General features: G+C 37.1%; 4 protein-coding genes and 1 non-coding gene across 6 annotated transcripts; 3 read left to right on the plus strand and 2 right to left on the minus strand.

Moving 5' to 3' along the window:
- Positions 1-8,674: 8,674 nt before the first annotated feature.
- LOC115963253 (myosin-11-like) lies at positions 8,675-11,274 on the minus strand. The gene is made up of 3 exons (XM_031082197.1): positions 11,097-11,274; positions 9,647-10,407; positions 8,675-9,553 (listed from the first exon to the last, which is right to left on the minus strand). Exons 1-3 carry the CDS (start codon positions 11,272-11,274, stop codon positions 8,675-8,677), a joined length of 1,818 nt encoding a protein of 605 aa, XP_030938057.1.
- Positions 11,275-21,369: 10,095 nt separating this feature from the next.
- LOC115975368 (potassium transporter 3) lies at positions 21,370-30,607 on the plus strand. 2 transcript variants are annotated; one of them, XM_031096125.1, is made up of 9 exons: positions 21,370-21,747; positions 22,922-23,165; positions 23,255-23,503; positions 23,652-23,702; positions 24,352-24,612; positions 24,695-24,747; positions 26,484-26,598; positions 28,106-28,360; positions 28,536-29,090. In XM_031096125.1, exons 1-9 carry the CDS (start codon positions 21,730-21,732, stop codon positions 28,562-28,564), a joined length of 1,275 nt encoding a protein of 424 aa, XP_030951985.1. In that variant the 5' UTR covers positions 21,370-21,729; the 3' UTR covers positions 28,565-29,090. The 2 variants fall into 2 exon arrangements, with proteins under 2 accessions (XP_030951985.1, XP_030951984.1); XM_031096124.1 differs by lacking the exon at positions 28,536-29,090 and adding an exon at positions 29,097-30,607 and having other exon boundaries at positions 21,378-21,747.
- Positions 30,608-35,535: 4,928 nt separating this feature from the next.
- Positions 35,536-39,128, plus strand: LOC115975378 (protein crooked neck-like; the record flags this gene model as incomplete). The annotated part of the gene is made up of 2 exons (XM_031096137.1): positions 35,536-36,311; positions 38,455-39,128. Coding segments are annotated over 2 exons (813 nt in total), but the record flags the coding sequence as incomplete, so codon positions are not given.
- A 1,990-nt stretch (positions 39,129-41,118) lies between these two features.
- Positions 41,119-44,953, plus strand: LOC115975369. The gene is made up of 3 exons (XM_031096126.1): positions 41,119-41,624; positions 41,758-41,910; positions 43,811-44,953. Exons 1-3 carry the CDS (start codon positions 41,457-41,459, stop codon positions 44,549-44,551), a joined length of 1,062 nt encoding a protein of 353 aa, XP_030951986.1. The 5' UTR covers positions 41,119-41,456; the 3' UTR covers positions 44,552-44,953.
- A 2,573-nt stretch (positions 44,954-47,526) lies between these two features.
- TRNAL-CAA lies at positions 47,527-47,611 on the minus strand. The gene has a single exon. It is a non-coding gene; the product is annotated as a tRNA-Leu (tRNA).
- Between the last annotated feature and the right edge of the window lie 7,446 nt (positions 47,612-55,057).

Here is a 55,057-nt window from a genome sequence, read left to right on the forward strand (position 1 = left end):
TAATTACTAGACAAAATTGCTGCTTGGCCAACCTTGGTTATTCAAGGTCAGCAACGAATATTCTTTGTGAGATTTTAAATGAGTGGTAAAGGAGAGAGGAGATTCGAGCATAGGATTACATGCTCTAATACCGATAAATTATAAATATATAATCCTAAAAATTTTAGTTGTTAAGAAATGAGTTTACTAAGAAAGAAGGTAAGAAATAATGAATTTAGTTATATTTCTAACAGAGTTGAAGCCTGACATGTCTTGTGGAGACTAATCCTTTGATAATTTTACTAATAAGAGTTGTTTCATGTTAGACCAATGATATACTCTTAAGAGTTCAAATTCAATTGAGATATGATGTAAAACCCTTGGTGTACACACTTCAATAACAACATACACACATATATATATATATATATATATATCACGTTAAATTTTCACAAACTAATGAATAGAGTCTACCACACATAATAAATGAATCATCAGCTTGTTTCAAAAAATCAAACCCATCATCCTTATTATCGGGCCTACAACTAGCTAAAGACGCTACACCTCTAGGCCATTGGAGGCACTACCATAATCTGGAAAAAGATGCCTCCAGCCATCAAAGACACCGCCTAACAAAGAAATATAATTAAGGAAAGCAACTGATTATAATGGAATGATTTGGTTGATTTTCTGAAATACAAAGGATTTATTGTGTGCGGTAAACCCTATTCATGAGTTTATGAAAATCTAACGTGGTATACTATTATTGAAGGGTGTAAATCAAGATTTTTATACCACAATATTCTTATCAAACTCAAATTCACATTCTAAAATGATTGTAAGTGCAAGAAGTTGAAATTATGGTTTCAATTATTCTTTTGCTTGTCTTTTAAATCTTTTTGGAAAAATCTTTTCATGAGAAATGCAACTATATATATTAAAATGTTACTACATATGTATCATACACGTACTATACATTTTTGAAAGGGCCCCAAGGCAATTTGGCCATTGTTAGGAACCTAAGTTTCCTAATGGGGATGGATAGATATTGTAGGGAAATGTATGAAAATTGTAGGGAAATTGATTTAATTCGAGATAATCACCCTTCATGGAGAAATATTAAGAGAGAGAGAGGAAATGAACTAAACAATCAATTGGTTTATTCTTCCATATGAATGGCAATGTGATTACAAGTATTTATAGAACTATAAAACTATTCTATTGGCTCACATGGCTTTATCCTAATGGTTCTATTATTCTCCATGTGCATTAATAATTCCAACATGTGTTAAATATGATTAATATGCTTGAAATTGTAACTAACTAACCAACTAAATGTAACTTACAACAATTATTATCTATATACCTAGAGGGGTTCCTAATAGCAATTGATTTTTAATAACCTAATCAATTATTAAGTACTAGTATGTAACCCATGCAAATGCATGAATGCATTTAAAATTAAACACAATTTTTATTATAAAAATATAAATAATTAATCAAATAATTTTTTTTTATTTTTAAATAACATGTGTGGGGGCCGGTCGGTCATTAAAATTATTAAAGTCAAGTTAATTGGGCCTGTGGCCCATCCGAGGATGCAAACCTATCCGAGGAGGCCCATATCAGATTAAAGGGGTAACCAAACAAAAGGAAGAGTAAATATCACGAAAGGTGAGTTTAGTATTCGTCCGAGGACAAAATCCTTCTCGGCAATATGAGTCCGAGGACGATCAGAACGCCATCTTGTTACAAACATACTTCGAAACTACGTCACCACTAAAGTTGGGATAAGGGACCAAATGTAAGAGAGAGAAGGCAAACAAATATCTATGGCAACAGCTGCCTCCGCATTAATTTCCTCTCAACCAACTCTCTGGCCGCATTAATGTGGAAGTGATGCCTGAACAGTGATGGAGCAACCTTACAGCTGCTAGAAGGAGGTTCCAGAAGGTGTTAGATGGGACAGAAAGAGATCCCATGAACCCAACCTACACGTGTGTGGTGAAGATGGTATGAAGATGGCAGTATATAATATGAAAGAAAAGCATGCAGAAAGGGATCAGAACATAGAGAAAAACGCAAAGAACACTCAGGAAAAAAGCATGAAAGCCAAAGAACTGTATTTGTTTCAAAGGAAAACAGATTGTTATATCGGTTCTAGTCCATCTATAAACGTGAGGTTGAATCTTTTTACTTTTAAAGAAGTTAATCTAGTTCTTGAACACCCACGCTCTACAAATTTTATTGTTTGGGCCTTTTAACGTACGAACTCAAGACCGGTTTGGGATCGTTACAAATTGAGTCCTTCCAATTGGCGCCGTCTGTGGGAAGAGCTTGTTTTAACTTAAAAGACTTCCGATGCAACGTTTATGATGGAGGAAGCAGGTCCACATCATTACGCGACGGGACCACATCAGGAAGATGCCAACCCGCACTAGGCAGAGTCAAGGGGCTCCCAACATGGTGATCCCCATAGGAGTCCCGAACGGAGAGAAGGCCATGAGGGGAGTGTGCGCACAACTCATACCACTAAAAGTCACTCTCGTGGGAAGAGTCACGTCTCCCATGCAAAGCATGACGGGAATCTACAACGTGAGATTGCCGATTTGAAGAGAGAGTTGCGTCATGCCCGGCGAGAACGTTCCCCACCTTGCTCCGAACCATCATCTGAGGAGTCGGATGGAGCTAGTTATAGGCGGAGATCAAGAACTCCGCCTAGCGAGACTTTCTCCTATGAAGAGGAGCACGGCCATCGACGTAGGCACAGAAGTCCGCCTAGCAGGGGCTTGGGTAACAATGCCATGAACAATGCCATGAACAAAGCCTTGAGCCAAATTTCCAAATCACCCTTTACTAGGAATATAGAAGATGCAGTCCTTCCTCGGCGATTCCATCAGCCTACGTTCTCCCTATATGATGGCCAGTCGGACCCAGTAGAACATGTAAGCTATTTTAGTCAGAAAATGGCTATCTACTCCAGGGATGAGGCTTTGATGTGCAAGGTTTTTCCATCAAGTTTAGGTCCGGTGGTGATGAGATGGTTCAATGGCTTAAGGGCCAATTCTATTGAATCCTTCAAAAAGCTGACCCGGGCTTTTGGTGCTCACTTTATCACATGCAGCAGGGTTCCTCAGCCTTTGGGATCTTTGCTGACTATGTCTATGCGAGAGGGCGAGACTCTCAAGACTTATTCGGATAGGTACTAGTAAATGTTTAATGAAATAGAAGGAAAGAACAATGATGTGGCCATAAGTACTTTCAAAGCTGGCCTCCCAACCGATCACGATTTAAGGAAATCCCTGACAGGTAAACCTGTTACCAGTGTACACCAGTTGATGGACAGGATAGATAAGTACAAAAGAGTAGATGAGGATCAACTTCAGGGAAAAGGAAAGGCCAAGGTAATCCCTCAGGAGAGGAGGGATTTCAGGTCGGATCGTTATAACAGTAACCGACCCCGGAAGGACTTCGTCGGGCAGTCGGGTTTTGCGGACACCCAGGTGGTTAATGCGGTGTTTCGAGAGCCGGTGTAGCAGGTTTTGGAGAAGATAAAGAATGAACCCTTTTTCAAATGGCCAAACAAGATGGCGGGAGAGCCTAGGAAATGCAACCCGAACTTATATTGCCACTATCATCAGGATCATGGGCACACGACGGAAAATTGCAGGAATTTATGGGACCACTTGGAACAGTTGGTCCGAGAAGGGAAATTAAAGCAACTCTTGCATCACTCTAGTGGTAGGGCAAGTCAAGCAGGCTCAGAGATGCGTAGGGACGCTTCTTCAAGACTTCGCCTGGGTACGATCAACGTTATTTTTGCTGCCTTAGGAAGGATTAGATCTTGCCCCTCCAGGGTACTGTCGGTGTTCCAACCCCCGGCCGAGGATCATTCCCAAGCATCGAAGAGAGCCAGGGTGGATGTCCCCCTGATTCTGGGCTTTTCGGATGAGGACATGGTTGGAACCATACAGCCCCATGATGATGCTTGGTGGTCACACTGAGAATTGGTGGGTACGATGTCAGAAGGGTAATGGTAGATCAAGGTAGCGCTGTGGATATAATGTATCCAGACTTGTATAAGGGGTTAGGTCTGAAACCAAAGGATTTAACAACCTATAACTCCCCTCTAGTAAGTTTTGAGGGAAGGATGGTTGCTCCCAAAGGATTGATCAGACTGCCTGTGCAGGCCGGTACAGATGTGGTGGAGGTGGACTTTATTATCGTAGACGTTTTCTCTCCATACACGGCTATTATGGGCAGACCTTGGCTTCATACCCTGAAAGCGGTCTCGTCTACTCTGCATCAGAAAGTGAAGTATCCATCCAGAGGCAAAGTGTTGGAGATAGTAGGAAGTCAGGCAGCCGCTCGGCAATACCTAGTAGCAGTTATACAACATCGACCAAAGGTAGAGACCTTGGCTACGGCCGATAATGAATTATAGCAATTAAAGCCCCCAGCATTACGCTTGGATGTACCAGCCGATGAGGTAGAGTGTGAAGATTTGGAGAGGGTAACTGTTGCTGATGATCCGGAAAAATTCTTCCAGGTTGGGGCTAAGTTGCCTTTGTAAGAGAAGGAGAGGGCTTGCCCCAAGGATCCATTTCTCATGCCGAAGATAAACCAGTTGGTGGATGCAATCGTGGGTCATCCTAGGATGAGTTTCTTGGATGCCTTCCAAGGATATCACCAAATACCACTGGCCGCGAACGATCAGGAAAAGATTGCTTTTGTCACCCCAATTGGGAACTACCATTACAAGGTGATGCCCTTCGGTTTGAAAAATGCCGGATCTACCTACCAACGCATGATGACTAAAATGTTTGAACCACAACTTGGTAGAAGTATTGAAGTTTATATCGATGACATGGTTGTGAAGAGTAAAGTGGTGTCCAAGCATGTGGAAGATCTCACGAATATCTTTGGGATACTGAGAAAACATAAGTTATGCTTGAATGCTTCGAAGTGCTCCTTTGGTGTGGGCTCCGGGAAGTTCTTGGGGTACATGGTGACCCATAGAGGAATTGAAATAAATCCAGATCAGATTAAGGCCATTAACGATTTACAAGCACCTCGGAATCCAAAAAGAAGTACAGAAACTGACTGGAATAACTACTGCTTTGAACTGGTTTATCTCCAGGTCAGCTGAGAGGTGTCGTCCCTTTTTCCGACTATTGCATAAGTGGTAAGGATTTGAATGGACCGAGGAGTGTGCTGTGGCATTCCAACAGTTGAAAGAATACCTGTCTAGGCCGCCTATCATGTCTAGTCCTAAGGTGGATGAGGTATTGTTCGCTTATCTGGCGGTTGCCCTTCATGCAGTTAGTTTTGTCTTGATACGAGAGGACAGTGGCGTCCAAAGGCCAGTTTACTATGTAAGCAAATCCCTTCATGAGGCCAAGGTGAGATACTTGTCATTAGAAAAGGCCATCTTGGCGGTGGTCCATGCAAGACGCAAACTTCCACATTACTTTCAGGCCCATACTGTGGTTATCTTGACCCAGCTACCTCTCAAGTTCATACTAAGAAGTGTAGACTACACTAGAAGAATTGCTAAATGGGGCACGATTCTAGGTGCCTTCGATATCAAGTACATGCCTCGCACCTTTGTGAAAGGCCAAGTCCTTGCCGATCTGGTGGCCGAGTTTGCCGAGTGCCCAAAAGAAGTTAATATGAAGCAAGACAACATGGATGAAAAATCGGTTAGCCTAATATCCACACAAGGCGGATCCTCTTGGAGGGTGTACGTGGATGGGGCAGCAAACCAACGGGGAGCAGGATTGGGATTAGTTTTGATATCCCCCGAAGAGGTCATCATCAAGAAGTCATTGAGGTTAGGATTCTCGGCTACTAACAACGAAGCGGAATATGAAGCTTTGTTGATGGGAATGAGTATGGTCCAGAAAATGGGCGGAAAGATAGCAGAACTATTCTCGGACTCGAGATTGGTAGTCGGCCAAGTGAGAGGAGAGCTGAAGGCCTGGGATCCAAGAATGCAGGGGTATCTGAGCCAAGTTAGATGTATGCAAACGAAGTTTGAGTCTTTCGACTTATCGCATATTCCTCGAGGTGAAAATACTCACGCCGACTCCTTGACAACTCTTGCCACCTCCTCGGTACGGAATTTTCCTCGGTTGATCATCGTTGAAGACTTGAGTACCCCCACCTCACCAGAAAAGGACATTTGCCAAGTCTATCAAACCAGTCTAGCGCCGAGCTGGATGGATCCCATATTGAAATTCCTTGAAAGTGACATCTTGCCCGAAGAGAAAGTAGAAGATGAGAAAATATGGAGGAAAGCTCCTCGGTACTGGTTATCTGAGGATAAAAAGTTATACAAACGGTCCTTCTCTGGGCCGTACTTGCTCTGTGTGCCTCCTGAGACGTCAGAGTTAATCCTAGAAGAGTTGCATGAAGGTATTTGTGGAAGTCATACAGGGGGAAGGTCTCTATCACACCGAGCCATCACACAAGGCTATTGGTGGCCAAATATGCAGAAGGAAGCGCAAGAGTATGTTAGGAAATGTGATTAGTGCCAAAGATTCGCTCCAAATATCCACCAACCAGGAGGAATTCTTAACCCTCTCTCCAGCCCTTGGCCTTTTGCTCAATGGGGGCTGGACATTGTCGGCCCTTTTCCTAAAGCCCTAGGAAACAAAAAGTATCTGTTGGTCGACACAGATTATTTCACTAAATAGGTCGAAGCTGAGCCCTTGGCCAACATCAGAGACGTAGATGTTAAGAAGCTTATTTGGAGGAATATTGTCACGCGATTTGGAACTCCACGCACTCTTGTCTCAGATAACGGACTTCAATTTGATAGCAATGCCTTTAGGCAATACTGTTCGGACTTGGGTATAAGAAACAGATATTCTACTCCGGCTTATCCTCAAGGGAATGGGCAAGCTGAAACTGTTAACAAAGTAATAGTCAATGGGCTTAAGAAGAGGTTAGATGATGCAAAAGGAAAATGGGTGGAAGAATTGCCACATGTTCTCTGGACATATCGAACAATGCCCCGACGTTCAACGGGGGAGACTCCCTTTTCCATGACCTATGGAGCCGAGGCCGTCATCCCCCTGGAAATTAAATTCCCAACGTTAAGGACCAGTACATTTTCCTCGGACAATAACGACGCGATGTTGGAGAAAAGTTTGGACCTGATCGAAGAGCAAAGGGAGAGCGCGATGGTTCAATTGGCTTACTACCAACATAAACTCAAGCAAGGCCATGATAGTAATGTGAAGCTAAGGCCGTTAGCCATAGGAGATCTGGTGTTGAGAAAAGTTCTAGGAACCACCAAGAATCCAAATTGGGAAAAATTGTGGCCTAATTGGGAAGGGCCTTATCGGATTACTTCAGTAGTCGAAATAGGAGCCTATTATCTAGAAGACCTAGATGAAAAAGCTGTACTTCATCCTTGGAATGTAAATAATCTCAAGAGGTATTATTATTAATAAAAGTAGTTCAATTTGAGTTTTTTTTTTGGTTTACGTTAACCATACATCCTGTGTTCCTATACCCTATGATATGTATTGAAGTGTTAAACAGAAACTAAGTTATGTCAGGTCTTCGGATCACAAACTTAGTGGAAATTAACACCCTATGATATGTATTGAAGTGTTAAACAGAAACTAAGTTATGTCAGGTCCTCGGATCACAAATTTAGTGGAAATTAACACCCTATGATATGTATTGAAGTGTTAAACAAAAACTAAGTTATGTCAGGTCTTCAGATCACAAACTTAGTGGAAATTAACACCCTATAACATGTATTGAAATGTTAAACAGAAACTAAGTTATGTCAGGTCCTCGGATCACAAACTTAGTGGAAATTAACACCCTATGATATGTATTGAAGTGTTAAACAGAAACTAAGTTATGTCAGGTCCTCGGATCACAAACTTAGTGGAAATTAATACCCTATGATATGTATTGAAGTGTTAAACAGAAACTAAGTTATGTCAGGCCCTCGGATCACAAACTTGGTGGAAATTAACATCCTATGATATGTATTGAAGTGTTAAACAGAAACTAAGTTATGTCAGATCCTCGGACCATAAACTTAGTGGAAATTAACACCCTATGATATGTATTGAAATGTTAAACAGAAACTAAGTTATGTCAGGTCCTCGGACCGCAAACTTAGTGGAAATTAATACCCTATGATGCGTATTGAAGTGTTATACAGAAACTAAGTTATGTCAGGTCCTCGAACCACAAACTTAGAGGAAATTAACACCTTGTGATGTGTATTGAAGTGTTGAACAGAAACTAAGTTGTGTCAGGTCCTCGGATCACAAACTTAGTGGAAATTAATGCCCTATAACATCTATTGAAGTATTAAAGAGGAATCTATGAATGTCATTTAATGTACAATCGAAATACTGAAGGCCCAATTTTATTCAGTTTTTGAACTTTTTATAAAGTTTCGATTGATTGGAAAGAATACGTGCGTATCTAAAATGTCTCCCTAAGACCCCGCAGTATTAATGCTTATCATCCATTTTTAATTACCAATTGGTGATGTTTATAAGTAAAACTTCCCCATGCAAACAAAGGATAGTCAAAATGAACCCATCCAAATTACAGTAACACAGTGAACAAGTACAAAAATAATATAAAGCAGCAAGAGCAGTAAAAAAATAAACATGAGAGTCCTTAAAAAATTTCTAGTCAGACTACAAAACAAATCCTACTTTTTCAATTTAAATTGGATCTTCGGGGCCTGGCTGGCTGATTTGTTTGCCTCCGAAGTAGTGACTTCCTCTTTATCCTTAGTAGCTCCCCCAGTTGGCAAGACTGTGGAAGTCAAATCCTGTTGAAAACTTTGGGAGGTCGTCTCTGCCTCAGAAGTAGTTGCAGTCTTGTCCAAGGAAGCTCTTGGAAGGGCAATACCCCCTTTAGCTGGTTCTGGCTGGCCAGAGGGAGGAAGATTTTGAGGCAAAACCACCTCATTGGGATTAACGATTGAAGGAGGGGCTTCAGCTTGATGGGGTGAAGGAGTTGAGGGACGGATCGCCTCAGGATAGAATACGTTCTCTGGCCTCCATAACTCAGATGAAGCCTCAACCCTAGCTCGGTTAAGGGCCTCATCCCAAGTTCTTGCACAGTAGATACGGCACACCACTGGAACCTCGGCTCTCAAAGCCTCCTCAGTCTCAGCTATACCAACCTCATAGCCTCTCTGCTCAGCTTCATTCATTGCCCGTTCGGCCTCGGTTTTTGCTTTCTCGGCTTCCTCCCTGGACTTTTCAGCTTGCTCCTTTAGCTTTTGGGTTTCCTCCGAGTGCTTCTTAAGAGTTAGGACTTGTTCCTGAGCCTTCTTCAGTTCGGCATTCGCCTCACGCAAGCAGTTCCCCTGGTCCTCGACCTGCTTTTGATAGCCTTCTAGGGCCGACTCGGCACTCTTGCGAGCTTGCTCCTCAGCAAGTAATTTTTTCTTCACGTCGGCCAAGTCCTGCTCAAATTTGGACAAGGTCTGCGCAGCCGTTGCCCGTTTCTTCCTTTCATCATCTAGCTGATTGGAGCAGATATTGAGCATCTCATCCAGCTTGAAAGTATTTTGAATAATCTGTAGGAAAGAGGTTAACACTATAGTCAGTGAAAAGTACATATTGGTGAGTAATGATCGCAAAAAGAAAGAAGAAAAGAGTCCACTTCTTACCATGCCCAAGTATCTTTTATTGTTGAGCATGAGTTCATTTTTCCTCATATTCTTTATTTCGGCCATATCTTTTGGGAGCAATAAGACCTCCTCTATGGCCGAGGCTATGTGACACCCTATGCCGCCATTGAAATCCCTTATAGATGCATCATCTCGCAAAGGCTCCCCACCATGCATAGGTGCTGGCAACCATGCTTGTGGCTCAGAAAGTTGGGAATCAGACCTCTCCTGGCCCCGCGGAGCTTGTTGCCTGGTTTTTTGCTGCTTTGCAGCTCGTTGGGCATCCTCCTCGCGAGTAGGACGAGACTTGCCAACGTCTACCACCTCCTTGCCCTTCTGCTCCCTACGTCTTTTTAATTTGGCAGCATCAGGACGGGTTGGCTGAGGAGGTTGACGAGAAGGCTGGCGAGGAGCAGGAGGAGGAGACCTAGTGGGAAGAGATGGAGCCTGGGATTGTGTTGACTTTGCCGGCGCACTCTTCCCGGGTTGACCTTCCATCAACTCCAACAAGCTTCTTTGGGCCTTCCTTTGTATCCCCATCTCGTCAGGACCTTCTCCGGAGTGTATGGATTGATCAAAAATCTCAAAGTCGTCCGTGGAGTCAGAGACTTCTATAACTTCATCCTCTTCTTCTTCTTCTTCCTCTTTCCCTTCTGCTTCCTCTTCTCTGAGGGTAAGCTGGGATGAAGAGGCTCCTGCCGAGACGCTGGCCACAAAAAGAGGCTCGGTACGAGATGTGTATTGGGGAAGTGAGATACCTTCTGGAACAACGAACCCTTTGTAGGCAACACTGATACGGTGAAGCCGAGGATCGCGGGCTCTAATCACGCACTTCGGCGCTTGGAAAGCAAACGATAGAGGGGTATAGCCGAGGATTAAATGTTCTGCACGGAGTTGGCCGTCAGCTTCATTCACGTATATCTCGGCTTTCAATACCTTGTCCAGGCTCGCCTTATTGACTAACTTAATGTTGGGCTTTGTGTAATGTCTATCTGCAAAACCATTGAATTGAAGCGAAGCGTTGTTAGAGATAAGAATACCAAAAAAAAAAAAAAACCAAAAACACAAAATGTATGCGTAAACCAAACATTATGAATCTATGACTACACTCCCACTTGGTACTCCTCCCACCATGGGGCATGGCAGACCATTGTGTCATTCCCTAGAGAAGATAAGAAAATCACCCTTTAGATTCTTATTCGAAGTGGGAAGGCACTGAATCAGCCTTACCTCGGGATATCTCGACCTGAGGTAATACCCCTGCCCAGTCAAGTGATGGAGATTGTACACCCAATTCACGTCATGGTGGGTCAGTTTTAGGTTCATTCTCTCGTTCAGAGCATCTATACTTCCCAAGACCCTAAACATATTTGGGACATACTGGGTGGGGGATAACTTAAAGAAACTAAGGTAGCTCCTAGTAATACCACCCATGGGATGGTCATCCCACCTTCTATGAAAGCAATCATGGGAATAACCACTTCCCCTGTTTGTCTAGCGTCGACCCATTCCCCTTGGGCGGCATACCTCATACCCACCGTAGAGGGGATCCTATACTTAGAGCAGAAATTTCTGATACCTTCCTCGAACTCAACTAGACATCGAAATGGACTCTTCTTTTTCCCCATTTTTCTAAAGGATTTAGCAGAAAAAAGTAACGAGTTTAAAATAAAAGTGGTAAAGATTTTGAGAAAACTTACAAGTTTGAAAGAGGGACCTCGAACAAGATGTAATTGTTTGTAGACGCCAGGGAAATGATGAAAAAGGAGAAGGGCAGGTTCAGTGTATGAGCTCTGGAACTGTGTGGTCACCGAAGGTAAGAAAGAGAATTGATTTGAGAACGCCTTTGTAGTCGTGTAGAAATTGTGAGCGGTAAAATTCCCGCTCGCTAAACGAGATAGGCCCTCTACCGTTCGATTTACATCTCACCATCGAACATGGGAGACAAGGGCGTTGTCAAAATTTAATGCTGCCAAGATTGGGATGCTGAAGCGTCAGAAGCATGCCCCAAAACATGAGTGGGTATGGGCTTATGACGTCAAAATCCATCTTTTCTCCCAAGGAGTCGAAAAGTAAGATTTTGAGGGACTATTGTGAGGGCCGGTCAGTCATTAAAATTATTAAAGTCAAGTTAATTGGGCCTGTGACCTATCCGAGGATGCAAACCTGTCCGAGGAGACCCATATCAAATTGAAGGGGTAACCAAACGAAAGGAAGAGTGAATATCACGAAAGGTGAGTTTAGTATTCGTCCGAGGACAAAATCCTTCTCAGCAATATGAGTCCGAGAACGATCAAGACGCCATCTTGTTACAAACATACTTCGGAGCTACGTCACCACTAAAGGTAGGATAAGGGACCAAAGGTAAGAGAGAGAAGACAAACAAATATCTATGGCAACAGCTGCCTCCGCATTAATTGTCTCTCAACCAACTCTCTAGCCGCATTAATGTGGAAGTGATGCCTGAACAGTGATGGAGCAGCCTTACAGCTGCTGTTCCAGAAGGTGTTAGATGGGACAGAAAAAAATCTCCTGAACCCAACCTACATGTGTGTGGTGAAAATGGTATGAAGAGGGTGATATATAACATGAAAGAAAAGCATGTAGAAAGGGATCAGAACATAGAGAAAAACACAAAGAACACTCAGGAAAAAAGCATGAAAGCCAAAGAACCGTATTTGTTTCAAAGGAAAACAGATTGTTATATCGGTTCTAGTCCAGCTATAAACGTGAGGTTGAATCTTTTTACTTTTAAAGAAGTTAATCTAGTTCTTGAACACCCACGCTCTACAAATTTTATTATTTGGGCCTTTTAACGTACAAACCCAAGACCAGTTTGTGATCGTTACAAATTGAGTCCTTACAACATGTAACACATGCATACATATAGATACATTTAAAATTAAACACACTTTTTATCGTAAAAATATAAATTATTAGTTAAATTATTTTTTTTTTAAAGTAAACATAATTAGTCCCATATTAAAATTCTTACATAAATTTAATACTTCTTATGATAATATTTTTTCTAATTTTTAATAAGATAGAATGTGTGGTGACCTTTGTTATATGGTAATTTTTATTGAGTATATGTGATTATTTTTTCTTAGTATTTTTCACTTATTAACTCACTTGATGTAAAAATTAAAAAATTTAAGTGGACATAAGACACAAACTTAAATGAATAAGTATGGTGTGGTCCCCACATAAATTTAGATACATGGGGTAAAATTGGATTTTAATTTCAAATTCTAATTAAAATTTTTCTGAGCTTTACCTATTAATATATATTAGCCTCTGAGCACGAGCTCATGCGCGTGCTCACAGACTCTTCTATTTTTTGGGTAAAGATTAATAATTTGAATTTATTTTAATTTGGAATTTCTACTTTTTCCAATTTCCAAAAAAAAAAAAAAAATGAATAGGTGGGGTGAGTTTTGTAGATTGGAGGAGTTTTAAAACTAACAAAAAAGTGATCCTATTTTGTAGGGAGTTAAAGAGTAGAAATAAAAATTTAAATTAACGTAAAAGTAAAAGCTTATTAGAAATAGGAAGACATTTCAACGTAGAAGTAAAAATTAATTATTTTTGTCAATTTACTATTTTAACCCCATTTTTAAGTTTTAGGTAGGGGTATTTTTGACAATAAAAAAAACAATAACTAATTTTCTTTTGCCAATTTACTATTTTATCCCCATTTTAAAGTTGTTAGTTAATTAATTTAGGGATATTTTTGACAGGAAAAAAAACAATAACTAACTTTCTGAATCCTCTTAATATATACAGATATATATATATATATATATATATATATAGAGAGAGAGAGAGAGAGAGAGAGAGAGAGAGAGAGAGAGAGAGAGAGAGGGTGAAATGAAACAATTTTTATACATATAAGGTGAATACAGATATTCAAATTTTTTTTTTCAATTTATACATATATGAATTCTTATATATAGTTAATAAAGACTCATAAAAATTATAAAATTATGACATTTCTAAAACTATATCATGATATATGCATTAATTGTTTTTGGGTAAAATACTATTTTGGTCCCTAAACTTTATTAAAAGTTTATTTTTCATCCTTAAACTTTAAGAAGTTCATCTTTCGTCCCTAAACTATTGAAAAGTTCATCTTTCATCCCTAAACTATTAAAAATGTTTTATTTATATCCTTAAACTTTACTAAAAGTTTTTTTTTTTCATCCCTAAACTATTAAAAAAGTTCTTTTTTCATTTCTATTTTTGTTTCTAAACTATTGAAATAACTCTTTACAAAATTTAGGGATGAAATTTTTCTTTTAAAGTTTAGGAACGAAAAAACAAACTTTTGTTAAAGTTTAGGGACTAAAATGGTATTTTACCCTTTTTTTATTTTTTATTCTGAAGCAAACACACACATGGAAGAGAGCATGAAATCTAACATAAAATTGAAAATAATATTAAAAATGGGAATTTATTATATAATTATCTTTTATTTTATTTTTTATGATAAAAAATTTATTAAAATATTATATTATTATATTAAGACTTTGTGTTTTTTTTTCCCCTCATTTTTATCACTTGTGAAAAGAAATAATATTGTTCTCAAATTTTTTTTTTTTTTGCTCTCGCAGCCTCGCTGTCTTTTTTATTTATTTTTTATTTTTTTATTAAAGCTCTTTTCTTTTCTTTTCTCCAACCTTTGCTTTCCTTGTATAAATGTTTGACCTTAAAAAAAAATTGATAAAATAGGAAAAAATAATAATTCTAGAGACACAAATTATTTTAGAAACTGCTGATGTGTTAAGTGATTATTGGTAAATAAAAAAGTGATATTAATGATGGGTCCAGATGAAAACCAATAAAATGTTGGCCACATCAACATTTTGTAAAAATGTTGTAAAATAGTTTGTGGCTATAACATCACTAAAAAATATATAAGTAATAGTATTTAAGTTAGGATATAAATGGGGGAAAATTTCTTAAATAAAATCCATGAGAGAAATGAAATAAAATGAAATGAAAAAACCAAATATTTTGTAGGTAAATGATAGAAATTTTATTGATGTATAGTAAAAAGTATTACAAAATACAGCCCCACGGTAACGATTTAGCCCCACTATAAGCATCATAAAGCATTAAAAGCATTCCAATATTTCCCTTGATTTGAGGACGCACTATATACCAAGTATAATTCTTTGTGCCGTGACCAATTAAAGCTTCCAAAGGTGGTGGTCTTGGATGCAAAACTGTTTTGTGACAGCATTGTTGATGTTGTGACTGTGAGGGAAGCTGTGGCCATTAATTTGGCTAGCTCTGATCCTCTCCCACCGTAGACAAATATATAATACAAACCAAAGATAGGTGATTTTAAGGGGGTGAAAAAATCTTCTTCTTTTTAAAAAAAAAAAATTCCTTCTCTGTACTTTTGTTTTTACAAAGTAAACCACTAAAGAAGTGGATATTGGAATTGAAAATATTTAGAAATGTAAAATTAAAATGAAATATATTTTTTTACTGAAGGAAAAATTAAACTGAAATATAATGGTAAGCTTGAAATTTTAGAGAGATGGTGTGGGCCAACACACGTGGGGTTGCATGTATGTATTACGCCCTTGGTCAAGTGGTCAGCTTTCAAGATGCATAAGCATAAAATACCAAACGAATTACTATGATCAGCACATTCATTTGGAAAAAGAAATTTGTACAAAAATATTCGAGAAATTTCGTCTTAATTGATATAAACAAACCCTCTCAAAGACTCAAAACAATTTTGCAAAAAGAAATTTCCACAAAAAATATTGGACAAACTTTCATGTTGATTAAGGACAACTTGCAACTTCTCATCATAAACGAACTTATTATAATTTTAGGTTCTGAAAAAGATAAGGGATATGATATTATTCTCTATATACTTTCAAGATGAAGACAATTTTTTTATTTTTTTAATAACTCTCTCAAAAAAAAAAAAAAAAAAAAAAAAATGAAGACAATGTATTATAGGACAACTTGCAAGTTGCAACTCTTCATAAATCATAATGTTTTTCACGAGGTTGCTACTTACAAACTCTCACCTTAATGACGAGTTGACGACCATTTTGTAAGGTTGAAAATGCATCCTCAATCGCATATTACAGTTCTAGCTTCTAGGTTCTGAAAAAGATAAGCACTATGAGGGCCTTGTTTAAAAAAAAAAAAAAAAAAAAAATTGTAAAAACAAAAGCAAAAAAGAATGAAAATGGTGAACTTAAAAATAAAAAAAAAGTTTTAAAAATATATTAAAGAAAATATGCTATATTTTTAAGAGTAATTATGTATTAATACATAATTATGTTTTAAAAAAACATATTGAAAAACTATTTTTATTTTTAAAAAACATATGTTAGTAATAGTTACATAATTTATAAATATATAAATTAATCAATAAATTTCACAGGAATTCTGGTAATGTCAAAATAGAGAAAAATTGGAAGATAATATCTCATTGTGCTTAAAAGGTCATAATTTTATCTTTGTAAGATGTAACTAGGAACAAAAATAATGTACTTTTCTCTTATAATGTATCTAGGATCAAATAATGTATATTTTAGATACTTAAAAAAATGTGCTTTTTATTCAACAAAGATGTTTATTACAATTATGATTTTCTTAGTTAATAAATTAAGTGACAACTTCATATATAACCCTTAATTTATAAGGAAAATCTAATAAGTTAAACAGTCATTTTAGGGGCACCAACATGACTTCACCCATTTATGAGAGTTTAGCCCAAACTAGAGGATTGATAGGTCGGGGAAATTAGATTTATATAGGAATGGCCATTTCTAGGAAAATGATTTTTGGGCATATTATTATTGGTTGAAATAAGGTTTACCTTTGTGGTGGAATTACCATTGTTCTCTTGTGTCATGAGTGCATCTTGTCCTCTAACCTCCTCCTCCTCCACACGAATGCGTGTGATCAAAGTCTCCAAGGATGTCTCCTTTTGTTTGTGTCGTAAAGTCTTTTGAAACTTCCTCTAAGATTGTTGTAGTTTATCAACTATGCTAGCTACCACTAGATTATCTCCAATCTTTATACCTTCGGATCTCAATTCTGTCATGATCATCTGGAAGTCTTGTGCTTGATTTGCCTATAATTTTCCATCCATCATTTGGTAACGAAAAAATCTACTGGCAACATACTTCTTTGCACCAGAATTATAAGTTATATCATAATAATCATAGAAATGATCGGCAAGACAATTCAAAAGATAAGAGTGTTGAGGTCGAAAAAATCACAGCACCTAAGCCCAAAGAAATAAGCACAAGGGGCCATGGAAAAAACAACATACTTCTTTGCACCAGTTTCCCTGGTATCGTACTTGCTTTGTAAAACTTTTCAAATTTTCTTGGCAGACTTATAAGTTATATCATAATAATCATAGAAATGATCGGCAAGACAATTCAAAAGATAAGAGTGTTGAGGTCCAAAAAATCACAGCACCCAAGCCCAAAGAAATAAGCACAAGGGGCCATGGAAAATGAAAAGAAATGGTAAGCCCAAAAACATAAAGAAAAAAGACAAGCCTGGAAGCTTATGAGAAAAGAAAGAAGAAAAAGAAAAGAAGCCCAGATCAGAAGATTGAAAAATTATCAGAGTAAAAAGAAAGCTGAGTCGGGATCCTTAGAGGCTGCCAAAGGCTCGGGATCCCCGAGGCGTGTAGCACAGTCAAGAAAGGATTAAGACAGCTCAAAGGAAAAGCCAAAAGAACACAAGAAACAGAGGATGGATACGTCCTTCTAAGGTACCAAAGATCCAGCAAGAAAAAAAGAAAACCTAGAGTGACTTCTCATAGCGCAAGTAGACGATACCTCGGGGAACCAGAATGAAGGGCTATAAAAAAGGGAGTAGCAGCAAAGGACTTTCGAACCGGCAGAGTGGGATTCCGCCCATTTTAGAAAAAAGATAAAGAAGAAGGATGGCCAGAAGCTGAACTGTGAAAAGCATGACATCAGTGCACTCCGAAATAGATAGTCAGCTATGGACTTTCGAAGGAACTACACTAAAAGGAAGAAAAGAATGAAGAACAGGGAAGACTGAACCTTCTGGGCGATGGGCACAAAACAGGCTCTGGTACCCAGGGCACAAAACAGAGGAATCAATAGTTCTTTGGGACTCCAGAATAACACTATAAAAAGGGAAGAAGGATTGTGAAGAAAAAAAAAGGGAAGAATTACAATAGAATCATTGAGAAAGTTCTGTCGAGAAGAAAACTTAGAGAAATTAGTAAATTATCTCCCGGTATCTCAGAAACAACCACTATAGCACATACTCGGATTCAAAAAGAATCAAACTTTGCAAGTCTTAGAGGCTTGAATAGCCATCTAAGACTGCAATTTTTGAGTTTACTTGAACCTTGTATCACGTCTTAGTGAGCACACTGTAATCATAATAAAGAAAATTCAATGAAGTATTTCTTATTGATTTAAGGATCCCTAACCATTACTTTGTACATTTACTGTTTGCTTTGCATTACTTTTGTTGTTTTTTATTGTTGTTCAATACAAATATCCTCGTTTGCTAGTTTATGTGTATTGTATAAAGTATACCCTGTGCACCACTTGATTATTAAACAGCTCTTTAGCTGCGATGAATCAAAACCCAGTCCATCAAACTATAACTATTTGGCCCAGGATCCTTGGGCCTGAGTGCTAGAGAAAAAGACACTCTCACAAAGAGCAACAATTATATTCATCTTTTGTATACTTATCTATTTTTTCTTGATAGAGACAAATTTTTTCCTCACTCATCTCATTGGTAGAAACCTCCTCCCTTCACCTCCTCCTTGTGCACGTATCTAACTCGAAATTTGAATTAATACATATTAGCCCATTAATCACCACAATTAAAATGAATAAAATAATTTTTCTCATTTTCAATGTGGGATTAAACATTTTCACTAACTCTTAATTTTCCATATTGTGTAGGTGCCTTTTTTTTTTTAACTCCCAGGCCCAAGGATCCTGGGCCAAATACTAGTGTTTAGGTGGACTAGGCTTGGTTCACCGCAGCTAAATGGGCTGTTTTACAAACCAAGTGGTGCACAAGGTAAGGGTCCTACAACGAATATGCACTGGCAAGCAAGAATATATATATATATGTATGTATATATATATATATATATGTATGTATGTATGTATGTATGTATATATTGAATATATATATATATATTTATATATATATTCAACAGCAAGAGTAACAGCAAAAGGAAAACAATGTAACAAGGAAGAAAGAAATGCACAATAACTATTAGGGATCCCCAGGTGAATATGAAATTATTTGATTATTTTATTAATTATGGATTACAATATGCTCACTAAGACGTGTTATAAAGTCCAAATAAGTTCAAAAATTACAAACTTAGATGGCTATTCAAGCCTCCAAGACTTGTAAAGTTTGAATCTCTTTGAATCCGAGTATGTTCTATAGTGGCTATATTGGGATACCGTGAATGTTTCTCTCTTTTTACTACTTTCTCTAAGTTTCGACAGAGTTTTCTCAGTGATTCTGTTATGGTTCACTGCTACCCGATTGCCTTTTTCAACGCTGGCTGCCTTCCCCTTTTATAATGTCTTGGTAAGGTTCCGGAGTACCACTAACTTCTCTCTTTTGCTCCCTTAGGCACCAGAGCTCGTGCTGTGCCAGTCACTTAGAGAGCTGGTCTTTTCCTTATTTCTCATAATTTTCTCCTTTTGGTGTTGTCTCCCTGAAAGTCCCTTGCTGACTTTCCATTCCGATGCACCCTTAGATAGCTGACCTCAACTTTTAGCTTTTTTACCTTTTCTGCTTTTGGCTGTCCCTTTTCTTGTCATTTTTCCCAAGTAATCGGAATCCTTTTCTGCTAGGTTGAAGGTTTTCTTACGCACTTCCCCTTATAGTTCTTTATTCTAGGTTTCCCGAGGTACCAGCTTTTTTGTTCATGAATTGTCACTCTGCAAGCTTTCTAGTTCTTTGCTGCACCACTGGGTGCTTGAGAAGGATAGATATATTCTTCATTTCTTGTATTTCGTAGCACCCCTTCCGAGTTGTCTCCATCCTACCTCAGTTGTGTTGTGCGTCCCAGGGATCCCGAGCCTTTGGTAGCCCCTAGGGATCCTGGCCCAGCTCTTTCTGCTGGACTCTCCTCGACTCCTGATCCTGAGAGGCTAAGTCTTTTCTTTCCATGGGTTTTTGGGCTTCAAAACTTTTGGGCTTACCATCATTTTCCTTTGTGGTGAATTCATGCCTTTTATGATTACTTGTCATGAGGTTGGCCCATTGTGTTGTTTCCTTGGGCCTGGATGTCAAGATTATTTTTTTTTACCTCAACACTTATTAACTCCAACATGTTTACATTTATGTTGTAATATAAATCAATTTTAATTATATAATATCAAAATGCTCCAACATAGGGCACCAACGTGACTCCACCCATTTACGAGAGTTTAGCCCAAACTAGAGGATTGATGGGACTGGGAAATTAGATTTAAATAGGAATGGGCCATGTGGAAATTAGATTATTACATGTGGCAAGATAGGAATGGTCCATTTGGAAATTAGATTTAAATATGAATTGTCTAGTCAGAAGTGGGTTAAGAAAGTGCTCATGCCAAATGAATGACAAATGAGGTTAGTTTATAGGAATACCAAAATAGTCGATCACAAGCAATTACCTCAAGAGGTTAATTTTGAGAGGTTACTGTGGATTATTAGATCAAGAAACATGTGCAAAGTGATGATTAGAAGTAGGATGATGGTTGCCTTAAAAGCAATTACAAGAGGTTACCAAATCTTACTAACAACAAAACACTTGGAAATGACCAAAGAATGACATATAGCACGAGTATCAAGCATAGCTATCAAACATTCAAGTATAAATACTAAATGGAGGATTTATTGTACAAGAAAATGACACCAATTACAAGTAGAGAACTTTCATGATCATTTGTATTAGATTCTTAGGAGATCAAGTAGATTGAAAGCAAATCAAGTAGTCCTTTAGGCTTGTACAAGTTTATGCTTGTAAGTTCATTTCCGTTTTACTCGTGTTATCATTCAATATGGTATTCAAGTAGTTTGATGCAATATTTGGTTGGTTATTGAAGTTTGATATGATTTACTATTACTTTGAATCAATTTAGTGATAGAATAATCAAGTAGGTTTGAATCCTTTACATTTCCTGCAATCTACTTTATTTTGAGAATTTTACTTTGAGTCGGTGATGCACTTCAATTTAATTTAGTTAACTTAGACTCATAACGTAGTCATTGAAGAACTTTGTCATTTCGGATTTTGTCATTCTCATTGTTAACTAGCGCATTGCTCAAAAAATTCTATTTAGTTAGGCATTTTCGGACCCTAGTTTTTGAAGTCAAATATTTCAAATCGAGCTAGTTTAAAACATCTTGCATTTCACTTGTTCAAGCAACTTGAAAACATAAAATCGTTTTCTACTCAAACATTACATATATTTAAATCGAGTTTCATATCACAAGTTTGTTTACAAATATATTTGTTATGTTTGAACTTGACTTGTTTAATATTTAAGGTTAAAATTAGGTTTCAACTTAATTCGTTCGCTTGGTAAACAAACATAAATAAGATTTTCTTAAGCTAAATATGAGATTTTCATAAATAACTTGATTCATTTATAACCCTACAAATAATATTACAATTAAAAAAAAAATCATTTACCAGTGATCCCAAGATGTTGATAATACTTCACAAATCATCTGAGGCTTGAAAGTCATTATACCTTTCACTGCCAAAATCCCCCACTAAATCCAGACCATAATTGTGCCGACATAAAACTTTCAGCGAAAAACAAACAAAAAAGACCTGGTGGCTCCCACGACTGCAGCGTGGCGTGGGTCACTAAAACCGAAAGAAACAGAAGCGTCCTTTTAACCCGCGAGATTCCGATCTGTCTAGCGTAGCTTCTACAGATTCAACCCCAACGATATACTTATATATATATATATATATATATATATATATATATGTATCAACTAAAACCCCAAACCCCTGACTCGTTTTCTAGCCTTTTCGTTTTCAGACTTTAAACAGAGAGAGAGAAAGAATGAGAAACGCAGCTATGGTATGTCTTCGACCTTTTCACTTTCACATCAAAATCTATATATATATATATATATATCAATATCTCTCTCAGTTTCACCATTCTCTTTCTTTGTCCATTCTTTAATATAATTTAACAGAGCTAGCTTAATTTTTTTAACCAATGGATCGATTTTGATTTAGTTGTGGAGCAAAATAGTTTTAGCTTGCATTTATTTTTTTGGAACATTAGCGATTTTGTTGTTGTTGAAGTGTGAGGTTGAGAAATTTGGAATAGATTCAAGCACAATTATGAGTAGGAGGTTGATGAAGCATTTTTATCAAATTCCTTGTGAAATTTTGGGTTAGATGTAGAGCTGTTACGAATTTCATCAAGAAATGTTGATTGGTAACTATGAAACAATGATTGGTTTTGGTATTTATCTAGTAATTGTTGGTATTCAGAAAATTAAATTTAGGTTAATTGCATTTTTTTCCTATTAATTATGGTGCAGTTGCCGATGGTAAAACTTAGGTACATTACGTTAGGTTGCATGATTGAATTCAAACATCTGGTCGTATTGAATTTAATTGTCCTTAGAAAAGATAACACTTTTTGCGTTTTATTGGTTAATGCAACTAGGTGTTTGAATTCAATTGTTCCCAAGTTTTACCCAAGTTCTAATCTTCAAAACTAAGCAATCTTCCTCCTTAACTATTGGTAAAAAGCACTCAACAGAAAAGTCATAATTTTTTGAAAAATGTGTGTACTTTTTTGATAGGTCGATAGTTGTTGGGGGGGGGGGGGGGGGAGGCACGGGGTGTTTGACTCACCTAAATGGGGTACTACAAAGAATGTCATTCTGCTAAATGTATAGTTGTTTTATGTACTAGAAATTAGAATTTTCCGTTAAAATTTAGCAGACATCTTAAAATGTGCAAAGTTCTTACTACCAATAGTTAAGAGGGGGGAAACTGCAATTTGCCCTAAATTTTGGTTTTTTTTTTTCTCTTTCCCGTGAGAATTTGATACTTTGTGTTAAAAGAAACTATTTTTGAATTCATGGTTGGCAAAGCATCAGCTATTAAACTGTAATGGGATAAGTTATTACTCATATCTAGAATATAATATCAGAAACAGATTATTATTTTGATCTTATTCTTTATGGCACTGGTTGAATGTGGATTTAGATACTTAACATTTATGCACAACACAGGTTGAAGGAAGTGGACGGCGTAAAAAATTTCTTCTTTTGGTGTACCAGAGTTTTGGTCTAGTGTTTGGTGACTTGAGCATCTCGCCTCTTTATGTGTATAAGAGTACATTTTCTGGGAGTTTAAGTAATCATCAAACCGAGGATACAATATTCGGGGTGTTTTCGATGATTTTTTGGACTTTAACTCTTTTTTCATTGTTGAAGTATATGATTATCATGTTGAGTGCTGATGATAATGGTGAAGGTAAAAGCTTATAACTTTTTCAAAGGTGCTACAAGTTGTTTTCATTGTTTTTCATTTTTATGTATCTATGACTGTTGAGTCATTTGCAGGTGGAATTATGGCATTATATGCACTCCTTTGCCGAAATGCAAAATTCTCTTTACTACCTAATTATCAAGCAGCAGACGAGGAGCTTTCTAAGTATCACAAACCGGGTTACTCAAATAGAGATATGCCTTCCAATCCCATCAAAAGATTTATTGAGAAACATAAAAAAGCAAAAACCGGTTTGCTGCTTGTTGCTTTATTTGGTGCTTGCATGGTGATTAGTGTTGGTGTCCTCACACCTGCAATTTCTGGTAAAGGCACTTTCTTTCACCGCATGTTTATGTGTATTGTCTTTTTGAATTTTTCAGTTGAACTTCTACTGGCTGTTTTGGTCATCACTGCATGTTTATGTGTACCTTTTGTTGCACACCTCTGCTAATAGATATCTGATTTTGGCAGTTCTTTCATCTATCGAAGGGCTGAAAGTTCGAGCAACAAATATGCCTAATAGTGAGTATAAATCTCTGAAAATGTAGAAATAACGCTCGCATGCGCACACACACACGTATGTAAATTTTATTATGCTAATAATTTTTCAATGAAATTTGAAGGTTAGTGCTTAATATTATTATTATTATTTTAAAAAGAAAAAATAAAAGGAAAGATGCTCATTAATTTGAGTATTGAACTCATCTATTAGCCAGAAGATTGTGTTCAGAAGTTCTGAGGAAATTGAAACAAGAAATTTTAGGATGAGAACTGAAGAGGACTAAAAGTAGGAACTATAACCTTGTTGAATTCCCACTTTTATATACCAAATACTGAAGACAGTGCATGGGATGCATAAAGGACAGAGAAACATGGTCTCTAATGATTAGATTTTTCTTATTACTGAGTGAAAAATGATTGGCAAGTGGAGCCTGAGAGTTAGTTAAATTTCTTTCCAGATCCTTTCGGCTTCAATATTTAAAATAGAAACATGAAGGGAAGAGATAAAAAAGCAATTTGGGATTTAGGAGTCTGTATATTGCATATAAAAACATATTATTTTATGAGTACATAAGTGTTTTCCCGTCTTTGCATTATTGTATTGCTATTCAATTTACTATCCTTTTTTCAAACTTCCATTCAATGTTCTAACACTTACATAATTAAACAGGTATAGTGATTGTTATTGCCTGTGTTTTATTGGTTGGGATTTTTTTCTTGCAACACCGGGGTGGCCACAAGGTGGCATTTCTGTTTCCTCCCATTATGATTCTATGGTTACTGTCTATTGCTGTTGTTGGCATCTACAATGTCATTAAGTGGAATCCAAGGGTATACCAGGCTCTTTCTCCGTATTATGTTTACAAGTTCTTTTGGGACACAGGAAAAGATGGTTGGACTTCGCTTGCTGGAATAATACTATGTGTTACTGGTAAATATGGCATATGGAATCTATTCTGGTTCTTTAAGCTTTACACTTGTTAATTTATGTAGTCTTTTCTTGTCAACTACAGGAACAGAAGCTATGTTTGCAGACCTTGGCTACTTCACTGCAGCATCACTGAGGGTACGCAAAACAATTAATGCAGAATAGGGTTCTGTTTCCAAGCATAACCTTTGGGTGACAAATTTTTTTTCCCTGATAAGTAATTATTTTTGATGATATAGAGGAATGACTTGGTGTTGAATCAATGATAACGAACTTATGTCCATTTATGCATTTCAACGCTTAGTTGAGTAATGCTGTTAAGAGATTTTGAAGCTTAGTTCTGATTCATACTTTGCATTTTCCAATGATGGCTAAAAGAAAAGCATTTAGAACAATATATTTACAGTATGGCAACGTACTGGAACATCTGAACTACTGACCTTCTAGGTTAGAAGGCATTGATGCTTGTTGTTCTGGACCTTCCAATTAATTTTATACATATGATCTCCTCTTTAAGAATTGATGTTTTGAAGGACCTACTTGTTTGGACAGTAATTGATAACAATAGAAATTGGGATCTCATGCAAAAATCTCTAGCCAGGTCAATTATACTGAATGATTTAATTGAGCAATTACTTAAAACTTGTATTCCGGAGTTTTATATGTTATCAGTCCCCTGAACTTTTAGGACTACCAGTCAATACAATTATGCAATATTGCAACTTCAACTGCTCTTTGTATGAGATTCATTTTCCTTATGTTTCTTTTCTTCTTTCCCCCCCATCAGCCATCGGCCTTGTAAAGTTGGAAGTGCTTAGAGGGCATAGAGCATATTGCTGAAGAATTAGAGCTATGGGCATTACAGTAGTTCGGCACAATTAACTTAAGTATAGCTGACTCCCAAAAGTGTTACAGACTAGGTAATCTAGATCAAAATGGAAAAAAATATGTTGAGTTAAAACATGTTTAACTATCATTGATGTTTATAAAAATTACCTAGAGTTGGTCTACCCACCTTTCTCTATTTATTTGAAATATATCCTACTCTCCTTTATGTACAATCATTTGGGAATTGGAAGATCAAGTATTGGGCTCAATAAATGTATCATGTTGTTAGCAGAGGGGGGAAGGGGTTTATGGGATTTGGTAGTTTACTACTGCAATAATTTTTTTTTTTTCACCTTTCTGGAGGTATCATGGTTGGGTTTGTTCAAGGGGTTGATGTTGGGGCAGGAACACAAGTCCATGTACTAGGCAGTAGGCACCCTCTTTATTTTCTTGTGGGGCATTTAAATGCTGTGATAATCACTTTCCATTCTATCAGTCTTTTTCCCTTTCTTATTTATTTATTTATTTAATTATTAGTAAGTTACATCCACCTAGAAGTTATAAGGAGAGGATGTGCCAGTTGAGCTAAAGCTCATTGGCCATTTCTATCAGAGTTTTCAGCAGCCAATAAAATGTTTAAGGGTGTCAATCAGAAACATTTCATATATTTTGAATTGGCGGTCACAATCCTGCCATACAATGTCAATGGTCAAAAAGTAAATGTCTTTGGGAAACTTTGATCTGTTGAATACATATTCTGCTGTGTTGTGTATGTTTGGTCAAATGAGATAAGTTTAATCTTTTCCCACTATCTAGAGTTGAGCAGTTCCTACTCTAAGACTATTTTATCACCAAAGCTTATGCTTAAATTTTTTTTCTTGCTGCTTTACCTTACCTCATACTTTTTAAGGTTGTGCTTGTTCTTGTTGTTTCTTAGGTAAAAAATTGTAGGGTATTAAAAAAAAAAAAAATTCTTTCATCATTTTTCTCATTAATTTGTTAATATTCCTGTAATTAAAACCCTAAAGAGTTTTTACTTCTTGCAGGTCACATTTTCTTGTGTTATTTACCCATGTCTAATACTTCAATACATGGGGCAGGCTGCTTTTCTTTCAAAGAATTTTTCTGCAGTGTCTACAAGCTTTTATGCTTCTATTCCAGGTAAGTTATTGAAGGAATGAATTACAGTTGTGCCCATTAAAGGGGAGAGAAATTCTCTTTGAGGAATGCCACTTAGTGCATCCTTTAGGCTACAATATTCCATGAATAGTAAATTCCTGATTTCATTCTCTTTCACTTAAATATCAATACTAATTAATTAGGTTCCCAGCTAGATTCAATATATTTGGTGGTCTCGTTACCCAATCAGCTGAGCATTCAGAATAGAAGATGTTTTGGCTATGTCAGGGCGTTGCTATTATTTTCTAAAGTTTCTTCAACTTTTCTTTCTTGTATAAATTGCATGCATTTTTATTAACTCCCCCCACCCCCCCCAAAAAAAAAAAAGGAGGAAAAACTAAAAAAGAAAATGAAAAGCATTTGCTAATAGATTGTGAACTAGCCTTAAACTTTTAAAGCTATTTAGTGTTGTAGAGAAATGAGCACGAGCTTGAGTTTGATCTCTGTTGCTAGATCAGCTAAGCATGAGGAACACCAGGCTTGACTTGGTTGGGCCAGTGAACAAGGATGCAATTAAATAATTTGAAGTCATCTGCAAATATGTTTAGTTTTGTTTGTCATGTTGACAATTGAAATCATGGAATTTTCTTATCCCTCACAAACAAGCATAACAGAATTTTCGGAAACTTGTTGCAACATAAATTTTTTATGTGGAACCAATCTGATAACATTTGCACAATTGCGTGGATGTGCATTCTGTCTGTCAGTGCATGTTTCTATATCTGACAGTCTGGCCCTCTAGAAAATGGTTAGCTCTATACATCTTGCTTTCATGGAGTCTTGTGTATGGTTCTGGTTTTTCTGACTTCTCATCTTCACATTGACTTTCATAGTTCTGCAGCTTTCTGAGAGAATGAGAGGGAGAGATGGGGTAGAACTTGGAACCATATATTGACAATGTTCACATGTCCCTTCTGAACCATGTAAAACTGAGTTTGAGCAACTCATTCTACCAAGTTTCCCCAATAAAGGATTCTCATAAGCTAGATTAACACCTGTTCATAAGTCTACTACAAATTGCCCCAAGACTTTCCTCAGCTTCTTACACCCATAGCACCATTTGATGCAAATGGACCAACTTTGGCAGTGATAATTTGGCTGTTGATATATAAGAAAATGTGTTGAAATAAGCGAAATGGCTAAATTTGTACAAGTGGTCCTGTCATATTGAATATTTTTCCCCAGATTCTTCCATTTTCTACCACATTTATGTTTGAGGCTTTTCATGATATCACTTGGGAAGTCCTAAAAACCTCAAAAGCATCCTAAATACCTTCTTATTGCTTGAAAAACATTTCTTTATCCAAGAGGGATATCATAAGGTTAGCAATATTGCCTACATGGTGATTGGTTAAGGGGACTGGTGAGAATTGTAATTCACTTCTTTTTTTCTTTTTATTTTATTTTATTTATCCTGAATCAATGTTGAACAAGCATGAATTCCATATTTAATTTTTTTGATTATGCAATGTTCTTGCCATGTTTGCAGATCCCTTGTTTTGGCCAATGCTTGTGTTGGCAACTTTTGCTGCAATAGTTGCCAGTCTGGCTGTTATATCTGGCACAATCTCAGTTGTCAAACAATGCCATGCATTAGAATGTTTCCCTCGTGTCAAGGTTGTTCATTCAAGGAGATGGATCCATGGTCAGATATACATCCCTGAGATAAACTGGATCCTTATGATTCTCAATCTAGCTGTCACCGTTGGTTTCCAACATGCAAAACGTATTGGAAATGCTTATGGTAAGGTGTTTTCTGTCAAGAAATTTGTTAATAATTTTCTTCTCAATATATTTATCTCTGGATATTGTGATTAATATAGATCAGAAATCTGATTCATTTTTATGATCTTGTGCGTGAAGGAATACTGTCAAGTAGTAAGAATTTTTAACTATATTACATTAATAATTCATTACAGGAAAATTTTTGCTTTCAAGGGCATTTTGAGTTTTTGTCTGTCCAAAATTACCTGAATTGAACATAAAGGGACTGTGGATTTAAGACGACATAAAATGGACAGGACCAAGAAGGGTTAGCTGCTTACCCATCTAAATTAGATTTCAATGTGATCTTGCTGATTTTTTCACCTTTTTCTTTTTCTTTTTCTCTTTAATAAAGTGGGTAGTTGTTAAAATCTGTGATGAGTATGAGCAAAATATCAGGTCATTTTGGTTAGGTGAACATTCTCTTTATGCATGAACTGTCATTTTGGTTACCATCTAAACCTATTTATCCTATGGCAGTCAGGTCGACAGTGCCTTCATCTGCAACGCCTGTACTTTGTCCACAGTACTCAGTCATAAAATTCCCCTTGGGCTCATTGTCATCTACTTATATAGCCAAATTTGTCTATGTTCTGAGAGTTGTATTTATGTAATCCATAATGTAGTTACCATCTAGTTGGCTGGAGGTGTCAGTTCATGCCCCTCTTCTTTTCTCCCCTCTGTTGCAAAAGCTAATCTTGCTGTGTTAATTTCAGGGATTGCTTATCTGACTGTGACTTTCGTGACAACCTGGTTGATGTCACTGATCATCAACCTTGTATGGCATAAGAGTCTCGTGTTTTCCCTTTTATTCATCCTATTCTTTGGATCGATTGAGATTATCTTCCTTTCATCTACTTTTATGAGAATCCCTAGAGGTGAGTGGGTTCCTTTCATAATCGCTGCAGTTTTCTTGGTCATTATGTATGCATGGCATTATGGAACCAGGAAGAAGTATTTATATGATCTACATAACAAGGTTTCAATGAGATGGATACTAACACAGGGCCCAAGTCTTGGGGTCATTAAGGTTCCTGGGATTGGCCTCATATACACTGAATTGGCAACTGGAATCCCGGCCATGTTTAGTCAGTTCTTAACCAACCTACCAGCCTTTTATCAAGTGGTTGTCTTTGTCTGTGTTAAAACTGTTCCTGTTCCCTATGTACCTCATAAAGAGCGGTATCTTATTGGACGGATTGGTCCCAAATCTTACAGAATGTACCGCTGTATTGTCCGAAATGGTTACAAAGATGTTAATTACAACGAAGATGATTTTGAAAATGAACTGGTGATGAGCATAGCAGAATTCATCCAACTGGAATCAGAAGGTCCTCGAACTCTTGATGGCACTGTGGATGGACGGATGGCAGTTGTGAGGACATCTGAAAAGTTTGGAACTAGATTGCGAAGGTCAGAATCTGCAGGCTTTGGAGAAAGCAGCAGTTCGAACCCTTTGGCCGCCTCTGTGACTCTTAGTAGCTGCAAGTCAGCCACACTGCAGAATTTGAAGTCTAAGAATAGACAGGAATCAACCCCTCTCAACAATAGGCCAATGGTTCGTTTTGAGTTGCTGAATACGAAATACAGGGATCTAAATGTCAGGGAAGAACTTTTGGAGCTTGTGGAAGCTAAGCATGCTGAGGTAGCATATATTGTGGGCCACTCACATATCAAAGCAAAATCGAATTCATCGTATATGAAGAAATTTGTTGTTGGTATGGTATACTCTTTCTTACGTAAAAACTGCCGAGCCCCGGCTGTGGGGTTAAACATCCCTCATATTTGTTTGATTGAGATTGGTATGAACTACCTTGTGTAGCTGAATCTGCAGCTGATATAAGCCTCAAGTGTTTTCTGGCAGCCAAAGTTACAGGGGGTTTCTTTTTCTAATGCCATCAGCTATTGGTCGGTGTAGTCACCAATTTGCTGTTTGACAGAATTGTCTCGCTCCAATCTTCACTTGGCAACATGTTAAGAGGATGAAAGGTTGCATTTGATTTTGAATGCCAATTTGTATAATTCATTCTGTTTTAGTACAATAAGTGTAGAGCTCCTTCTAATTGGGTTTGCTGAGTACGCTCAGTCTTTAGATCATGGACTAATTCTCCATAAGCCACGTCCATTTTGTCTTTCCAGGTTGCTTTTGTATCTGTGTTACATAAATTCATATATGCTGAGCATGTTTTCTCTCGTCATAGAAGATTTGTTTGTATGATTATATTAATTTTGTAATTTTGTAATTTAGTTTTTTTTTTTTTTTTTTAAGAAAATTTTGTAATTTAGTTTAAACTTGTCAGTTATATTATTTTAGTATTTTGAGAGTTTGTTTTGATAAAGTTGGAATATTTTGCCTAATAGTGTGAATTTAAATTCTAATTGTTTATTAATGATGAGTTTAAATAATTCAATGAAAGCCCAATTTTTATTATGTTTGACAAAATCACTACAACCCAAGAACACAATCCAAACCAACCAATGGGTTGAGAAAATAAATGAAACCTAACTCAACCCAACCCATGGTCCATAGGAATACCTATTTGAAATTATTCTCTAATTCTACTTGAAGCATAAAATTAGGAAGCCACTTTGCCACCGAAAAAAAAAAAAAAGACTCAAATTACAGATTACAGATGTTATTTGAGATTAAATGAAAGATATATAAACTTGTTCTACAACAATCTTGAACCATTTTCAAGAGGGAACTCCATCCATTTTAAGTTTTACACCATTTTCAAGGGGAACTCCATCTATTTTAAGTTGGACTACGTATTAAATTAGAATTGTGTCTAAATACTAAATAGATAATGTCCCTTCCACTAAAGTTTTGAACCAAAAAAAGGGGAAAAATTTTCAAGTAATCTCGTTGTTGTTGTTGTTGTTGTTGTTGTTGTTTCTTCTGCTTATATTTTATTTTTTTTCCCCCCCCTAATAGTGTCTAAAACTCTTTGTAGAGGGTCATTTTTGAGAATCCAGGTAGAAAGAAGAAAGTCCAACGACAAGGGCAACAAAGAATTGGCAAACAGATAGCAAAACCATTAGGCACAAGTAGTAGGAATAATGGATCACAGGCCCATGAAATAAAAAATTGGGCCTTGAAGAGGCAAGTGGGCTTGAAGGAGCCCGGAAATAGAGAAATAGCATACCCATGAGCAGTATATGATATGGAAAAGTGAGAAAGAGCCACCACAAGCCCAAAGTAATACAAACAAAGAAAGTAGAGAATTAATGGCAAACCCATGAACCCCAAGGATGAGAATAAGGTAATTGGGCCAGGGAAGCCCAATGAAGTTAGTAAAAGCCCATGGGAATGCAGAGTTAGTAAAAGGGTCAAGGAAGCCCAAAGAAAGCAAATAGGCCAAGGATGCCCAAGAGAAAGACAAAAGGGATATAGGAGCCCATAAGTAGGAAAACCAATGGCCATGCCAAGCCATTGGGGGAAAGAATAAACGGCTGGCCTGAAGAGGCCCAACAGGATTGAGTCATTACAGTAAGAATGACAAAGTAATATAGCAGGAAATGAGGGCAATCAAGAAATACGCTGAAAGAAATGTAAGGTCCAGTATCAAATAAAACCCAACTCCTAAAGAGAGCGGGAAATCAAAAAGCAGCTCACATAAAGGATCAAAGAAAATGGACGGTAGACTATGCAGGCAAGCCTCCAAACCACGGCAGGCGAATGAGCAGCAGGTAAATTTTGGACACACATGGAAGGGAAGCACGCGTAAGGCCCAGGCACCACCAGCCTGTACCTAGCCAATACAGGGCATGGTGAAGTTGTGGGTCAGAGGTAAGAGGGCATGGTTTGGAGGTAGGGAGAGAGGAAAAATCTATTTTTAAGGTTCCGGCTCAGGCTCTTTTGGGGGAAGTGTCCTACTGGGATGACATACTACCTAAAAGAAGCAAGCTGAGTTGGAACCACTAGGTGCATGCCATGAGGGATAGGGAGAGAGAAAGAACCCAGACCGTAGCAAGAAAAAGTGCCACGGCAGACAAATAAACAAAATACCCTTCTTTGTCTGGTGATGGGGGGGTGGCACACAATCGAACCAGTGGTGGTTGGCTAGTACACCCAAACCAGACAAAAGAGGTTAAAGGCTAAAACAGTAAAATCTGGTCACGGCAGGCACTATAAAAAGAGAACCTTGCCGAGAACAAAAAAAGAGAGAGCAACAACGGGAACCATAACTAAGGAATAGGAATTTGAAAAGATAGACCACGAAACAGAAAAGAAGCGAGTGTGAGGGAAAGAAACAAAAGAAAACAACCAAAAAGAAAATAGATTGAGAGTTAGAACGACAGGCATGCACCAATAGATTGATTCCCTCTCTCCCTCACAAAATCCTGCTCTCTGTCAAAATCAAAAGGAGTCCTTTGTGCATAAACCATTTAGGTCCGTTTCCTTTAAGGTAATTAATTTTCACGGCAAGACTTTCTTGGGAGATTAATTGCATTGAGAAGAAACGTTCTTTCCTCTTTGGTTTTGCTCCTGTGGTCCAGATTCAATCTGGCTTCTTTATCTTTTGATTCACCCATATATGTATTACCATTTGTTCCCTTTGTTCTTTTCTAAAAGTAACTATTATTACTATGATTATGCTTCCTGAGTAGGGATCATTTGGTCATTTTTCTATTAAGTAGCCAAGATATTTTATTTTGTTATTATTATGTCTGTCTACCACAACTTATCTGAAACAGCTCTGTCTGCCAAAAGAAAACAACCAGAAAGAAAATAGATGGAGAATTAGAACGACAAGCATGCACCAATAGATTGATTCCCTCTCTCCCTCACAAAATCCTACTCTCTATCAAAATCAAAAGGAGTCCTTTGTGCATCAACCATTCAGGTCCATTTTCCTCAAGGTAGTTAATTTCCACAGCAGGACTTTCCTGGGAGATTAATTGCATTGAGAAAAAACGTTCTTTCCTCTTTGGTTTTGCTTCTGCAGACCAGATTCAATCTGGCTTCTTTATCTTTTGATTCACCCATATATGTATTACCATTTGTTCTTTTCTAAAAGTAACTATTATTACTGTGATTATGCTTCTTGAGTAGGGATCATTTGGTCATTTTTCTATTAAGTAGCCAGGATATTTTATTTTGTTATTATTATGTCTGTCTGCCACAACTTATCTGAAACAGCTCTGTCTGCTGCAAGCACGTTCCTGGCAAATAAGGTATAGTTTGCGCGCAAGCCGGACCAAATTGAGTTGCAGTTAGATCGGTCCTAACTCCTGTATCCAAAAAATTTAGGCCTAGTACAGCAGGAAACAACCTAACACTATTAGCAAAAACCCACCATTTTACACTCTTCAAGTAGTTAACTATTTTTTCAAAGTGTGTGACTTATCTCGATAATTATCTCATTCATCTATGTATGCCTCTCTTTTCTCACATGTAAGCTCCACCTAGTTTTAGGACCCATATATTATGAAAGGTGATGCATATGTATGATGTACAACATACCTAATATATAAGCAAACAAGAAATATGGGTTTTTTTGGTAAAATAATGAAATTTTAATAATAATTTTATAAAATAGTAGCGTAATGACTTAAAGTTATTTAGTAAAATTTCTAACTTTCTATCAAAAAGAAATTATTTAATAAAATAGTAATTGTGTTTTTTATTAAAATATTATTTTGTTCTAAACATTTGACGTGTTAAATTTGGGTTTTTTTTTTTTTTTTGGTTTTTAATTATGTATAATTTTTTTGAAAAATTATGACATTTTAGAGTTGATGTGAACTTTCTTTTTTAAAATTATACTTTTGACATGTCAAAGGATGTTCGCAATAAAATAAATATAAGAATGAGAATATAAGTAGTTGTCATTTTTTACTATAAAAAAATAAATAATAATAATAATAATAATAAAAAGAAAAGGAATAGAAAATATGTTATTGGTTGGAGAGATTATACATAAATCCAATTACATTCTATTCCTTCAACAAAAAAAAAAAATAATAATAATTATATTCCTTTCTTATTTTGGCATAAAAAATGGCAAAAGAGTCTAAGTTTGATCCAAGTCTAACCCTAGACTTCCTTATTTATTTGTTATCTGTATATATTAAAAGGATTCAGAAAGTTAGTTATTGTTTTTTTTCCTATCAAAAATACCCCTAAATTAATTAACCAACAACTTAAAAATTGGGTTAAAATAGTAAATTAGAAAAAGAAAGTTAGTTATTGCTTTTTTTATTGTCAAAAATACTCCTACCTAAAACTTAAAAATGAGGTTAAAATAGTAAATTGACAAAAATAATAAATTCCTACTTCTACGTTGAAATGTCTTCCTGCTTCTAATAAACTACTATTTTTATGTTGATTTAAATTCCTACTTCTACTCACTAACTTCCTACAAAATAGGATTACTTTTTTGTTAGTTTTAAAACTCCTCCAATCTACAAAACGCACCCCACGTATTCATTTTTTTTTTTTTTTTAACTTCATCACAATTTATTTGTTTCTTCTATCTTCCTTTGTTTTTCAATTTTTTTTTTTTAAATTTCATTACACCCTTAGTTTTTTTTTTTGGATTAAAAAAAGTAGAAATCTCAAATTATAATAATTGCAAATTATTAATCTTTACCCAAAAAATAGAAAAGCCTCTGAGCACGCGCGTGAGCGCATGCTCAGAGGCTAGTAGTATTTTAATAGGAATGAGAATACGGTTACAAAAACGAATAGGAATAGGAATAGGAAACGGAAACCACTTAACTGAATAGTATAAATTAGTCTCATCACATGGGTAGCAATGTAGCATATCTCATGTGCGATTGAGCCTTTTTTTTTATAATTATTTTGAATTTAATATCATAATTTTTCAATTTAAGATTTTGAAAATGAATAAATTACAGGTTTAGTGTGTGCTATTTTTTTTATTATTTTTTTATAGTTTTTGTTTTTTAATTGTGTTAAATTACAATTTTAGTCATATTTTTTATTTTTTAAGAAAATAATTATTTAATTAAATTAGGGGTATTTTGAGTATTTTTGACATATTTTTAAATCATAACTAATTTTATGAAATAGGAGATAAACTATAAAATCCCCTTTGAATTAGATTTCCCGGGTACAAGTCTTTATAATTCAATTCTCTACGCAAGAAACATTAGAATGGTGAAAGAGAAAGAAAGAAACCCTACTGAAACCCTGGGACTCTGGGAGGCTACGGAATCAAACTCCAGAGACAGACTCGTGTCAGGAACAAAACTCCGGCGAATATTCAAATCACCGCCGAACAGATCCTCCGGGAGGCTTGTGACCTCCAAGACGCGGCGGAGATCAATCCTCTGAAGTCGGAAATCACCGACGCCGCCGAGCTCGCCGATCACCGCCTCCGCAAGCGCAAGGAGTTCGAGGACCAAATCAAAAGAACGCAATGGAACGTCACCGTTTGGACCAAGTACGCTCAATGGGAAGAGTCTCAGAGAGACTTCGATCGAGCTCGATCTTTGTGGGAACGAGCTCTCGGAGTCGAGCATCGGAACCACACTCTGTGGCTCAAGTACTCCGAGTTCGAGATGAACAACAAGTTCATCAATCACGCGCGCAACGCGTGGAAGTGGAACCGTGCCGTCACGATCTTTCCGAGAGTGAACCTGTTGTTGCACAAGTACCTCCACATGGAAGAGGTGATCGGAAATATCTCCGGCGCTAGAAACATCTTCGAGAGGTGGATGACTTGGTCGCCGGACCACCAAGCCTGGCTCTCCTACGTCAAATTCGAGCTCCGATACAATGAGATCGAGCGAGCTAGGCAAATCTTCGAGAATTTCGTGCATTGTCACCCTAAGGTCACTGCCTGGATTCACTACGCCAAATTCGAGATCAAGAATGGCAAAATCGCTAGGGCGAGGAATGTTTACGAAAGAGCGGTGGAAAAACTCGGCGAAGACATGGAGCGCACAAGAGAGGTGTATAGGTAAGTTTGTGATTCTTCAAAAGTTCTTTTTGTGTTTGGTAAAGTTGATGTACTGCGTAAAAGTTTATGTTTAGACTTAAAAATGTGGAGAATTGCTTTAATGGATTGTGTTGTTTCTTTTCTTCTTCTTTTTTTTTTTTGAACGAAGATTGTGTTGTTTTCAAAGTATGCTTTTTTGCATAATCTTGTTTGTCCCTCATTTGTATTTGTTGCTGTATGTGGCCAAAAGGTCGTACTTTTATTACATGTGGTATTGTTGTGTTCATGCGATTTTGATATGGTTCTGTTTACTTTTGCAAGCCTTTGTGGTTCTTTTGCATGCATAGTGTACAGATCCTCCACCGTTGGATTCGAGTGTAATTCGGTAGCAAAATTTATATCGTTGTGAAACTCACATCCAAAAAAATATTACAGTCACTCACAAAATTTATTCAAACTGCAGGGGTTTTTGCTCTTGATTGGAAATGGTTATTGTCTACATTTTTCTGTCTTTGAAATAAGATGTCTAAGTTTATAATAATCTGTCAGGATAATGTGGCTTGTCCTCAATGTTCACCAAACCAGGAACTAGATTTCAGTAAAAACTTCATTTGCATCCAATGCATGTAACATTGCTTGGTTATCCTAGTGTTAAAGTTGAAATTGTATATATTATAATATTACTAGCGAAGATGACTTTATAAAATTAAAAGCAAAGGCAGTATACATGAACTCATAGGGAGTAACTTTAGTATACAGGCTGCATAATAAAGGATCTCTCCTAAAGTTTAAAAGGTCCGATTAATGTGTGCCCTAAGGGCACACATTAATTTCCATTTTTGAAAATAATTTTTTCAAGAATTGAAAAAGTAATGACAACTTTTTCAATTATCGAAAAAATATTTCTAAAAATAGAAAATTTAATGTGTGCCCTCAGGGCACATATTAGTAAAATCCAAGTTTAAATTGTAAATATATATATATATCACTACATCTTATTGCTTTTCATTTTTTTTTTGGTAAACGCTTATTGCTTTTCATTGTTTTGACAAAGAAGATCCTTTGCCATCTAGGCTTCAGGTAGGTTGTCCAGTTCTTTATTAAGCAATTTGAGCTGACATATCACAAAGGGAGCAAAGTCAAATCAGAGTTGGAATTCTTGGGTCAGGTCTGGCAGTCCTTTGGATAGCCTAGTTTGTGACGAATTAGGGTGAGTATTTGGTGGAAAGGAATAGTAGGATTTGAGAACACAACAAAGGGGAAAAACCAAGATCTGGGTTGTTGTTCCAGGGCTGTGACCTGTGACCAGTGTTTTCGCTCTTTATGGGGTATTTGGGGCTAATTGATGGATGGGTTTTTTAGGGACTGTTTGGTAGCCAAATCAAGAAACAATTTTTATATTTTAAATACAGTAATTGGTGCGTCCAATGAAATGTTAACTTGTTTGGCAAACTGTTTCCACAAAACAACTTTTAGTTTTTTGTTCTCCAAATCAGGTTTTAATATGATGTTATGGAGGTTGTTGTAGGGTTGATTTTGTTTTGGTAGTGATTTGGGTACTGTTCCATAATTTTTTGGTTTTTTGTTTTTGAAGTGAAGGATTGGATTAAAAAAAAAAAAAAAACTTGTTTTTGACTTGGCTGTTAATCTATAAAGATAGATATATCCATAGATATTGGGTATTAGGTCTTGAGTGAAGGATTGGTTTCTCAGGTTTAATTAAGCAATAAAAAAGAGAGATTATTCTTGGTTTCAACTCCGCTCTTCATAACCATGGAAAAGAATGTAGTTTATTTAAATGAATATCGAAAATCAGCACATAAAAAAGCTAACTTAGTTTACATTTTCAGTACTTCAGATTATTTTATGCTCAAAAATGATTTGACTGGTGATTACTTTATAGATGATGATCACATATTTTAGGTTTGTAGGAAATTTTATGTTGTGCAGTCAATTTTTTTTAGAAGAAGTTGTGCAACCAATTTGGTTGTTAAGATTTTTGGGTTCTATGACCAGAAAAAAAAAAGAAAAAAAAAAGAAAAGGTGACTTCATAAGGACTTGCAAATGTTTACAATTTATAAATCTCTATGATGTAAATGAATTTTTTAAATTATATAAAAAATGGTATCCGAATTAAGTGACTTACACTGTCATTTACAACAGCACTGGTATCTGGTTTTCATATGTAAGATTCACATGAGTGGACAAACCCAAGTGACTTTGAAGATATTACTCATTTACTGTTAATTTTTCCATGGAATCTCCTTAAGCTCATTTGTCATGAGAAAGTCTCTTTTGCAAAACTATGGCTTCTAGCTGCCCAATTTGAGATCCGGTAGCCGAATCTCAAGGCTACAAGACAAATCCTAGGAAATGCAATTGGCAGGGCTCCTAAAGATAAGGTCAGTTACAGGTTTTGTCGTGGTATATATTATATCATTATCCATTAATTTGGCATATTCTCACAATTGTAACTGTGTTTTTTCAATAAAATAGACATTAAGAAATATATTGAGATAGAGCTGCAGCTTGGAAATATAAACCATGGTCGAAAACTCTATGAGAAGTATTTAGAGTGGTCGCCTGAAAACTGTTACGCATGGAGCAAGTATGAGGAGTTAGAGAGATCTTTGTGCGAGACTGGTGAGCTAGGGCAATCTCTGAGCTTGCGATTGCCGGATAAAGACTGAAGAGTAGATTTTTTGAAGCATAAGAAAGGATGTCAATGCTCAAGTGGAGTATAATGGTAGAGGTTGTGATTCAATGCTCAGCAGAATCAGGAAAGAGACTGGTATCAGGCAAAGGTCACTGATGTTAAAGTTTAGTCCCTGTGTAGTTCTTTGTGGTCTTTATGATCAATGTGTACTTTTGTGTAATAATTTTAGTTTCTTTTAATAAAATCTCTTATTGATTTGTCAAAAAAATCTATTTCTGTTTTCTGTTTCAAAGACTCGATTATAAGGATGAAAAAAAAAAACAGATTTCTAGTGTTTTTCAAAGTCAGAAAATGTTTGGTAAACTGGAAAAAAAGGAATAACATTTTTCCGAGAATGGGAAACGAAAAATTTGTTTGGTTTGATAGCTAAAAGATTAAAAGAACAGTTTTCCAGTCCAAGGACAAACTAAATTTGGATTGATTCCTAGAGTAGTTCATTGTTTTTACTTTGCCTAATCATTATTTTAATAAGTTTTTATGATATTAATAATGAAAAGCTGGTAATTTTAGTCCAATGATGTGAGTAATTCAAATGCTCATTGTTGTGACAACTCACAAGTGAGGTCCACTATATATGATTTACTGGTACATAGATTGCACTGGTTGATTCTTGGAAGTCCTCTGTTCGAGCCTTTGTGACTCTGAGTAGCAGCAAGTGAGCCACACTATAGAATTTTAATAGACAGGAATCAACCCGTCTCAATGCTAAGGAAAGGAAGAGACTTTAGAGCTTGTGGATGCAGAGTATGTTTTACTTGGTATAGAAGGCATCTACGAGCCATTACTGGATCTGTGAAGTGTGAACTTATTAAGAAACTAAAAAAGTCTTTATTACTCGTTTTGCTTCAGCTACAAGATTGGTCTTCACCATATTCTGAATTCCTTTTCCACGAGGGTTTGACCAAGGTTTTGCCGGCAGTTTCCTCTTTCTCTGTAATTGGGACCCGATTCAAAGAACCCAACTTTAAGCAAATACTATACGATTGTCAACTGAATACAATGCCATCTCCATCATTCCTAGACTAGAAGCTTAACCATCTGATTTAAATTATGGAAATAATTTTAATTTAATTACTATCTTAAACATACGAGAAATGTTAACGGATGGCCTAAGGGTATTATGTTAATGAACTATTTTTAGAATTTTTTATAGGAAAATGAAAAAGCAATTGACTTTTTTTACATCTTTTTCATTAAAGTGGTATAAAAAATTTTCTAAAATAATTCATTAATCAATGCTTTAAAGGCATCCGTTACCACATATTAATAATTATTTTTAGACGTTAAACATCAAACAACTCACCCTTTTCTATTAAACACAAAAACTCTTCTCCAATTTTAGTTGAAGTATATAATGTCATGAAGCCTCGTAATCAGAGTTTAGCTTTGTTTTGTGATCAATTATGAAGATAGACATATGTTATTTTAGATCAATTGACAGGTTCATAAAATTTGTTTCTAGTGTCTTCATTTGATACCTTCTTAAGAGGGGAATTGGCAAAATGTACCCATCAATCCATATTAAGTTGGAGTGAACATTTAATATGAATCATCTATTATCTTTAATGATTCTGAATACCAAATTTGATATTATCCCTACAAGCTACAATTGTAAAATTTTTTATATATTAAAAAGAAAAAAAGGAAGGAAAAAAGAAAAAGAAATAGAGAGTTCAAAAAACAAGTTCTCTTATATGGACTTACAAGCACCTAACATGAATAAAAAAAGAAAAAGAAAATGTAAAGCTATATGATAGATACTACTTGGGATTTAGGTTTATTTTCTAATTCTTAAAAAAAATATATATATATTTAGTTACTGTATCTTAGTCTTTTATTTGAATTCAATCATACGATTTTATTAGTTAATAATGTACATAATTAAATTCATTTATACTACATTAACCAATACAATTACGTGATTGATTATATATTTTTTTAGATAATGATTGATTATATTTTTATACACTCATCCCAATATCACATATAGATTTAAAAACTAATCAAGACAAAAAGGTCAAAATCACTAGCTACAATTGTTCTTAGCCTGAAACAATTCATTTCCTCCAAAAAAAAAAATAAATAAATAAAGGGGGGTCACGATTTACACGACATTTTGATTTCCCAAACCTTCCCCGAGTTCCCAATCTTCCAAGCAACCTACTCCACATTTTCTTTCTCAACCAGAAACTTTTATTATTTTCCCATCTCACAACGATATTTCAAATCCCCCCCTCTCCTCTCCTCTTCAAATTCCAATTCCCACTCACACCCACACCCACCCACACAAAAACACACACAATTTCCAACTCTCTCTCTCTCTAAAAAGAAGGGTAGGTCTGCTTAAGCCGTTGAGACAACTACCGAGTCTCTCTGACTTTAAAAACTCTCTCTCTCTCTCTTTGATGCAAGTTTTCCGGAGCTTCATATTGGAATCGGACTCGGACCCATGTTGAGCTGGACCTCCTCCTATTGCTCTCACTCTCTCACCCACCACCGCCCTCTGCTTTTTCGTCCCTCTATCTCTCGAAACATTAGGGTTCCGACCCGACCCGTTCCTCTCTGCCCCAATACCCGAACTCTCCGAACTTCTCAATCTTTCACCCTCTCATACAACGTAAGCAATTTAATCATTTCTGTTTATATGTATATTTAAGCTTTTGATGCATTAATTTGTGGAACATTAGAGTTGTATTTAAACGCAATTATGACTATGAATAAGGTTTTTTTTTTTTTTTTTTTGGGTGTAGAAATTGAAAATTTCATGCTTTAGAAATGAGGAATTTGCTGCAGAAACCCCAAAGAAGGAATTTATTGAACATTATTTGCCTGAGGAATTGGTGAAGTCGGAAAACGATAATTCAAGCGCGGTTAAAAGAGATTGGGGTTCCACTCTTAGAGAGGTATATTCTATTTTTTTTTTCTGTTTTGTTTTAATTCATTCGTATATTATCGGCAGCTGATTTTAATGCTTTTGAGTTTTGGGTATTTGATTTGGATTGTCTAGCATTTGATATGTGGAAAAGAACTAAAAATCTGTTGATTGTAGTAAGGCTCTTGTCTAGACTTTGTGTTGTTTGATTTGTTGGTGCGCGAATTTATGATGCAGTTTGCATTTATAGAAGTAGTAAAAAAAAAAAAAAAAAAAAAAATTTGAGAGTACGAGTTTGGATAAAATAGAATGATAGAAAAGAACACGTGGCCTATCCCGACTAGTCTATTGGGGATTTGTGCTTACCCTAAAAATTTGGGACTATGGTTTAGGTATTTGTGTCGAATCTGCTCTCAAGTTAATGGACTTATAGGCTTAGGGATTTAATCAACTAAACTCCGTAACTCCTTGATGAATATCTTCAAACAACATGTTGTGACCATTTGGGCTTGGTTTACTCTGTAATGAATGACTAGGATAGGTTGTCTTTATTCAAACAAAGGGAACCGAATGTTTCCTCGGTACTTTAGTTTAGTAGTACAACTTTTGTAATATTAAGTAGCTGTAGACAGAATTACTTTAGTTTAGACTCTGTTGTTTGATTCGTTTTTGCGTGAATTTATTATGCAGTTTGCATTTATAGAAGTTGTGAAAAAGAAAATACATGTAAGTTAAGAAGGTATTAGAGAGTATGACTTTGGATGAAATAGAATGGTAGAAAAGAATACATGCGGCCTATCCTAACTAGTCTATTGAGGATTTGTGCTGACCCTAAACATTTTCGGACTATGGCTTGGTTTATGTTGTTTTAGTTGGTATTTGTGTTGAATCTGCTCTTAAGTTAATGGGCTTATAGGCTTTTAGGGATTTAGTCAACTAAACTCCATAACTCCTCAATGAATATCTTCAAACAACATGATGTGACCGTTTAGGCTTGGTTTACTCTGTAATGAATGACTAAGATAGTTGGTCTTTATTCAATCAAAGGGAACCGAAGGTTTCCTTGGTACTTTAGTTTAGTAGTACAAATTTTGTACTATTAATATTAAGTAGCTGTAGACAGAATTCCATTTGCCTAGTTAGTATTGGGTGAAGTCCTGCAATGAGTGCAACCCTCATGTTTAGTTGCTAGCGTTGAGTTTGGAGCCTTGAGTAGACTGCTGATGATAAGTTGGACAACGGTGAGGATAATATCAAGTCATCATGCCTCTTATGCAAACCCTGTACAAATTAGACCACATAGTCTACAGGAAATAGTTGGGTATGGGAATGGAATTTGGAATTGAATGACAGAATTTATGATGTGTGGATTTGCATGACAGATGGGTTCCTAGATATTGAAGGAAAAGAAAAGAAAAAGAGTAGTTTCTAAGGATTTCCTTTGTAATCCCAAGATGCTGCTAAAGTTAACATTTTTTTTTTAACTCCACTCCAGAAAATTTGATGGAAAATTAGTTTTCAACTTATATCCGAAAGAGGGAATGTAATTTTTCTTTTTACTAGGAAATTGTTACACCTTAATTATTATAGTTGGGTATGGGATTGGAATTTGGAATTGAATGACAGAATTTATGATGTGTGGATTTGCATGACAGATTTTCTTTATATGGGTTCCTAGATATTGAAAGAAAAGAAAAGAAAAAGAGTAGTTTCTGAGGATTTCCATTGTAATCCCAAGATGCTGCTAAAGCTAACATTTTTTTTAACCCCACTCTCCAGAAAATTTGATGGAAAATTAGTTTTCAACTTATATCTGAAAGAGGGAATGTAATTTTTCTTTTACTAGGAAATTGCTTTGAAACACCTCAATTATTATAGTTAATTATGAAGTTTTAAACATATGTCATTCCCTAACTGGCTTGGTTTTGCAGGTTGCAAATGCAGTGTTTAGGGTGATTGGGAGCCAATGGACTGTACCTTGGACGGCAGAGACCATACTGCAGGTTATGCTTCTTTGGATTGCTGCATTCTGGTTCATAGGCTCATGGATGGTTCCATTTGCAGCTCACGTGGCAGGCTTCAACAAGGAATCCTTGACTTTTAGAGGACAAGCCTTATTCAGCCTCATAACTGATGTAACTGAAGGCATTGCTGGAATTGCAATCCTTCATCGTTGCCTGTCCAGGTTTCGTCCTCTCCCACCTGATTGGTTTAAGCTTAGCCTGAGAGGAAACTGGCATATTGATGTTCTTCTGGGATGTCTCATGTTTCCCCTGGTCAATCGACTCTCACAGTTCAACCTTAACCTTCTGCCTCTATTGCCTTCAACACCTGTCACGATCTCAAGTGTTGAGCAGTCAATTTTGGCTAGGGATCCTGTGGCAATGGCATTGTATGCAATAGTAGTTTCAATTTGTGCTCCTGTCTGGGAGGAAATAGTCTTCCGTGGTTTCCTTCTTCCTTCCTTGACCAAGTACATGCCTGTATGGTGTGCAGTGCTGGTGAGCTCGGTTGTCTTTGCTCTAGCACATTTTAATGTACAGAGGATGCTACCGCTTGTATTTCTTGGGGTGGTAATGGGTGTTATTTTTACACGGTCGAGGAATCTAGTACCATCAATGCTCTTGCATAGCCTTTGGAATGCATTTGTGTTCTTGGATTTAATGAAATAGCTTCTTGAAGTTGTGCTTAATATGTAAGTTCGGTGATAGGTTAATCTAATGTAAATGAAGCACAACTTCAGTCTGATTTCATGGGGCTGCAATTCTTTGAAGGATCTAGCCTGTGCCCCTTACAAGGATGGATGCCTACCCGCATCAGCAAAGTTGATCAAACATTGCTCACACAGAAAGCAGTATAAAAGTCCTCCAACTGAATGCAAGAAGTATCGGGCTGTTGGGTTATTCCATCAAAATTTGTATGTTGAGAGCATCAATCTACTACTTTGTTCATGTCATTAATGACATACATGGTATAAAGTAAAGAAGCAGAATGTGAACAATCATTTTTCCCAAAAGGATCTTGCAACTTGCATTCCAGCAATGTAAAACGCTTTTGTAAATTTCTTGATCGTCTCTCTCTCTCTGTATGTGGTGGAATACATTTTGGGTTCCTAGGACTAATTCATCTAGGATAGCCTTGTCACCTAACCAAAGAAATATTTCGACTCATTATCCTGGAGGGGAAATCAAGATAGGTGCACTTATTTTCCTGGCTCGAAAAGAGGATAGGATAGCATAAATTTTTCTTGTCCCGTCTCATCGTATTTTGTTTTGCCTGTTTCTTCTGTGTATATATTTATCTACCTTTTCTTTTTTATTTTTTTTTTTGGGTAATTTGTTATTGCAGGGGATCGAACCCTCGAGTTAGCGGACACATAAGGTACCACTCAGGCAACTAGGCCCGATAGTATATATTTTTCTACTTACGTATATATAAACTTAAATTAGTCATATAATTTAATCTTAAAAAAGAAAAAGAAAAAAGAGAAGCAATTATAGTATCATCCCAAAACACTCATACTCTCACAACTCACAAAGTGCCAATGCCACCTCATTATAAACGGTAAAATGCTTCAATCCAATTCCTTATCAATCCGCTTCACTTCTACCATGTGTGTTTCTCCACTCCAAAGAAGGGGCAAATTTTGTTTGTCCCATATTAATGGCAAAACGGGCGGGTCGGATCGGGTCAATTGGGTCACGGGTCACTTTAAGCGGGTTGAAAACGGGTTCATGTCAATCGGGTTGCGGGTCAAGTCGGGTCGGGTTGGGTTGACCAGTATTTTTCACATGAAATTTTTTTTTTTTTTAATTTTTTTATAAAGAAAACAATATGTATTTGTCATTTGGATAGTTATGCAACATATTATTTGATGAAAAATGCATTATTTTGAATTCACTACTTATATCAAGAATAAACTCAGTTAAACTTATTAATACTTATTCAATAATTTTAAAATTATACAAATCCTAACATTGCTATCTAAAACAAAACAACACAAAGATACAAGTATACAAGTTTTATTTTTATACAATATCAACATTCCAAAAAAAAAAATTACAAATGACTTATTGGATAACTCATTTGATAAAGAATAAAAACATATAAGAAAGTTACAATTTTAAAAATTAATTTTATAATCTTTTATCAATTGTGGTTGACACTCTATTTCAATTTGAGATATACATTAAAGTTTGATTGCTTATTTATTTATACTTAGTCTTTTTTATGAAGATCATATCATTGTTAAGCAGCACACACTTTAGGAAATATCATAATTTATTTTGAAAAACCGTTTATTTTGAACATAAATTGTTAAAAAATAGATCTAAGCATTCATAATTTATACTAATTTGATACTTTGGCTTTACTATTTTCACACTTGTGAATGTGTCTCACACATATCTACAATTTTAAATATGTTTTTAACTTTACTGTAACCAGATTATCTTGACATGTACTTTGCTATTTGATATCTAAAAATCTTTACTCATTACAGAATGCTCAACCATTTATTTTTCAATTAATTTGCATGCAGTTATGTAAATGTATCAATTGTTTCCTTAAAACTCACAATAAACAATTAAACCAATATTGTCTTAATTTCACTATTTTTTTTACCAAAAAAAAAAAGTTTTTAAAAAATAGTTCGGGTTCGGGTCGGTTCACAGGTTGGGTCGGGTTGACCTGCAAAAAACACAAGTCGGGTCACAGGTCAACCCGTTTTTGTTTCGGGTCAAAAAAATCGGGTTCGGGTCGGATTTTTTTTTGGGTCGGGTCGGGTCGGTCGAGTCAAAAAATTCTGACCCATTTTGCCATGTCTACATATTATACTATATCATCTCAATCCGTCCCTTCTTGTTTGTGTATATTTATCTCTTATTATATATAAAAACTTAAATTAGTCATATAATTTAATCTTTAAAAAAAAAAAAATTCTAGTATCATCCCCAAAACACTAATATACTCCTACAACTCACAAACAAGTGCCAACGACACCTCATTACAAATAGCAAAATGCTACCACCCACTTCCTTCTCAATCCATTTAAGCCATGTGTCTCCACTCCAAAGAATGTACAAAATCTAGTCATATCATCTTCTGTTACCCTCCCTTATTAGAATGAACATTCCTTAGTATATGAAATTTGGTTGGAAAGTTGAAAATCTAATCAATATTTAACATGGTAGTCAAATGGTTTAGCACATCAGGATTTTTTTCGACTTTGAAACTTCAATTGGACCAACATTGCTTGAATCCCTCACAGGGTCACATTGCTTAAAATTTTGTTGGGCCTCTACAAACAGCAACATTGCACATTCTCTATGTATCTTTATTTATTTATTAATAGGCTCTTAATATCTTATTGATTGGGGTTTTTGCATGGGTCTGAATTGCTTAAAGCTTAATGTGAGCTTAGGCTGTTCATAATAGGGTTATCATTTATCAATGTTATTTCTTCTAATACACCCAATTATACATCAATGTAAATTACGTAATCTCTTTTTGTTCAATTAAATACTTTCATTTAGCCCAATCATTGCCTGATTCTCTAGCAATCCATATATGTATTTTGGTTTCTACAAAAACAGAACACGTACCCAAAAAAAAAAAAAAAAAAAACAAAAAAAAAAAAATTTCAAAATGTCAGAAGTGGGATTTGAAACCCACGCCCTCGTTAGAGGACCAGAACTTGAGTCTGGCGCCTTAGACCACTCGGCCATCCTGACCGTCGGTTATATTAGCTTTGATTTTATTTAATAAACAATAGGAAGTACAGTCAAAACTCAAAGGTAATCTTAAATTGACAACCCCTGGTTGTCCTTATCCTAGTCCTAGCTGGATTCATTTCCTACGAAGACTAAAGCTATAGTCAACCACTCAATTAGCTCTGCTTTACATTTTCGGGTCCCTTATTTGGGATCTGCTTCTGAACAATTTTTTTTTAGGCCAAGTGGATCCTTGTGAACAATGACCGAGGAACTCGTAAAATCCTAAACACAAAAAAAATCCATCTCAGAAACACTATATTCATGCATGCTTGGAAAGAAATGTGTCCTTGTCACATTAAAAAAAAAGGTGTCTTTATGTGATTTTCATTAACTTAATTGGTTATGTAGCAATGATTTGATTCGAATCAAAACTGTATCTTCATGGAGAATCTCTTCAAGTTTCATATTTGCCCAAGTATTTTTTATGTATTTAATCTTAGAATTCGACATTTACATCCCCAATGTGTTGATTGTAATGATTAAATTAGCCATTAGTTACATGTGTATTAAGTTTATAATAAATAATAAATATATTATTTATATATGTTTTGTGGGGCCCAATAATCTATGGGCCAGGTCCATTTGCTCGTGGAGAGTCCGAAGGCCCAAGCCGAGGAGAGCTATGGCCCAAGCCGAGGAGAGCCATGACCCAAGCCCGATAACATAGAGCACAAGACTGTTTTGGAATACAGCCGAGAACAGTTCAGTCCTCGGCAGATCCAAAATCCCATCGGAATAAAGGGGTAAAACTGGTATAGGACTAAACTTGAAAGGAGACCTAAAATATCTTGGGAAAGTTACCCCTATGACCCTTCCCAGATAAGATTCTGCACCTAGCAGAGCCGTATTCTTCAGCCTTATCTATCATCCCCAACAATTCTGAGATTAGACTGATGGGACAAATATCAGTCTTGTAAAGGTTGACCCTACACGTGGACGAAGGACAGTTAACGCAGACGAGTATAAAAGAAGAAAGTAAGTAAATCTAGGGGGGGCCCCATCCCACCTCCAAAAAAAGAGAGACTACATGGGTGAGAACCCCTAAACAACACCTGAGATGACGGAAAAAAAACCCATCATCGGGTAACCGAGGTAAGACCTTAATGGTCCTCGGATCAAGTCCGAGGAGACCCATCCCATAGGATGCGACGCCGTAGGGCTTAAATGTTCAAGCCCAAATCCTTTTTCTACACGAATTCCTCTAAAACCAAGAACGGGCATCGCCCCGTGACCAACGGCTAGCTTTTCAAACCCACTCTCTACAAATCATATTGTGAGGGATCTTTCATATGCGAGCCCAACATCATTACTGGGCCGTAAAGGAATTGTGCCCTTACAATTGGCGCCGTCTGTGGGAAAGCTTGCGCGTTGGCGAAGGTGGCGTTGGAGTCAACTCTCTAGCAAGCAGAAACTCTTGGGGTTTCCTCCGTCTCCGGCGACATACAGTTGCTGCTCCGGCGTAAACTTCTGCTAGGGGCTACGCCTTGCAGTGCCAAGGGCGTGGGCATGTCTAGGGGCTTCCGGCCTCAAGCCACCTATTTCCGCCCTGGCATAGGGGCTTATTGTCAAAAAATAAACCTTACAAGTTTTGGACAGAACCAAGGTCTTGGACAGAAACCAAGTACAAAAAATAAACCTTACAAGTTTTGGACAGAACCAAGGCCTTGCATGGTCCTCGGACTCAAGCCTATGGGGAAACCAAGTACAAAAAATAAACCTTACAAGTTTTGGACAAAACCAAGGCCTTGCATGGTCCTCGAACTCAAGCCTATGGGGAAACCAAGTACAAAAAATAAACCTTACAAGTTTTGGACAGAACCAAGGCCTCGCATGGTCCTCGGACTCAAGCCTATGGGGAAACCAAGTACAAAAAAATAAACCTTACAAGTTTTGGACAGAACCAAGGCCTTGCATGGTCCTCGGACTCAAGCCTATGGGGAAACCAAGTACAAAAAATAAACCTTACAAGTTTTGGACAGAACCAAGGCCTTGCATGGTCGTCGGACTCAAGCCTATGGGGAAACCAAGTACATAAAAGAAAAACTGTTACTTGAACATTGAAATCCATCCGAGGAGAACTCCCCGTTAACAGTTGGGTTGATCTCTAAAACTGCACGGATCCCCCAGTCTACCCTCGGATCCCCAACACCAAAGGGATTGATGTGATATAGTGCAATATATTACCCAAAAACACAATCAAAGTCCCTCGCTACTCGGCCACCCTCTCGGACATTGGTTTAGCATGCATCGCGCAGCACTCAGCGGTTATCCCGGTTAGTTCCAAGAGTTTAATTTATTAAGGCTTACATTTGTTATACTTGATGATATTTGTGAGTTTAAACTGGTAGGAATCTGCGTTAAGGCATTTTTCTGCCCGGAATATCATTAAGGGCAAGCTTACATTTAATATTCATGCGCAAAGTAGTTGTTGCAGAGAAGAAAAGTATGTATAAAGAAATAAACTTATCTTTTATTAAGACAAAGGAACAGTACAGTGTACAGTGAAAAGCTAAAACAAGCTTACATTACAACTAACTACGCAAGTGAAAAAAAAGAGATACAATAGAATGAAGAAAAGCCGAAGAAAAAAGGCGCAGATGAGAGATTGGCTACTGTTCCAAGATGTCGTCTAAGGAAACTATTCCTCGACGCTTCCACATGCCCATAACTCAGGCAGCCAAAGGGCCCAACTTAGGGCCTGCACCGGTGAAGAAAAGGTGCAGGGAACCTGACCTCAGGCTAACACCATCTACAGAAAAGGTGCAAGGAGCCGGAAGTTGGGGAGCCCCCGCAAAAATTTGCCTGCTACAAGGCAGACGGCGCTGATGGCGGAAATTCCTTCTTCTGACATACCAAAAATCTGGCATGACCAGAACCTGCTTCGGATTTTGACTAAAAGAGGGAGGAATACCATCTTCCTCCTGTCAAGACGGAGGACTGGCTTGAATCTGTGCCATCCTTGTCCATACCATATCACCTTGAGGATTCGGAGCCTCTGAAGCGTGCGGAGACCTTTCATCCCCATCCACGCCTTAAACATCTTTCTTTGAGGCAGTGGCACTAGAAAGAGAGATCGCGGATATGGAAGAAATATGGTTCTGAAGGGAACAGGAGAGTTCATGTGCAAGTGAAGTGATCCCCTATCCCATTTATACCCAGAAGTAAACTGGTGGCATTTAATTCACGCAGCGCCCCAAGGAACGCTACAGACAAAATGTCTCTGGCTCGATTTCCAACGTCGTCTGCAACCCTGGGGTTAAAGGAGTCTTGAGAAGGCGCACCTCGAACACTGGGACGCCAAAAAGTACCGCATGATCGAAGACTACGGAAATACCTCTTAATTTGTGGGCCCTGTAAATTCGCGGCCCAGGCCCGTTCAGCATATGGACCCAGGGACAGAACCAAGGCCTTGCATGGTCCTCGGACTCAAGCCTATGGGGAAACCAAGTACAAAAAAGAAAAAATCACAAGTTTTGGACAGAACCAAGGCCTTGCATGGTCCTCGGACTCAAGCCTATGGGGAAACCAAATACAAAAAAGAAAAAATCACAAGTTTTGGACAGAACCAACGCCTTGCATGGTCCTCGGACTCAAGCCTATGGGGAAACCAAGTACAAAAAAGTTTTCACAATTTTGTTTTGGACAGAACCAAGGCCTTGCATGGTCCTCGGACTCAAGCCTATGGGGAAACCAAGTACAAAAAAGAAAAAATCACAAGTTTTGGACAGAACCAAGGCCTTGCATGGTCCTCGGACTCAAGCCTATGGGGAAACCAAGTACAAAAAAGAAAAAATCACAAGTTTTGGACAGAACCAAGGCCTTGCATGGTCCTCGGACTCAAGCCTATGGGGAAACCAAGTACAAAAAAGAAAAAATCACAAGTTTTGGACAGAACCAAGGCCTTGCATGGTCCTCGGACTCAAGCCTATGGGGAAACCAAGTACAAAAAAGAAAAAATCACAAGTTTTGGACAGAACCAAGGCCTTGCATGGTCCTCGGACTCAAGCCTATGGGGAAACCAAGTACAAAGAAGAAAAAATCACAAGTTTTGGACAGAACTAAGGTCTTGCAGGGTCCTCGGACTCAAGCCTATGGGGTAACCAACTGCTCGGATGGGAAAGTCCCCGGCTCAAATACTATAAAATGTTAAGGCCGATAAAAGTGTTAGGATGATGGTGGGACACTCCACTGTTCGGAAGCCTAAGGGGGCTGTTCATTTTGGCGGATGATATGTCTTTGAATGATTACTTCCTACACCGCATAGAGCATCCAACTCTAATCCCAGCATTGTTTCAGGCAAGTATCGTTATTCACAGGTACGCATTGCTATGTCAAGCAACTCTGTTAAAGTTATGGTGACATCTTTTTATCAGCAAGTATTTTGGCCTTATTTGTCATCGATTCAAATACTATATTATTGTGCCGAGCAGCATTTGCAAATTTAAAAAAAAAAAAAGTATAAGGACAGAACATGCGAAATAAAATAACAACAATTTTTATTAATACGAAAAATTATTACAACGTACAAAGAGGGGCTCAAACAAGCCTATACAAAATGTGAACTGCCTAAGCAACGATAACATCCGCAATACAGATAAGTAAACAGTCAGGCGTCTTTTAAACTCATCTTCAAAGTCTCTCCAATCTCTGCCTCAATACTGCTTATATTACGATAAGAACCTTCTTTGGAAAAAGATGAAGGAGAAGGAAATAGTAAGGAAGAAATCAATGAAGAAGATGGAGGAGATGAATGAGGAAGATGAAGGACATGAGTAAAGAAGGAGGAGAAGAAGAGAGAAGAGATGAAAAGAAAGAAAATGAGCAAAAGAGGGAGAAGAAGCACCAGAATGGATCTGGTGCTGGGAAGACTAAGAAAGGGAAGCGGAGAGGGCCACCAATGAACGAAGAGAGGAACAAGCAGAGACACTTAGTCCCTGCCTCGGTCCTGACTCCTAACACGCTGGGGCCATATTAGGTGAGCTCATAAGAGAGCGGTTGGTTATGATGATGGGAGTTCTTGACTCAGTCATGCCGAAAGTTGGACGTGATGAGTCCCTGCTTCGGATTTTGGCTGAAGGGAAGGTGGGACGAATCTTAAGTCTCCGCCACCCTTGCCCTGACCGAGCCATTTTGTGCTTTATTAGAACACGGTACTTTGAGGAGGGGTATGGTTCCTTCATCACTCGTTATGGTAAACGTATTCTGATTGGGTGTATAACAATTGGGTTAAGTGAACGCTAAGGAAGGATGAGGGTTTCAGATCTCAGAAAGATGGAGGGGTGTCTGCACAAAAGTGACGGCTTCCTACTTGCCTTCTTATAGGAAGGGCAAAACGAAAGGTATTAAATTCATTCAGGTTTCCAAAAGAATCTGAAGAATAAAGATGTGTCCGTTCCACTTCCTCACCTCATCAGATGAGCCGTCGGACTTAAATAAGTCTCGTAAAGGGAATGTCATTAAAGGCGCGTCTTGGACAGCCAAACGGCAGGAGCGAGTCACGAGCAAATTAATGTGAGCGCCTTGTAAGCCGATATATCTTCTGGGCAGGTGGAGAAACCGTCAGCATTAATGGAGGGCTATATTAAAGGAGCAGTAATAAAGACTCGGCATTGCCAAAACCCCCCTTTCCAACCGGGAGGTTGGACAGCCGGGTTTTGAGGGGCTATTGTGGGGCCTAATAATCTATGGGCCAGACCCATTTGCTTGTGGAGAGTCCGAAGGCCCAAGCCGAGGAGAGCTATGGCCCAAGCCGAGGAGAGCCATGGCCCAAGCCCGATAACATAGAGTACAAGACTGTTTTGGAATACAGCCGAGGACAGTTCAGTCCTCGGCAGATCCAAAATCCCATCGGAATAAAGGGGTAAAACTGGTATAGGACTAAACTTGAAAGGAGACCTAAAATATCTTGGGAAAGTTACCCCTATGACCCTTCCCAGATAAGATTCTGCACCTAGCAGAGCCGTATTCTTCAGCCTTATCTATCATCCCCAACAATTCTGGGATTAGACTGATGGGACAAATATCAGTCTTGTAAAGGTTGACCCTACACGTGGACGAAGGACAGTTAACGTAGACGAGTATAAAAGAAGAAAGTAAGTAAATCTAGGGGGGGCCCCATCCCACCTCCAAAAAAAGAGAGACTACATGGGTGAGAACCCCTAAACAACACCTGAGATAACGGAAAAAAAACCCATCATCGGGTAACCGGGGTAAGACCTTAATGGTCCTCGGATCAAGTCCGAGAAGACCCATCCCATAGGATGCGACGCCGTAGGGCTTAAATGTTCAAGCCCAAATCCTTTTTCTACACGAATTCCTCTAAAACCAAGAACGGGCATCGCCCCGTGACCAACGGCTAACTTTTCAAACCCACTCTCTACAAATCATATTGTGAGGGATCTTTCATATGCGAGCCCAACATCATTACTGGGCCGCAAAGGAATTGTGCCCTTACATGTTTATTTATATTTGTTTCATAAATTTTATAAGTGTTTGCAATATGATAAAATACACAACATATATAAAAACAATTTACAATACAATTCATGATTTGAGAATTATGTTCCCAACATCAACAACAATTTTAACAAGTATTCCTACTTTAAAGTTAACACCATTTTTGATAACTCGGTAGAGGGTGAATCGGGTGATGGTGTTATAGCGCCTCATATAGGAAATCTCCAAGTACTCTAATTTTATGCTTGCCCATTTTAAAACTATAAACACCCTGCATCTCCATTAATATGAGAATTGTTTTCTCAGTCTAACTAAACACCCTGCATCTCCATTAATGTGAATGTTTTCCCTAAACCCACAAGCTCAAGACTCTAGGATTAAGACCAATTACAATCATGCAATAATGCAAACCCAAGGAAATAGGTAACCTAGGAGACACTGATTTTTTTTTGCATAATTAAGAGCATTAAGTTTCTGTCCACAAGCATCTTCTCATGTCCACTTTCTCTCCCACCATTTCAGCATTGAAAGTACCCATCAAATAAGCTTTTGAAAAAGCCATCATGCATGTTAGATATTAGCTCCCATTTCTTATACAAGGTGGACAGGCACATGTCAAAACTTTTAACTCTATGCTCGCTACCAATTCAATTTTATTGGTGCTAAGGGATTTCTATAAAGATTCCTTAACCATGTCTTTCTATGTAACAGTGATGCACTAAGATATTGTGGCCCTGCGTGTATCCCACATATCAATTTGATAAGTGACAGATACTTATTTTCAGTAAAAAAGAAAAATAAACAAAATTTGGCATTAGCTAGGGTTTTGCCGGCCCTAAAAATGCTGCACAGAGAAATTAAATGAGGTAGTATGACTTTACATTTTTCCAGTTCATGAGCACTTGCATTTGTTAAAGATATATTAGCCCATTAGCATAAGCTCAAGCC

The sequence above is a fragment of the Quercus lobata genome, chromosome 2 (assembly GCF_001633185.2).
Source record: "Quercus lobata isolate SW786 chromosome 2, ValleyOak3.0 Primary Assembly, whole genome shotgun sequence".
NCBI lineage: Eukaryota > Viridiplantae > Streptophyta > Magnoliopsida > Fagales > Fagaceae > Quercus > Quercus lobata.

What these genes read in the sequence shown, in the direction of transcription:
- LOC115963253 (XM_031082197.1), bottom strand. Translation starts at nt 11,274, where the DNA reads ATGGGGAAAAAGAAGAGTCCATTTCGATGTCTAGTTGAGTTCGAGGAA. An exon ending in CATGATTGCTTTCATAGAAG is followed by an intron (nt 10,408 to 11,096) that starts GTGGGATGACCA and finishes TCGTTGTTCCAG; the next exon opens with AAGGTATCTCACTTCCCCAA. An exon ending in ATAAAAGATACTTGGGCATG is followed by an intron (nt 9,554 to 9,646) that starts GTAAGAAGTGGA and finishes TCTTTCCTACAG; the next exon opens with ATTATTCAAAATACTTTCAA.
- LOC115975369 (XM_031096126.1), top strand. Translation starts at nt 41,457, where the DNA reads ATGTTGAGCTGGACCTCCTCCTATTGCTCTCACTCTCTCACCCACCAC. An exon ending in CTTTCACCCTCTCATACAAC is followed by an intron (nt 41,625 to 41,757) that starts GTAAGCAATTTA and finishes TTTTGGGTGTAG; the next exon opens with AAATTGAAAATTTCATGCTT. An exon ending in GGGGTTCCACTCTTAGAGAG is followed by an intron (nt 41,911 to 43,810) that starts GTATATTCTATT and finishes TTGGTTTTGCAG; the next exon opens with GTTGCAAATGCAGTGTTTAG.
- LOC115975368 (XM_031096124.1), top strand. An exon ending in TCACTGCAGCATCACTGAGG is followed by an intron (nt 24,748 to 26,483) that starts GTACGCAAAACA and finishes TACTTCTTGCAG; the next exon opens with GTCACATTTTCTTGTGTTAT. An exon ending in ACGTATTGGAAATGCTTATG is followed by an intron (nt 28,361 to 29,096) that starts GTAAGGTGTTTT and finishes TGTTAATTTCAG; the next exon opens with GGATTGCTTATCTGACTGTG.